Here is a 72,089-nt window from a genome sequence, read left to right as displayed (position 1 = left end):
AGCTGTTTGTGGGTAGTTTGGTAAATAAAAGCATAAAGCATCTAAAATTTAGCTATAGTCACAGTAACACCCAGAGATTGTCAAACTTAAGATTTCAGTGGGCTTCTTTCCATTCCTTAGTAGGGAGATTAGATAAATAGATAATAGTGTGTAATCCATTTTTTATACTTTTATTTTTTTAATGGATATTATACAATATAAACCTCCTAAAGGATCTTGATGCTTCTACTCATGTGATTCCCAGGCGTGTTATACAAATGAACACACTCCACAGCTTTTGGGGAGTGCAACTGCAGGCTGCCCAGCAGCTAGAGAACAGACTGTTCTCCACGGTCTGATTAGGGGATGACATAGAGTCAATCCCTTGCTACTAAAGCCCAGATCCCAACGAGAAGAAGGTTCTCTGGCCGCTATCACTGTTGTGTCAGACCGGATGGCTGAGCACTCACTCTTGTATTAAACAAAATGCCCATCAGCTCTCTGCTGACCTGGGGAAGGTGACAGATTTCAAGAAAATGAAACTTTGACCAGGGACGGACTCCTCTTGCCTGAGCAGCAGGAACTTTGATGACTAATTTGTCAAGCCCATCAAGATAGAGTATGTGCTGCTAAAGGTATTTTTAGAAGTCTAATCTAGCTGGGGGAGGGTGGTGTGGAATCTAGTTTTGTACTTAGATTCAGCGACAAACAGTTTAACCTATCGAAAGCACCTCCTGACCTCAGCTCTGGGGAGAGGACGCCACATTGATTGCTGGGCACTCCTTCACCCCCAGGGCTGTTGGTCACGGCTTGCAGAAGGCATGTTGCTCCTGCTTCTCCAGAGCCTCTGCTCACAGTTCTCAGCTGTCATCTCCATTTCAGAATGAGGAGATGCTGAGACTCAGAGGAGATTCATCTGTGCCTGGTCTCTGCAGTTCATGGTACTTAGGAGCAAGCAGGCTGCAGTAGCGGGGGCTGACAAGGACCAAGACAAAAACAAGCCTTTCAACTGTAAAAGAACAGTGACTACCCAACTGGGCTCTCTAGAGTTTGTCATCGTTGGTGCAGCTCTCGTACAGACCCACCCCAGTTAAGAATTCTTGAAATTAGAGCAGGAAGAGACCTTGGAAATAATGTGGGTGAGAAATTACAAGCTGCTGCCCTTCACAGCTGGAGTGCCAGCAACTAATATCATCCCCAGAAGTGTATTTAAAACATTTAAATGTGGGGGCTTCCCTGGTGGCGCAGTGGTTGAGAGTCCGCCTGCCGATGCAGGGGACACGGGTTCGTGCCCCGGTCCGGGAAGATCCCACAAGCGGCAGAGCGGCTGGGCCCGTGAGCCATGGCCGCTGAGCCTGCACGTCCAGAGCCTGTGCTCCGCAACGGGAGAGGCCGCGGCAATGAGAGGCCCGCGTACCGCAAACAAATAAACAAACAAACAAAAACATTTAAATGTGTTGCCAAAATGTAAAGTTCAGGCGGTTTCACATCAAAGTCTGTGTTTCTGGCTTACCTTGAACAATTGAGACATCTTCTAGCAGCGAGTTTCTTTCTTGCTTCACAGCATGAGCTGCATCCCTTAGGAGGTGTGTAGTCTCCAGTTTGCCACATCACCCCCTTTCCCTACTACATCACATGCTTCTTACCTAGCAAGACCCAGATTTCCTAAGACCTCTTTTGCTGATGAGCACATTGACCTCTGGAGACTTTTATGACCTGCCCAACGTCAGACAACTTATTTCCTTGCTCTTGGCCACAGGCATGCATCAGCCACAACTACATACTGCTTATGAGGTCTCTGCAAAATGTCTTCTGGGTCTTTTATAAACTGCTAGGACCTCCTCCCTTCCTTTTAAAGCCCAGCTGAACTCTTTCTTCATTTCTGAATTAAAGTCCTTCTTTTATCAGTAAAGTGAGTAGGGTGGGGATGGGGAAGATAGAGCTCTTCAATAGAAAACCCCTGTTCAGTGACTCTCAATGCTGGGAAGCATTTGTGGTCTCTCTAACCTCAGCTGCACATTATAATCAGATGCCCTGGCCTCACCCCAGACCGACTAAGTCAGACGCTCTGGATCCAGGTGTCGGTAATTTTTAAGCTCCTCAGATGATTCCAATGTGTCATCATGATCTCTGCTCACTACCTGAGGTCGTGGACCCAGCTTCCCTGCTGAGTGCTCATGAGCCCTCCTGGGTAATTTACATGTTTGAAGTGTTCTGGAAAATGAGGAGGATAGATTAGGTTTATGATTTCCAACTTGGGATGCTTTGCCCCTTGGCATCCACCAGGGAAATTATGAGGTCATCGAGCTACTTTCTGATAGAGATTGCACACTTACCCATGTTAAGGCATATTTACACATGTTAATAAAGATGTTAAGTTCCTTTGCTTCTGCTTGGAATTACATTTACTTGGTGTGGTGATTCTACTTGCAAAATATGGGGTTTCTGGGGTGGGAGGGGGAAATGTTGGTGATTAAAAACTAAGAGAAGGAGGAAGGGAAGAAGGAAGGAAGGAAGGAAGAGGGGGAGGGAGGGAGGAAGATATTTAGAGAAAGAGAGAAAGGGAGAGAGAGAACAGTCTGGCACTCTGTGGTTTGATGATTACACCTGGAAAGAGAAAATGACTTCTGAGAGAGTGCATAGTCTTTGAACATCCCCCTACCTTAAAAGAATTATATTCTAACACAATTCTTTTTAAAGAGAATTTCCTTCCTAGCCCCCTTCTTTGTGGAATGTTCTAATACCTGGATGCCAACACCCCTGAAAAAGATTGATCCTTAGTTCAGGGACCCCAACCCAGGAGGCCTGTTTTACCTTAATGAGCCCAGCAGTTTGACAGCCAGAACCAGGCAAGGCAACAGGTACAAAGACAATGTTGTTGGGATACATGTCAGTGGGCAGTGACAAAAAATAAAACATTTTGCTACATGACAGATAAGTGCTCCTTGATGATCTGTCTGCTTTTATTTTTTCAAAGTCTTCCTTCTGCTTTATTCTCACTCAGCCATTAAGTTATTCTAGCCAACATGACCATTTCCTCAATAAATATTTTCTTTGCCTAAAACTAGGAGGAATTTCATCAAGGAAGCAGAGGCTGTGTTCATTAGGCTGGTTTTTCTCTTTGCTGCATCTCCTGGGGAAGTGCCCCCTTGAGTTTCAGTCTTGTGAATGAAAGCAGATCTGGTGACAATTGCTAGGCAACATGTCATCATAAATATTTCATCAGTGAAAGAGTCTGTCTCAGAGAAGCCATCCTTCATCTGTTCTGATACTTCATCTCTCATTTATAAAAAGAATAGAAAAAAATAATAGAAATCCATGACCCCTACATTCCCTGATATCCATGATGAGAAACTGATGACAAAGGAATCAAGTAGAAAATTCTTAAAATCCAGGCAATGACAATCATTAAAAAATATAATTGAAAAAAAAAAATCCCATTCACAATATTGTCTTAGTCAGCTTGGGCTGCTATTAGAAAAATACCATAGACTGGGTGGCCTAAACAACAGACATTTATTTCTCACAGTTCTAGAAGCTAGAAGTCCAAGATCAAGGTTCTGGCAGATTCTGCTCTTGGTGGGGGCCCTCTTCCTGGCCTTAAGTTGATTGCCTTCAATGAGATATCACCTCACACCAGTCAGAATGGCCATCATCAAAAAATCTACAGACAGCAAATGCTGGAGATGATGTGGAGAAAAGGGAACCCTCCTATACTGTTGGTGGGAATATAAATTGGTACAGCCTCTATGGAGGACAGTATGGAGGTTCCTTTAAAAATTAAAAATAGAGCTATCATGTGATCCAGCAATCCAACTCTTGGGCACATACCCAGAGAAAAGCATGGTTCGAAAGGATACATGCATCCCAATGTTCATTACAGCACTGTTTACAATAGCCAGGACATGGAAGCAAGCTAGATGTCCATCAACAGATGAATGGATAAAGAAACTGTGGTACATGTGTACAATGGAATATTACTCAGCAATTAAAAAGAATGAAATAATACCATTTGCAGAGACATGGATGGATCTAGAGATTGTCATACTAAGTGAAGTAGGTCAGACAGAGAAAGACAAATATCATATGAGATCGTTTATATGCAGAATCTAAAAAAATGATACAAATGAACTTATTTACAAAACAGAAACAGACTCACAGACTTAGAGAATGAATTTATGGTTACCAGGGGAAGGGTAGGGGGGAGGGATAGACTGGGACTTTGGGATTGACATGTATACACTGCTATATTTAAAATAGATAACTAACAAGGACCTATTGAAAATAAATAAATAAAAAGATGATTGCCTCCCTGCTGCATCCTCACATGGTGAGAAAGGAAGCACCTATGTTTCTCCTTATAAGGACACTAATCCCATCATGGGGGCTCCACCCTCATGACCTCATCTAAACCTAATCACCCCAAAGGCCTCACTTCTTAATACTATCACAATGAGGGTTAGGGTTTCAACATATGAATTGGGGCGGGACACAAACATTCAGTCTATAACAAGTATCAACTAAAAAATTTTAAATTATGCTCATCAAACATTTGCAGTGATACATTGGCACATTATTACAAAGAAAATAAAGGATTCAATGGTGACTGAACACTATAATTACAACTATTTCTTTTCAAAAAAATACCAAAACATAATGGTGACAAAAATCTAGAACATAACCAAAATATCAAGAGCAGTTTTCTTAGGGGATTTGAACTATGGGTGTAGTAGACAGAATTCTAAGGTGGCCTTCCCAAGATTCCCACCTTCTTGTGTGTATGTTGTATAATCCTTCACTTGAGTGTGGGCAGGACCTAAAAATATAACGGAATATCACTCGTATAGTTATGTTATGTTATATGGCAAAAAAGGGATTTTTCAGATATAAATAAGATTTCTAGTCAACTGAATCAAAAGGAAGATTATTCTGGGTGGACCTGACCTAATCAGGTGAAAGAAAGTCTATGAACTGCCTATGGGGACCATGTGGCAAGGAACTGTGAGTAACCTCCAGGGGCTGAGAGTAATCCCCAGGTGACTCTTAACAAGAAAATAAGGACTTCAATTCCACAAGGAACTGAATTCAGCAACAACCTTGAATGAGCTTGGAAGATGACCCCAAACTCCAAACAAGAACCAGAGCATAGCTAACACCTTGATAGTGCCGCTTGAGACCTTGAGCCAAGACCCAGGTAAGCTATGCCCAGACTCAACCCACAGAAACGTGAGATAATAAATTTTTGTTGTTTTAAGATGCTTATGGTATTTTATTATGCAGCAATAGAAAACTAATATGGGGGTGATTGTCCTTTTCTGTATTTCTTGTATAACAAACTGAGTACAAAGTTGAAGACTCCATTTGGAACACAGAATTTTTAAAGACTAACTACATCATCATTGGCATCCTGAGCAGATAAAATTTCCCCCTAATTTCCTGGCCCTTGGGCCACTTTCACAAACTTCCTTTCTGACCTTCACTAAGTGAAAGAGTTTCATCATGGCACTAACTCAGAATCTATTTTTTTAGAAGTATGCCTTGTAAATGGACCTTACTCTGGGATAAACTTCCTAAGGAAATAATTAGAAAAGATCATAAAAATGGATATAAATAGATGTCCATCACTATCTTGCTTATAAAGATAAAATTCAAAACATACAAAGGGTCTAGTAATCGGAGGTTGATTAACCAAAGTATGTTTCATTCATTCAATGGAATATTATGCACCCATTTTAAAGATTATATACTCAGTGTTATTAATATAATGTTTCTGATATAGGGTCATGTGTAAAAAAAATGGGTTACAGGACCTTATGTTTAACAGAATCTCAATTGTTAAAAAAAAAAGGTAGATACGTATATTGATACACATATAGATCTAGAGAAAGAGATAGATTAAAAGGTACCTGAAAGGAAGTACATCAAGGTGAAAAGAGTAGTTATCTCTAGAGGTTGTTATATGGTATTTTTCTTTTCGTTCATTTGGACGTTCTAATTTTTCTTCAATGAAAATAGATTTATTGTTCAATTTTTCAAATGCAAAGAAAAAATTAACTGTTCAATAGATTAAAGACATAGAAGATACATGAGGCAGCTCATTATAAGAAAGATTTCCATTTATATTTAATCGTCAATACCTTTGACTTTCCTTAAGTTTTGTTAGTATTCCTGTTTGTCCTCATGTTTACAGTAATGGTTATGTCTATTGATGGATTCTAAGAAAGATTTGGTCTCCATAATACTCAAATAAGTCTGTTTTTTTTAGCATTAATGGTGTATTTTCCAGATGCAAATCTTGGAAGTCAGTACTCAGTTATGCTTGTTGTTGTGGTTTCAAAACATACAAAAAGCACTGGGAATGCCACATCCATGATACTTATCGATGCTTCCATTATGAAACTCCCAGTAGAAGACAGTCTTACTGAGAAAATAAACCCTTTCAATCATCTTCCATTCACCTTAAACTGAAATGCAGGTAATAATCTCACTTTTTCAGGTTCAGAGTTCTCATGTTCTCTGCCAAAGCCATCAGAACAAAAGCCATTTAAAGTCATGGGATTGCACTTCGAGATGGCAGAGGAGTAAGACATGGAGATCACCTTCCTCCCCACAAATACATCAAAAATACATCTACATATGGAACAACCCCTACAGAACACCTACTGAACGCTAGCAGAAGAACTCAGACTTCCCAAAAGACAAAAAACACCCCACCTACCTGAATAGAGCAAAAGAAAAAAGAAAAAACAGAGACAGAAGAATAGGGACGGGACCTGCACCTCTGGGAGGGAGCTGTGAAGGAGGAAAAGTTTCCACACACTAAGAAGCCCCTTCATTCGTGGAAACAGGGGGTGGGCTGGAGAGAAGCTTTAGAGCCATGTAGGAAAGCACAGCAACAGGGGTGCAGAGGGTAAAGAAGAGAGATTCCCGCACAGAGGATCAGTGCCGACCAGCACTCACCAGCCTGAGAGGCTTGTCTGCTCACTCGCCAGGGCAGGTGGGGCTGAGAGAGGAGGCTCGGGCTTCGGAGGTCAGATCCCAGGGAGAGGACTGGGGTTGGCTGCATGAAGACAGCCTGAAGGGGGTTAGTGCACCACAGCTAGCTGGGAGGGAGTCTGGGAAAAGTCTGGACCTGTGTAAGAGGGAAGAGAACATTGTTTCCGGGTGCGCAAGGAGAGGGGATTCAGAGCACCACCTAAACGAGCTCCAGAGATGGGCATGAGCCACGGCTATCAGAGCAGACACCAGAGACGTGCTTCAAATGTTAAGGCTGCTGCTGAAGCCACCAAGAAGCCTGTGTGCAAGCACAGGTCACTATCTACACCTCCCCTACCAGGAGACTGTGCAGCCTGCCGCTGCCAGGATCCCGTGATCCAGGGACAACTTCAGGAGAACACACGGTGTGCCCCAGGCTAGTGCAAAATCACACCAGCCTCTGCCGCTGCAGGCTCGGCCCACATTCTGTACCCCTCCTTCCCCCAGGCCTGAGTGAGCCAGAGCCCCCTAATCAGCTGCTCCTTTAACCCCCTCCTGTCTGGGCAAAGAAAAGGTGCCAGAGGGCAACCTACATGCAGAGGTGGGGTCAAATCCAAAGCTGAATCCAGGGAGCTGTGGGAACAAAGAAGAGGAAGGAAAATTTCTCCATGCAGCCTCAGGAACAGTGGATTAAATCTCCACAATCAACTTGATGTACCCTGCATCTGTGGACTATCTGAATAGACAATGAATCATTCCAAAATACAGGCAGTAGACTCTGGGAGCAACTGTAGACTTGGGGTTTACTGTATGTGACTGACTAGTTTCCTATTTTTATGTTTATCTTAGTATAGTTTTTAGCACTTGTTATCATTGGTAGATTTGTTTATTGGTTTGGTTGCTGTCTTTTTTTAATTACTTTTTAATTTTTTATTTTAATAATATTTTTTATTATTTATTTTATTTTAATTAATGTCTTTTTTTTTCTACCTTTTCTTCTGAGCTGTGTGGCTGACAGGGTCTTGGTGCTCTGGTGGGGTGTCAGGCCTGTGTCTCTGAAGTGGGAGAGCTGAATTCAGGACATTGGATCACCAGAGACCTCCTGGCCCCACATAATATTAATTGGTGAGAGCTCTCCGAAACATCTCCACCTAAATGCTAAAACCCAGCTCCACGCAACAACCAGAAAGCTCCAGTGCTGGACACCTCATGCCAAACAACTAGCAAGACAGAAACACAGTGCCACCCATTAGCAGAGAGGCTGCCTAAAATCATAATAAGTTAACAGATACCACAAAACACACCACCAGATGTGGTCCTGCCCACTAGAGAGACAAGATCCAGTGTCATCCACCAGAACACAGGCACCAGTCCTCTCCACCAGGAAGCCTCCACAGCCCATTGAAACAACCTTACCCTCTGGGGACAAACACCAAAAAACAAGGGAAACTACAAATATGCAGCCTGCTAAAAGGAGACCACAAACACAGTAAGTTAAGCAAAATGAGAAGACAGAGAAATACACAGCAGACGAAGGAGCAAAGTAAAAACCCACCAGACCAAAAAATGAAGAGGAAATAGGCAGTCTACCTGATAAACAATTCAGGGTAATGATAGTAAAGATGATCCAAAATCTTGGAAATAGAATGGAGAAAATACAAGAAAGGTTGAAAAAGGAGCTAGAAAAACTAAAGAGCAAACAAACAATGATGAACAACATGAAAAATGAAATTAAAAATTCTCTAGGAGGACTCAATAGCAGATAACTGAGGCAGAAGAATGGATAAGTGACATGGAAGATAAAATAGTGGAAATAACTACCAGAGAACAGAATAAAGAAAAAATAATGAAAAGAATTAAGGACAGTCAGAGACTTCTGGGACAACATTAAATGAACCAACATTCAAATTGTAGGAGTAACAGAAGAAGAAGATTAAAAAAAGGGTCTGAGAAAATATTTGAAGAGATTATACTTGAAAACTCCCTTAATATGGGAAAGCAAGTAGTCAATCAAGTCCAGGAAGCACAGAGAGTCCCATACAGGATAAATATAAGGAGAAACACACCAAGACACATATTAATCAAACTATCAAAAATTAAATACAAACAAAAAATATTAAAAGCCACAAGGGAAAAACAACAAATAACATACAAGGGAATCCCCATAAGTTTAACAGCTGATCTTTCAGCAGAAACTCTGCAAGCCAGAAGGGAGTAGCAGGACATATTTAAAGTGATGAAAGGGAAAAACGTACAACCAAGATTACTCTACATAGCAAGGACCTCATTGAGATTTGACAGAGAAATTAAAACCTCTGCAGGCAAGCAAAACTAAGAAAATTCAGCACCACCAAACCAGCTTTACAACAAATGTTAAAGGAACTTCTCTAGGCAGGAAACACAAGAGAAGGAAAGATCTACAAAAACAAGCCCAAAACAATTAAGAAAATGGAAATAGGAACATACATATCAATAATTACCTTAAATGCAAAAGGAATAAATGCTCCAAGCAAAAGACATAGACGGCTGAATGGATACAAAACCAAGACCCATATATATACTCTCTACAAGAAACCCACTTCAGACCTAGGAACACATACAGACTGAAAGTGAGGGGATGGAAAAAGATATTCCTTGCAAATGGAAATCAAAAGAAAGCTGGAGTAGCAATTCTCATATCAGACAAAATAGACTTTAAAATAAGATTTTTACAAGAGACAAAGAAGGGCACTAAATAATGATCAAGGGATCAATCCAAGAAGAAGATATAACAATTATAAATATTTATGCACCCAAAATAGGAGCACCTCAAAACATAAGGCAAATGCTAACAGCCATAAAAGGGGAAATCAACAGTAACACAATCATAGTGGGGGACTATAACACCCCACTTTCACCAATGGACAGATCATCTAAAATGAAAATAAATAAGGAGACTAAAGCTTTAAATGACACATTAAGATGGACTTGATTGATAATTATAGGACAGTCCATCCAAAAACAATAGAATACATTTTCTTCTCAAGTGTTCATGGAACATTATCCAGGATAGAACATATCTTGGGTCACAAATCAAGCCTTGGTAAATTTAAGAAAATTGAAGTCATGTCAAGTATCTTTTCCAACCACAGCACTATGAAATGACATATCAATTACAGGAAAAAAAATTGTAAAAATTACAAACAAATGGAGGCTAAACAATACACTACTAAATAACCAAGAGATCACTAAAGAAATCAAAGAGGAAATAAAAAAATACCTAGAAACAAATGACAATGAAAACACGATGACCCAAAACCTATGTGATGCATCAAACTCAGTTCTAAGAGGGAAGTTTATAGCAGTTCAATCCTACCTCAAGAAACAAGAAACATCTCAAATAAAAAACTGAACCTTACACTTAAAGCAATAAGAGAAAGAAGAAGAACAACAACAAAAACAAAAACACAAAACATTGCAGAAGGAAAGAAATTGTAAAGATCAGATCAGAAATAAATGAAAAATAAAGGAAGGAAATGATACCAGAGATAAATAAAACTAAAAGCTGGTTCTTTGAGAGGATAAACAAAATTGATAAACCATTAGCCAGACTCATCAAGAAAAAAAGGGAGAAGACTCAAATCAACAGAATTAGAAATGAAAAAGTAGAAGTAACAACTGATACTGCAGAAATACAAAGGATCATTAGAGATTACTATAAGTAACTATATGACAATAAAATGGACAACCTGGAAGAAATGGACAAATTCTTAGAAGGCACAGCCTTCCAAGACTGAACCAGGAAGAAATAGAAAATATTAACAGACCAATCACAAGCACTGAAATTGAGACTATGATTAAAAATCTTCCAACAAACAAAAGCCCAGGACCAAATGGCTTCACAGGTGAATTCTATCAAACATTTAGAGAAGAGCTAACACCTATCCTTCTCAAACTCTTCCAAAATATAGCAGAGGGAGGAACACTCCCAAACTCATTCTACGAGGCCACCATCACCCTGATACCAAAGCCAAAGATGTCACAAAAAAAGAAAACTACAGGCCAAAATCAGTGATGAACATAGATGCAAAAATCCTTAACAAAATACTAGCACACAGAGTCCATCAGCACATTCAAAGGATCATACACCATGATCAAGTGGGGTTTATCCCAGGAATTCAAGGATTCTTCAATATACACAAATCAATCAATGTGACACACCATATTTACGAATTGAAGGATAAAAACCATATGATCATCTCAATAGATGCAGAAAATGCTTTTGACAAAATTCAACACCCATTTATGATAAAAACCCTCCAGAAGGTAGGCATAGAGGGAACTTACCTCAACATAATAAAGGCCATATATGACAAATCCACAGCCAACATCGTCCTCAATGGTGAAAAACTGAAACTATTTCCACTAAGATCAGGAACAAGATGAAGCTGCCCACTTTCACTATATTATTCGACATAGTTTTGGAAGTTTTACCTACAGCAATCATAGATGAAAAAGAAATAAAACGAATCCACATTGGAAAAGAAGGAGTAAAAGTGTCACTGTTTACAGTTAACATGATACTATACATAGAGAATCCTAAAGATACTACCAGAAAACTACTAGAGCTAATCAATGAATTTGTAAAGTAGCAGGATACAAAATTAATGCACAGAAATCTCTGGCATTCCTATACACTAATGATGAAAAATCTGAAAGAGAAATTAAGGAAACACTCCCATTTACCATTGCAACAAAAAGAATAAAATACCTAGGAGTAAACCTACCTAAGGAGACAAAAAACCTGTATGCAGAAAACTATGAGACACTGGTGAAAGAAATTAAAGATGATAAAACAGATGGAGAGATATACCATATCCTTGGATTGGAAGAATCAACATTGTGAAAATGACTATACTATCCAAAACAATCTACAGATTCAATGCAATCCCTATCAAACGACTAATGGCATTTTTTACAGAACTAGAACAAGAAATTTCACAATTTGTATGGAGACACAAAAGACTCCGAATAGCCAAAGCAATCTTGAGAAAGATAAAGGAGCTGGAGGAATCAGGCTCCCTGACTTCAGACTATACTACAAAGCTACAGTAATCAAGACAGTATGGTACTGGCACAAAAACAGAAATATAGATCAATGGAACAGGATAGAAAGCCAAGAGGTTAACCCATGCACATATGGTCACCTTATCTTTGATAAAGGGGGCAAGAATATACAATGAAGAAAACACAGTCTCTTCAGTAAGTGGTGCTGGGAAAACTGGACAACTACATGTAAAAGAATGAAATTAGAACACTCTCTAACACTATACACAAAAATAAACTCTAAATGGATTAAAGACCTAAATGTAAGGCCAGACCCTCTAAAACTCTTAGAGGAAAACATAGGCAGAACACTCTATGACATAAGTCACAGCAAGATCCTTTTTGACCCACCTCCTAGAGAAATGGAAATAAAAACAAAAATAAACAAATGGGACCTAGTTAAACTTAAAATCTTTTGCATAGCAAAGGAAACCATAAACTAGATGGAAAGACAGCCCTCAAAATGGGAGAAAATATTTGCAAACAAAGCAACTGACAAAAGATTAATCTCCAAAATATACAAGCAGCTCATGCAGCTCTATTTCAATAAAACAAACAACCCAATCCAAAAATGGGCAGAAGAACTAAATAGACATTTCTCCAAAGAAGATGTACAGATTGCCAACAAACACATGAAAGGATTCTCAACATTGCTAATCATTAGAGAAGTGCAAATCAAAACTACAGTGAGGTATCACCTCACACGGGTCAGAATGGTCATCATCAAAAAATCTGCAAACAACAAATGCTGGAGAGGGTGTGGAGAAAAGGGACCCTCTTGCACTGTTGGTGGGAATGTAAATTGATATAGCCAGTATGGAAAACAGTGTGGAGGTTCCTTAAAAAACTACAAATAGAACTACCATATGACCCAGCAATACCACTACTGGGCATATACCCTTAGAAAACCAAAATTCAAAAAGAGTCATGTACTACAATGTTCATTGCAGCTCTATTTACAATAGCTGGGACATGGAAGCAACCTAAGTGTCCACTGATAGATGAATGGATACAGAAGATGTGGCACATATATAGAATGGAATATTACTCAGCCATAAAAAGAAATGAAATTGAGTTATTTGTAGTGAGTGAATGGACCTAGAGTCCATCATACAGAGTGAAGTAAGTCAGAAAGAGAAAAACAAATACCATATGTTAATACATACATATGGAATCTGAAAAAATAAAAGTGGTTCTGAAGAAACTAGGGCAGGACAGGAATAAAGATACAGAAGTAGAGAATAGATTTGCGGACATGGCTAGGTGGAATTGTAAGCTGGGATGAAGTGAGAGAGTGGCATGGACATATATACACTACCAAATGTAAAATAGAAAGCTAGTGGGAAGAAGCCTTATAGCACAGGGAGATCAGCTCAGTGCTTTGTGACCACCTAGAGAGGTGGGATAGGGAGGGTGAGAGGGAGATGCAAGAGGGAGGGGATATGGAGATATATGTATACATATAGCTGATTCACTTTTTTATACAGCAGAAACAAACACAACATTGTAAAGCAATTATACTCCATTAAAGATGATAAAGAAAAGAAAGCTAAAAAGAAAATAAAAATAAAGTCATGGGACAATCACTCAAAATGTGGCCAAGAAAATATCTTCCCAGTGAGGTTAAACCCTTGGTTGGAAGAGCACATCTCTGTACATGATCCAGGGAATAGAAAATCCTCTACTACTTGGAGACACCCATACACAGAGCAACAGCAAAAGTTACACCCAGTACCAGACAATATGGGATAATCAGGAGCAGATTTACCCTCCTGCCCTACATGACTAAGAAGCCAGAGAAATATATCAAAAACAACATTTATCAGATAGTAGACAATTTGTGGGGAGGCAGGATGAAGCTGTGCAAAAGGGATCTTGAGTCTTCAGCTGGGTATTGATCTACTGCTTGAGGCGAAATGTTTGAGACATGTTTGAGTCTACCAAAGACTGGGGAAAGAGCTACCAGAAAAGAGTGAATAGAACAATTTCCAGGGCTCACACAGGGCTGGGTATAGTTTATCTTCCCAAAAGCTGGAGTGGAATAACCTCTTAATATGTGTATGATGGGTAAACTCCTCAGAAACATATTGACTTAGCTGTGGGGCCAAATTAGCCCTAGACTAAAAGCCTCTGTGACCAGCCCTAAGAAAACTTAAAAGTAAAGAAGATGTGGCACATATACACAATGGAATATTACTTGGTCATGAAAAGGAATGACATTGAATAGTTTGTAGTGAGGTGGATGGACCTAGAGTCTGTCATACAGAGTGAAATAAGCCAGAAAGAGAAAAACAAATACTGTATGCTAACACATAGATATGGATTCTAGAAAAATGGTACTGATGAACCTAGTGGCAGGGCAGAAATAAAGATGCAGACACTGAGAATGGACTTGAGGACACAGTGGGGGAAGGGGAGGCTGGGACACAGTGAGAGAGTAGCATTGACATATATACACTACCAAATGTAAAATAGATAGCTAGTGGGAAGCAGCCACATAGCACAGGGAGATCAGCTTGGTGCTTTGTGATCACCTAGAGGGGTGGGATAGGGAGTGTGGGAGGGAGACACAAGAGGGAGGGAATATGGGGATATATGTGTATGTATATCTTATTCACTTTGTTATACAGCAGAAACTAACACACGATTGTGAAGCAATTATGCTCCAATAAAGATGTATTTTAAAAAAAGGATCAATCTGATTCCAAGTAATTGAACTGCGTACCAAAAAAATTCAATAATCTATAAAGGAATACAGCAAAATCCAGCAACCAACAACATAAAAATATACAGTATCTGGAATCTAATTAAAAATTACCAGACAACCAAAGATGCAGGAAAATAAGATCTGTAACCACTAGAAAAAACAATTACCAGAAACAGACCCAGAAATCACAAAGATGATAGTAATAGGAGACAAGGACATTTAAAAAGATTTTATAATTATGTTCTATATGCTCAAGAAGGTAGAGGAAAACATGACCAAGATGAGGTAAGAAAAGAAAACATAAAATACTGAGAGGGATGATATATTTCTTCACTCTGGCACTTATGAACACGTGCTGTGCTAGGCATTGGGACAAGAGAGATGATTAAGTCACAGCCTCCGTTCTCCTGAAGTTCATCCTTTAGTAGAAAAGGTAGATGCAGAAATGATTAAATATGATAGACTGAAGTATGCCAGTGTTAGAGGAACACAGGAAGGTTGTGGGCAGCAACTACCTAGGGCCTAGGGTAGGGTTAGGGTTCTTTATCATAGGGACAAATAATAATAATAGCCAACTTCATGCAACAATAAAAATTATTGTGTAACTATATGCAAGACATATTAGAAGCTTAGGAACAAAATGGAGACATAAAAACAGAAATGAACCCTTCCTCTCTCAAAGGTAGCATTAATTGAACCCTTACAACTCTGTGTCATTTTGTCCTTGTAACAATGCAAGATAGGTACTATTATCGCCCACTTTGATAGATCACATTAATGTCCCTTAATCCTCTAGTCCTCTCTGTATGCATTCCCTTTGACTTGTGACTTTGAAGTACTTCCCCTAAAGTGGCAGAGTACATTTCCCTGCCCCTTCACTTCGGTGACATGACTTGTTTTGACCAATGAAATATTAGTAGATGTGATGGGACTAAAAACTTGGAAAATGCCAGTGCACTTGGGTTTATTATCTTGAATATGTGCCATTACATGAGAAGAATATGCATGAAGCCAGGAAGAGGATAAGAGACAAGTGGAACAGAGTCAACCCAGCTAACCCACTGACCTGCGGTGAGAAGCAGGGTCTCTGGTGTAGATCAGCTGAACCCTAGCCCAACCCACTGATGTGTAACCTGGGACACAACCTTACTGTTGTGTCCCACTGATATTTTGGACTTGTTTGTTAGGCATCAATACCTAACTGTTATGCACTGTCTAATGAAGGGAGGGAGGTTAGAGTGACATACAGCTACCTAGTAAACAGTAGAACCAGGATTTGAATTTACATCTGCCTGACTCCAGAGCAAGTGTTTTTACACATTTACTGCTTCCCTAGAACCTCACTCCTGGGGATTTGCTCTAAGGCAACAGTTCCATGCACATATATATTCACCAACGTTTTTCTTAGGACCTCCCAAAATTGAAAATGACCTAAAGTCTCCAAAATGAGAAAAGAGCTTAAGTAAACTATGATATACCATCTCAAAGTAATAGCTCATGCTTACAAAATGGCAATTAAGAAGAATTTGCTACGTAGAGGGAGGTCTATATTCTAATGATAATCTTCAAAACTAAAATATATTTTGTAGGTCAACTAAAAGTAAAAATGTATGTGTGTAGATATGCATATATACATGTTTTTATAACTATATGCAAATAGAAAAGGACAGAAAAGCAGTTTATTAAATGAAATCAATTTCATAGAGTTCTGGGATTAGAAGTGATGTATTTTAGTCTTCTAATTTTCCATTAGAGTTGCTATAATAAAGACAGTGATTAAACTGACACACACACAGCTCTGGTGTCACACCTAATCCACTCAAAGGGCTTACACAGCCACCCACTATCTTATCCACTCCAAACCTTTGGAGCCTTCAGGATTCCTGGGCATCACAGATAACTTTCTCTCCAGTGCTGTGAGCAATGTGCTTCTGAGAGCATCTTCCCATGACAAGACCCACCAGGGGTACCATGGCTTATACTCGGCCTTAGCAAAAGAAGGGGGAAAGCCCTTAGTCCCCAAAGGCTTTGCATTTGTCAGCCAGGATAGATTTCTCCATCAATAAATTCTTTCATGTCAAAGTTGGAGCCAGTTTTTATCCTGGTTGTCAACCTGGTTAGAGAATGAGGAGAGGGTCTGGATGTGATACGGAGGCATTTGCCTCCTTCCTTCAACCTTTTCAGTAATCATAACTCACCGTATGGAACACTTACTGGTGCCACAGCCCTCTGCTGGGCACGATGTATATGTCATCCCACTCAATCTCCCAGTAATGGTATCACCTCATTTTCTAGGTGGCCTTAGAGAAGTTGAGTAATTGGCACCAAGTGGCCTTGGGCGATAGTATTGGATTAATCAGTAAACAAGTTGGTACCAATTTTATCTTCCCCCAGGCAATTAAAACCCAGTCCCCCAGTGACTCCAACTGGAAGGTCTTCACATACCTTGAAGGGAGATTGGAGAAAATACTGTTTTGGGGACATATGAGAGGGACCTTCTACTTTGATCCAGGCCATTAGCTGGCTACTAGCTCTTCCTTGAGCCATGGCCACAGAGGAGTCACTGTCTCCCTTTTTCCACCCTCATTCCCTCTAATCCATCCTCCTCTCAGTAGCTAAAGTGGTTCCTTAAAAGCATATCCATCACAGCATTCTTCTTTACAAGTCCTCACTGCCCCCCAACCAGCACATTTCAGTGGAATTTCAGAACACCTCAACATGATGTACTGGGACTTTGTATTTTGGCTCTGCTATCTCTTAACATCATCTTCCCTGCTCTGCAACTGAAAGTTTACCCTTCATTCACCCAGGGCTACTTACAGACCCCCCAATACACCAATGCAGGATTTCAGTCCTTTCCCCAAGTATCCCCTCCCCTTGGTCCATCTGTGTTATGGACTGATTGTTTTTGTCTCCCCAAAACTCATATGTTGAAGCCCTACCTCCCAATTTGATGGTATTTGGAGGTGGGTCCTGTGGGAGGTAACTAGGGTTAGATGAGATCATGAGAGTGGGGCCTCCATGATGGGATTAGTGCCCTTAAAAGAAGACAAAGAGAGACCAGAGCGTTCTCTCTCTCTCACCCATGTGAGGACACAGTTAGAAGGCAGCCAGCCATCTACAAACTAGGAAGGAGGCTCTCACCAGGAACCAAATCTGCCAGCACCTTTATCTTGGACTTCCCAGCCTCCAGAACTGTGAGAAATAAATGTTCTCTTTGTTTAACTCACACAGTCTATGGTATTTGGTTATAGCAGCCTGAGCAGACTAAGTCTGCTTAAATAGACTAAAGGGAAGCTCTTTTTCTCTCTCAAATGTCACCTTTTGATTATTCACCCCTAGAGAAGGGGAGAAAATTATCCCTGTAATTATCCTATAATACTGTGTTCTGTAAACTTTGTCCAGTGAAACAACTAATGTGGCCTTTCTCTGGTACCACAATTATGTTTACATGTCTATTTCTCCTCCTACATTGTGACCTTCTTGAGGACAAGGACTTTTTCATTGGATTAATCTGTGTGTTCCCTGCAATAGCACATGCACAGCACAGAGTAGAAACTCAATTAATACTTGTCAACTGGAACTCCACTTAAAATAGCCCCAACTCAAAGAGGCTTTATCGTTAAAATAAACTAAAAATATGACAGTGGTTTCAATGTTGTTCAAAATTTCCATATATTTACTTCTACCTATTTACTGATTTTCTATTTTATAAATTATTAAAGAGGGATATTGAAATCACTAAATCTTTGCAATTCTGTTAGATTTTTTTCATGTATTTTGAAGTTCTCTTATAAGATACATAAATATTTAGGAATCTTATGTTCTCTCGATGAATTGAGCCCTTTATTATTATAAAATGACCTTCTTTATCCAGGACAATAACCTTTGTTCTAAAGCCTATTGTATCTCATATTAATATAGATATGTTAGCACAATTTTGATTAATGTTAGCTTGTTATATATTCTTTCATCACTTTACTCTTAACCTTTGTGTGTATATATTTAATGTGCTTGTTGTATACAGAGTAAAGTTAGGTCTTTTTTTATATATGTCTTTTAGTGGGAGTATTTAGATCATTTACATCTAATATGATTATTATACGGTCAGAAATAAATGTATGATTGCTAAAAAATATATAAAGAGAAAAAATTTTTTAAATAAAATAGCCCCACTCAAAGAAGAGAAGGGGGACTAACCATTCATTTAGTGCCCACTGAATGCCAGGCTCCGGATTAGGCTCCTTACCATGTTGTAACCTCTGGTGTCTCATTTAACCCTCACAATAACCATGTAAGGTGGCTGTGATAATCCCCACTTGCAGATGGCGACAAGGACATTCAGGGAGGCTCCATGACTTGCCCACAGTCATGGAGTCACTAAGCAGTGGAACCAGGGTTTACTCCCATCTCTGTTTGGCTCCAAAGCCTGCACTTAGGATCTCTCCCTGAACCCAATGACTTGTGCTCAGAAGAGGTGCACACTCCTGCACCCACTGGGTGAGCTGAGTCTTTCCAGACATTCTTCACCCGAGGAGCAGGGTCTCCACCACAGACATCATGAGTTCCACTCTGCCTCTGGCCTGGAGGAGTCAACTTCTTTAGGTGCCACCAGGAGAGGACACCTCTGCACTCGGTTTCCTGGCTGGCAAGGGGCAGAGGCTCCTGCTGAGCAGGCACCTTGCAAGGTTCTCATGATCAGGAGGGTGCTGAACACAAGGCACAGGGCCACAGGCTGGCCTTCTAGGAGCAGAGTGATTCGCCAGCTTGGGAAGCATCCTTATCCACCGAGGGCACTGGTGGGGACCCCTTGAGGTTTTCAGTAGCTCCCAAATGCAAACCCAGTGCAACAGGTATTCAAGCCATCTAGGGCTTTCTACCATGCTTCCCTCAATTCTTCCAGCCTCTGCTCATTACCCATCGCCAAAGCCACTTCCACATCTGTAGGTGTTTGTTACAGCAACACCCCATTTCCTGGGAGCAGAACCTGTGTTAGTTTCCTAGGGCTTCCGTAGTGAATTGCCACAAACTTGGGGGCTCCAAACAGCAGGAATGCATTCTCCCACAGTATTAGAAAACAAAAGTCTAAAATCAAGGTGTTGGCAGGGCCATGTTCTCTCTGATGCTCTAGGGGAGGATTATATCTTGCTTCTTCCAGCTTCTGGTAGAGCCAGATGTTGCTTGGCTTGTGGCACCATAATTCCAGTCTCTGCCTCTGAATTCACATGGTCTTCTCCCCACCCCCTCCACCCCCCCACCTCCCCACTGTGTGTCGCTCTGTGTCTCAAATTCCCCTCTCCTTTCTTTTATAATGACACCAGTCACTGGATTTAGGGCACACCCTAAATCCAGGATAATCTCATCCCAAGATCCTTAATTTAACAATCTATGCCAAGACCATATTTCCAAATAAGGCCACATTCATAGGGACTGGGAGTGAGGACCTGAACGTATCTTTTTAAGGGATACTACTAATCTACTACAATGCCCTTTAAAAAAAAATAGAGAATTCATTTAATTCTTTTTTTCAGGAACCAAAAGATAGAAAATTCATAAGGAAATGACTTTCTTCCTGCATCTTAAAATAATTTTGAGTCTTGTTAATGGCTTTCATTGCCCTGGTGGAATCCGTGCAGCTGACTGTTGATGTATGAAATGAAAATTCCTTGCCTGCTACGAGAGGGAGAAATAGTACTGAAGTTGACTCAGATGTGGTTACAAATATCTGTTGGTCAAAGAATTGAGTACATTTTAAAATGGATATGAATATACGGATGGAGATTCTTATTTTTCTTGGCTATCTCTTAATCACTGTTAGATAGCAGATAGGTCTGGAGTCAGAGAGACTCAAGTTCAGACCTTGATTTTACCCCTCTTAGCTGTATGTCTTTCAGCAAGTTGCTTGACTTTGCCAAGTACGTTTTCTCATTCATAAAATGGACATGAAAATAATAACAAAACATGCACTTCCAACCTCCCAGAGTTTTTCTGAACATCAAATTGTGTATGTGTCAGCAGTATGCAAATATCTGTGGCTATTTTGAGAGAGACTTGCAGAGCCTTGGTTGCCAAAGTGAGTCTCTCATGGTATGATGACCATGCATATAGAAGGTCAGACACTGGAAGAGCTTAAATCCCAGTGGTGGCCTTTCCCTAGAGCCTAGTTAAATAAACTGTCGTGTTAGGCATTGATGATGAGAAAGAATTTGAAAGAATCAGCTAGCTGCCTGCTATGTTGTCTTTCCTAATCCCATTTCAAGGCTCTGTAAGTATCAGGGCAAACATTGTCTCCTCCCTTTAGAATTCTAGCAGTACACGCAAAAATGTACTCAAAAATGCTTGATAACTCACAGCAAACTTATATGTACCTCCTACAAGATTATTCCCGATTTCACTGTATAAATTATGTGTTTATTTTCTACAGAGCCTTCCTCCTTCCTTTTCATTATTACAGTTTTAGTATTCACTCAACAAACATTTGCTGATCACCCATACTGAGCCAAGCCTTGGGCTACCACTAAAGCTATAGATCATGGAAGGCAGGGCCTCTACCTCCATGAATATCATGATCTAGTAAAGAAAAAAGACCTAAATAACCAAGTATACCATGAGATGTGCCTTTGCAAGAGGAAGTAAAGCTTCCATGGGTTGGGGGAGAATAACCCAGGCAGAGGGGTTAGCAGGAGCACAGAAGCAAAGGGGTGAGAAAGTGAAAGCTTGATGAGAGAGTGGTCCACGTGCTGGAGCTGCTGGGTGTAGAACAGAAGGGGAGAGGAAACATGAGGCAGGGCTTAGAAGACTAGCTGGGCTCCAACCTGGAGAGCTTTCTATGTCAAATGGGAGGGTTTCGATTTTATCCCTTAGCCAAAGGGAGCCCAGAGGATTGTAAGCAGGACAATGACCATATCAGACATGTCCTACCCCTATGAGGCGCAACTTTGGGGAACACTTCCCACAGGAAATACAACACAGCAACTATCCTGGTTGGGGAAGTCTGTTTTCCCTCGTGGGTCAAGAGAAAGTTGTGTCAGCAAATGGCTTGGCACTCCTATAATCCCTGCAGCAATGTCCTAACACAGTTCAGAATAAAAACATCCACCTGGCTCGGTGCCCCTTGGAGAAATAGCACCTTGGGGAGTAAATGTATAAAGGGAGTTATGAAGGGCATCCAGGAAAGGCAACTGGAAAGTGCCACGAGACGTAGGGAGGGAGATAGGAAAGAGTGATGAGAAAACAAGCAGAGAGATGGTCCCAAAATGGTTGGACACTCCCTCTGTGCCCCAGGAACAAGGACGTTGAGCGAAAACTCAATAACTCATTTCCTGATCAGGGCATAACTCACAAAGTTATCGGAAAGTCAAGATAAGAGACAAGCATATTCCAGAACCATACAGGAACTTCTGCCAGCAAACATCCTTACAGATGGCTTTACCAACGACCAGGTAAATTAAAATGAGGTGGCTTATATTCTCCATTTGTCTCTGTGCCTCAGGTGGCTTTAGGACCCTCAGAGTAGTGCTGATGGGCTCCGAGAGCAGAAATGATAAAAGAATAGATTGGTAGATTTGGCAATCTAAAAGACAATACTCCTACATATTGAAAATCTACAGGTGCAAAATGAAAAGGCAGATCCAGAGAAGAATAACTTTTATGCACAAAGCCGTCTTTCATAATTTCATTTATTCTCATCAAAAATTGGAGACAACCTAATAATCCAACAATCAACTTTTAAAAGGAAGTTATGAGGACCAGTAAATGTGGAAAGCACTTACAAATGCACCTAGCTAAGTAATAAAAAGAGACCATGACATTTTGAACATATATTGTGATTTTAACTATGTACTAATAAAAATGCTATGCATTAAACAATCTAGAAAAAATTCTTTAAATGTTCATTATTTCTTATTCCCTTGGGTAAATGAAATAAACCGGAAGTAATGAAGGTTCCGTGTTAACTGTCAAATCCTTCTATTGGGGCTTCATCTTGCTTTCGGAGTCTGATGCCTCAGCTCTGTTTGGGAAAAGCTGTCTAAGGAAATACGTGTGTCCTTAGACAGAATGACACGAATCTTTTTTTTGCCATCTGGGGGACATTAATAGATGTAGTTACTTGTGCTCCAGACTGGGAATCCCCCAATGATACAGACTCTGGTGGTGCTGTTTCTCTCTCCTTTCTAGTACCTGCCATGGCCCTCATATTCTGTTCTGTGAAGGAAGGGGTGAGAAATCATGTGTGTAGAGAAGGAACATTGCATGCATTCAAACAAAGGGTCCCCTTGAGTATCTATGGTTAAATGCTAGTTAAAATGTATCAGAAGCATAAACAAATTAATACGTTTAACCAGGCTTCTGGTATGAGACAAATAAATGTCATATGAAAGTCAGAGTTTATTTCAAAAACAAACGAAAGATAAAAGACTCTGTTGGGCTCTTTTGTGGCTTTCTGGGAGGAAAAAGTTGTCACTTTTGCAAATGATGTGAACTCTTGCCTAACTCCTGCACATCGGCTCCGACTGGCTTGTGGAATCTAAAAAGAGCATTTCCCTTTCTGGGTCAGCAGCAGCATCACATGCAGAGGCGGGCAGTGGGTGTAGATGAATGTGCAGAATGGCACCAGCCCCTGGGGACTCCTAACACGTGTGACACACATCCTAACAGTCATGTGCTCATGTGGAGCAGGGACAAACTGGTTAGGACCAAAGGGAAAGACTACAGAATGGAAGAATCAAAATTCCCCATGGAGGCAGGGAGAAATACGAAGGGACACAAACTTCTGTGATTTCCTGCCAAGGCTCTACTGCAAGAGCCTGCTTGTCACCTGTTTCTGGAAAAGATCTCTCTGGATGCATCAGTGCCATTTACAAGTAGGTTGCTTCTCCCTATTCTGGCATTGATGTGGGCAGGGAGTGTGGGGGGAGTTATAAAAGGAGAACTAGAGAACAGCCTTGCTCTGTAAAGGCAGCTTGGTTCTCTTGAGTACGCAAAGACCAGAATTCAAGTCCCAGGCTGGCCCCTGGCCAACTGTATGGCCTTGGGTAAGTCCCAACTCCTACACTGACATTTTGGCATTAGGTAGAAAGTGGAGGTGATGCATTTGGGGCCTCCTACTCCTCTGGGCTGCTACTGGCATCAATTAGCAGAGTGTTTTGACAACCTGAAAACTTCCTCGGGGACCACTAAGAACCAGGGGGACAAGCACATGCAGGGTCTCCACTGTAGCACTCAGGGAAAGGAAAGCCCTGGGCTCCAAGTGTTCCAGGACCACAGAATGACTGCAGCCCCATGTGGACCATACCCAGATGGTCACAGTTCATGATTTATGTATCCTCCGAGTATCCCCAGTGTAGTTCTCCATTTGCTTATGCAGTGGATATGTATCTAGTTCACAGAAATGAGGTCTGCAAGAAATGTGACTTTATTTTGCTACAACTCAACTTAAATTCTAGAAGCTCCATTCTGTTTGAAGGCAGAAAATGAAATCTTAGTCAATTCTATATAAACTTAGCCTTTCAGGTTTAAACTCAAACAGTTCTTGATATCCCCATCCACTTTCTTTTCCCAGGAGTAACATCACAGTTCAGGGAGCCTCACGAAGGAAAGAGTTCATATTCCCCAGTCCTTGTATTTAGGTGGGGAGATGTTTGTAGACCCCAATATCCTTCCCTCAGTCCTCTGTGAGGTATCTAAGAGAAGGAGCTAAGCCTTTCCCTCCCAGTGCTTCCCTTTTTGGGGATCTGTCTGCAGAAAGAACCATTTCACTCTGCCCCTCCCAAAGAAGGACAGCAGTGGCCTATTACTTCTGTGAATGAATTAGTCCACGGAACACTAGCGTGCAGTACTAGTAGGCCCATAATTTCCACTCAAATCAGCAACATCTTCCTATCTTGCCTGTCTCACTTATAAAGATGATATTTGGATTTAGAACTGCCTGACTTCTGTGTCAATCTGTCAATTATTTCTGAACTTAGGTGAAGAACAGTGATGTCCTTTAAGTCCTTATGGGTGGTTCACCCATGTAGGAATCTGCTGATGTATCTGTATTCCTCTCTGGTCCCCAGCACAGGGTCCCATCCAACATCAGCTGATGCAAACCCCATCATGGCCAGTGCTTTTGGCTAACTCCCTTCTCAAGGACTCAGGAAATTCATATTCCTTCCCACACTCCACTGAAAACTCTTGGGGTCTCTCTGACCTTGACAGCCTCCTCCCATGCCACAGTGGTGCAAGGATGCTGCTTCCTGGGTATCTCTCTACTCTCAGATCCCTAAATTCCTCTGGGAATTGTGCTGTTGCAGAGTACAACATGTAATAGTTTCTGAGGACTGCTGTAACAAATTAACACAAACTGGCTGGCTTATGACAACAGAAACAGTTTTGGAGGCTAGAAGTCTGAAATCAAGGCATCAGGAGGGCCATGCTCTCTCTGAAGGTGCTAGAGGAGGATCTTCCTTGCTCTTCTAGTTTCTGGTATTTGCTGGCAATCACTGGCGTTCTTTGGCTTATAGATGCATCACCTAAATCTCTGCCTTTGCCTTCACATGGCCTTCTCCCCTCTGTCTGTCCATGTCTCTATGCCCAGATCTCCTCCTTTTATAGGGACACCAGTCGCTGGATCTAGCATGACCTCATCTTAACTTGATTTCATCTATAAAGACCTTATCACAGGTTCTGAGGGGTTAGGACTTCATGTCGTTTGGGGAGAAAAATTCAACTCATAACACTTCCTTGAAGTAAATCTCAGAATGGCAGTACCTGTCCCTCTTGCTTCATTTCCAACTCTTCCTTCTCTTGCAACTCAAAGATATTTTAAACTCTTTTCCGGAAAACACTACCCTTGGTAGTGATTCTACTAAATCTTCTTCCCTTAGGAGCAGACAACAGTTTTTCTTTTGTTTATTTCACTTAAAAGCCAGAAATTTGATGCCCTTTGTTTTCTATCTTCTGGGATGCCCCTCCCTTGAGGCAACAGAGGTCTCCTGTCCAGAGGCAGGAGAGGGTCCTCAGGAAAGGGTGTGGATGGAAACACATATTTCTCACTATTATCCTGACACGCATATGTTTCTTTCAGAATATTTTCTGAGTCTTCTTGATTTTTACCATTTTTTCAGCTTCCTGCAACCACTGGGATCTTGTGGCTCTGAAAATTCCTGTTAAGAAAGAAGATAAAAGACAAGGACCATGCAGAACTGGTCCTCCTTATAAAGGCTTTGCAGGCTGTTGATGAGAAAGCTGGAGTTAGTTAGAACACCTCTATCCAAAGACCTGGGTCTGACAAAGGATGTCCCAGATGGAGCCCAATGTCCCATTTTAGAGGTTTATTTTAAGGAGTTTGGCCCATGTCTCTGAGAGTCCTTCTTTAAAATATAGACATCAATGAGAGTCATGCAAACCTTAATGATAGTTATATCCACATTTTTCAGTATTTCCAAAGGCAATCCCTCTTTTGACAAACGTAAAAATCTCATGGCCTTCTTTACAGTTATTTGGGACTTCAAAGTGAGTAGAACATCATGACGAAAAGCAAGACAAAGCAATAACTGTTCTGATTACATTTCTTCAATCTGCATGTCTCTCCCTGAAGAGTCCTATCCCCCCACTAGAGGGCGTCGTGCCCATCTCCCTGCTCAGCGATAATTGTTACTTTAGGGGCTTTAAAGTCCCGATGGTCCATTTAAATTTAGAGAACAAGGTCTTGGGAGAATGCATCCTGGACTGATAAGTTTGGGGGATAGGTGTTGGGGGTTGGTGGAAGGAACGGTAGGAGTTCTTACAAGCAAGAGCAGACCTTGCAATGAGTCCCAGCAGAGAGATGGGGCATAAAATCACACATCTGGAGGAGGCCTTGGGGAAGTTGGGTCTGCATCCATACGGGAGAGTAGAGAAAACGTTGCACAAGGAGTCAGAAGACCCTGGTTTGGGCCCCAGGTCTGCTGCTTACAAGTCACATGAGTGTGGTTGACTTCCCCAAGAAAACTGACAATCTCAGCGTTGGCCTATGTAGTACCAGGCTGACCATTCAGAATTAACCTGGGGATCAGGGGAGGTAATTCTTTATTAAGTTGTTAATCTCCTGATTCAGACGAGCCTTTCAATAACAATCCCTTCACCGGTGGAAGGTGGAAGGCTGAATCCAGTGTAGCAATAGTCTGGTTCTTAGGTCATTTTATCCCTGACCTCTTCTCTAGGCATGACCCACCAATGATTTGTCCCAAAGCCATTCCTGCCATCAAACACTGGTGGTTTAGGGACAAATATGATATCACCATATGATATCACTTATATGTGAAATCTAAAATATGGCACAAATGAAACCGACACACAGACATAGAGAACAGATTTGTGGTTGCCCAGGGGGAGGGGAGAGGCAGGGGGATGGACTGGGAGTCTGGGGTTGGTAGAACTATATCCTATATCCTGTGATAAACCATAATGGAAAAGAATATTTAAGAATGTCTATGTGGGTATAACTGAGTCACTTTGCTGTATAGCAGAGATTGCCACAACACTGTAAATCAACCCTACTTCAATATAAATAAATAAATAAATAAATAAATAACACAATTTAATTTGTAGGGTTTTTGAAGTGTGTTGTGAGTTTTCCATCAATATGTTATTCTGTATCACCAAATACCTTTTAGAAAATAATCTAAACCCAAGGGGGGGGTGGTTAGGGAGGGGAAGTAGGGGAGAGATGGATTGAGAGTTTGGGATTAGTGGATGCAAACTATTATGTATAAGATGGATAAACAACAAAGTCCTACTGTATAGCACAGAGAACTGTATTCAATATCCTGTGATAAACCATAATGGAAAAGAATATAAAAAGAATGCATTTATATATGTGTGTGTGTGTGTGTATAACTGAATCATTTGCTGTACAGTAGAAATTAACACAACATTGTAAATCAACTATACTTCAATAAAATAAATATTTAAAAAACAAACAAAAAACACTGGTGGCTTAGGAGTCTCTGTTCAAGAGCTTTTGTGTAACCCCCTGAGTTAGTTGTATTCTGACGACAAGGGCCATCCTGAGCTGAAGTGGCAGTGTCTTTGCCATTGGATGCCTAAATACGTTTTAGCTCCAGAGGTTCTGTGGATGCTGAGAGGTGGTTTAAGCTCTACCAGGCAATGACAGGTTGCTGCCTGCAGGTAATCCCCTCATCAGCAAAGTAGATGAAGTAGATTCATTCAAAGGGAGAGAAAAGAATGTTCTCTTGGGATGTTCATTACAAATACAGTTCTGGAGCCAAGCAAGGAGTTAAGCTTGCTGTTAACCTTTAGAAGCGGGAAAAAAAATAGATGGGATATAAGATTGAGATCTCCAGTTAGTGGTTTTTAAAAAACCTGTCAGATTAAATTAAATCATCACAAGTGCCTTTTAAAGGGCTCTGTGTGGTTGTCCTGCACAGTCGGAGGAACCTGATCCAAAAGGCAGCGGGGTTTGGTGGCTCGCCAACTTCTGTCCTTTCCCAAGCAAAAAACACAAGTCAGCCCAGTAGTGCTCGTCATCATGTGGACCCAGAAGGCCATCAGATGCAGAGCTGGCATCGGGTCCTGAGGCTCAGCACTGTGCGGGAAATTTGCCAGAAACTCTGATGCCCACATCTTTTGTCCCTCAACTGGCTAGACTTTCTCTGCAGTGCTTTGTATCTACTGAGTTCCTAAGTTACAGCCTCCCCTCCTCTTCACTCCCTGTAGCACCAAAGACACAGTATGCAGGATTTAACTTCCATTCTCTCATCCAAGAGACAGCTACTGTATTAAATGAGAAGCCTCTATTGGTAAAAATATTATAATACATATTATTATATGTGAATGATATAGGTAAAAATGACAGTAGGAAACACTTCTTCAGGAAATCGACACTGTTCTCTATACTTTACACATTTCCAAACTCCAAGACAAATCAAAAACTAAGTGCGAAACTGTGCATGGTGATCAATCATGTTGTTCACCAGAGAATCCAGGTTCTCTATTAGTTTGCAACCTCAGGAGCTGCCCAGGTATAATCTGAAACCAGCCCCATCCACAGAGGGCAGAGAGAGACCGAAGAAAGATGCAGGTTACTCCAGGTTGGTAGGTGGCAGGTTTAATAAACAAGGGGACTTCCATATGAGGGTTGTCTTGGGCACCACAAAACGAGTAGATCTTAGCACCCACCTGCCAGAATCTCAAAGTGTTTATAGAGAAGTTAACAGGGTTCAGTCACATATTCCATCTAGATGGTCTCAGCAACACCCTTCTGTTTCAAGGTTGTGTCCTTGGGCAGCTTCTGGGGTGGGGAAGGCAAGCAGAATGTACATTCCAAGGACAAGAGAGGGAGTGAGGCACCTCCGATTGCCTGGGTACAGCTCACATCCTTTCGTTGACCTCTTCCAACACTCCACACTTCATGACACCTCTTACCATTTCATAAGGCCCCCTCTTCTGCAATGTGTCCTGAGCAGTCAGCAAGGGGTTTTACTATCATGGAGGTGGCTTTTTTGGTGGCTATCTGGCTGCATTGGAGGCAGATGTCACAGCAATAGTATAGGCACATGTAAAAGAAAACACAGATGAAAATAATGCTTCCCAAAATAAGTAATTTTTTTTTTTTACCAAGAGCCCCATGATATGAACCACTAATTTAGTAAGTCTCCTAAGCTGGGGGGGAGGGGTCTGATCACTTAGGGTATTCATGTGTGTTTTTATGTGATTTAATAAAGATGAACATTAGCAGACTCCTCAGGTATGAGCACACAACATTTTAATTGGATAACGGCACAAGGGCCTCCTTGCGAGGCAATAATAATGTCTAAGGCCATTCTATTTTGGAGGACAGCTTTTCTCATTAGAGACATTTCAGTGTTGAGGACAGGCTTTGCGAGCTATCATTTAAGCCCTGCTGGGTGAATTTATATTTACATAAAGTAACCTAAAGAAAGTTTAGTATCACTTATTTGACAATGCTTCCCATGTAATTTAATGTATCAAATAAGCCTAATTAATTTAATATCTCTCTTTTATGAAAAGAGAGAACACGTCTTTTGAGATGTTTCAGGGACCCTCTGGAAAAATCCCAAAGTTAGTTAAAGGTCAACAAGACTTCATTTAGAATTTGATTTTGTGGAAGTTTGTCAAAAATATCAAAAGCTTTAAACCAGTTGATTACATAGGTCACTGTGAAAGAATACTTTGTCATCCCTTTAACCAAAATAATAAAGACTTCAAAGACAAATATAGAAAGTTACATAGTTATAAAAAATCTTTGTTCTTTTAATAAAGAAGATGCAGTTTTCTTAAGTAATCAAAAACCTGATAAAGTCAACAAAAAACACAAGAAATTATTTTGATAAAACAGAATCTTTGTTTTCTAGGCAGATTACTTAAAAGGTAAAGAAAAACCTTTCACAATCCCATCAAGAACAGACAAATAGTCCAAAAAAACCTCTGTCCTTTTAGCAGATGAAAGAAAATTGTTTTATTTTTACATAAGTACACTATTGATATTAAAGCTTATTTTTCTTTAAGCCAGTAAAATAGAGCTCTTTTACTAATTAATTTTTGTAGTACCACTGAAGGTAGAAAAATATCACATGTATGTAACATATACCCATAGACATACATAAGCATACAAACACAACATTTGCCACAGCTACTGAGCCTGCGTGCCACAACTACTGAAAGCCGATTGCCTAGAGCCCATGTTCTGCAACAAAGAGAAGCCACGGCAATGAGAATCCCGTGCACTGCAACAAAGAGTAGCCCCCACTCGCTACAACTAGAGAAAGCCCGCGTGAAGCAATGAAGACCCAACGCAGCCAAAAATAAATAAATAAAATAAATAAACTATTAAAAATTTAAAAAAAAAAGACTTGCATTTGTTCTTTACCAGTACTCTTATGCAGGCTGTGGACTGATTTCAGGCAAGGGAACTTCTATAGCAATATGTATTTTAAATAACCTCTTTTTTTCCTTCCATCTCAGGCGATTGTGGGTAGTGTTTTCATTATCTCCTGGGCTGTGTATGTTTCAGACTTGATAAGATTTACAACTTCAAGTGTCAGAGGAAGAAGGCAAGTTTTCTTCTAGGATATTGGGAGTCTATTTCTCTATTATCAGAAATCTAGGGTAATTGCCATCTAACATGGTCCTTTGTATTAGGGACTGGACAGAATGGGGAACTCTGTCCATTTCACTGACAATCACCACAACATCATCCCCTTAATTCTCCTTACTTTCCCAGAGCTTCTACTTCTTAACATCTTTTTTTTTTTTTTTTTTTTTTTGCGGTAGGCGGGCCTCTCACTGTTGTGGCCTCTCCCGTTGCGGAGCACAGGCTCCGGACGCACAGGCTCAGCGGCCATGGCTCACGGGCCCAGCCGCTCCGCGGCATGTGGGATTTTCCCAGACCAGGGCACAAACCCGTATCCCCTGCATCGGCAGGCGGACTCTCAACCACTGCGCCACCAGGGAAGCCCCCCTTCTTAACATCTTAATCACACTTTGTCACGATACTTGGACCTTAATCCATGACAGCTTGTGCCCTCGAAGCTTTGCAAAATGGCAAACTAAGGTCTCCAACTTGTTATTTCGCTCTCCCACCTCGTCTGTTAGTCCTGAAGCTAGCAGAGTAGTGGACAACTGTACATCCTTCTCTAACTTCAGCTGTTCTCCCAACTTCCTGGATGGCCAGCTGAACTGCCCACAGTAGAGGTCAACCCACTGCAGTAGACATTTGTTTCCCTTATTTGTCACAGTGCACTATGCACAGTTTCTCAAAAAAACACATTAAAGTAGCTCATGTTTTCAGGGCATCCTGTACTCATGCAGCAGTCTACAAGCATCTAACTCAGGATTTCCCCCACAGATACCTCTTCCCCCAGGCCCATTTTTTTGGTTTCCTGGCTGGCTCACCAATTGTTAGTTCACATCCTTGAGAGCATCCTGGGAATAATCTTAAACTGGCTTCTGTACACGGAGGGCAAGCAGAGATTGAAGAATGAGGTAGACACTACAGATTGGTAAGTGGCAGGTTTAATAATCCAGGGAACATACATACAAGGCATGCCTTGGGCATCACAAGATAAGTAAATTTCAGCACCCGCCCACCAGAATCTTAAAGTTTATATAGAGGTCTTAAGTGGGTTCAGTCACATGTACCATCCAGATGGTCTCAACAACGACTTACTGTCTCAAGGCTGTGTCCTTGGGTAGCTTCTTGTACAGGGAAGGCAAGTGGAATGCACATTCCAAAAACAGGGGAGGGGGTGAGAAGCCTCCAACTGCCCAGATCCAGCTTTCATGTCAACATCCTCTTGATGACCTCCTCCAACATTCTCCCCTTCTGAACACATGGTTGGTTGGACATCCTGGCTCCATTGTAGTTGGAAGGGGTTGTGTGACTCATTCTGGCCAATGAATTTTGAGTGAAAGTGATACATGTCATTTACAGACTAGAGCATTTAATTGCCAATGCAAGACCCTCCATTTATCTCTTTCTCACTGGGATAGTGACTGACATCTTTTGGGATCCGAGCCCCCTACCAACCCAACAGGGATATGTGGCATTGTTGGTTTTTAATTTCTGAGCCACTATTATTTGGGTTGTTGGCTAGCAAGTCTATCTGATTAAACATATATTCATAGGTTATTTCTGAAAAGATGAAAATTTTGACAACAGTAAGAGAAGTAGAATCAGAAGTGGAAGGGATTTTATACTTTCATTTTTTGTGCTCTTTGTTTTGTTTAGTATGCCCATGTATGAATGCCTTTCCCCCTCCTCCACCATGAAATTTTTTTTAATGAATGAATAAAATATACTGAGCAGCACTATATGCTAAGCATCACACTAGGCAACTGGGAGACACAGTTTGAAGCTATTCTATTTTCCTAGCCAAGGTCTGTAGGGCCAATGTTCCCGAGTCTTCTCTGGTCATCTACATCTTGCTCAAATGGGCCCTCGGCATACCATACAGTTCTCCTCATCCATTCACAGCCAGGGAGGCAGACAGAATGGAGCTGGAATCTTTCTGGCCATGTCAGAGAGGTCTAAGTGAGCCTCTCCATCACCATCACTGACATCTAGGGTGGAGCTTGGGAAAGGCTGTGATGATGCCTGAAGCCTCTCAGCTCACTGTGTGAACAAGCAGTACTGCAGCTGGGTCACTTAAGGGGCCACTTCCCAGCCATATGGACATGAGCCTGAAGCAGGCTGTGTCCTGAAAAAGCTTCTGTTACAAGTGAGCCCATAAACAGCCCTCCTTGCCAGAGGCTGGGGCTAGTATACCAGTTAGGATTCTTCATTCAGCTACAGAAACCCAACCACAATGGCTTAACCAAATAGAGTTATTTTCCCCCATAAAATAGAGCCCAGGGGAGGCTGTGTGAAGTGGTACAGCAGCCCATGGTGTTATCACTGTCCCAGGCTTCATCATCCATATTGTGTGGCTTTCACTCCTTGCACTTGTCATCTCAAGGCCATAAGATGATGGCTGTACCTCACACCTCCCATCAGCATTACTGGCCAGAAGAAGAAAAGAAGCCATCTCAGGAAAGCACAAACTTCCTCAGAAATCCAATTTATATTGGCTGCAATCAGCCAATCATAGTAGTTAAGAGCATTGACTCTAAAAACTAACTGGGTTCAAATTCTGGCTCCACCATTTAATAGTTTGTTCTTGGGCTATTTACTTAACCCTGCTGTGTCTCAGTTTTCTCATGAGTAAAATAAGAACAGTAGTACCTACATCATAGAAATGTTAGGAGGACTAAATTACAAAGTGCTTACAATCATGCCTGGACCATAGTAAAGACTACATAAGCCACCCAAGGCCTTGGCTCTAACCTTAGCCTCTCCCATTTTCACCAACCACCTCGAGCGAAGGGCCAATCCTCAACACAAAGGGAGGATCTGCAGAGACCTGAGACCGTCCTGTAGGACACTGCATTTGTCCTCACTCAGAGGCACTTGACTGCTGGGGCATGCAGCAATTTTAGGCAGGCCCTGGATGTGGAGTCAACCAGGAGACCTGGGGAAGGAAGGAGCTCTGAGGCAGTGCTAATGAGGCCCCTGCCACACTTTAGATCTGTGACAACACAGAATTGGTCTATATACATAGTAGGTGTAGCTGGCAGTGATGCTGGAGAAGGGTGGTCCCCTAAACTCAAAGCAAGATCCTAGTCAGCAGTCAGGGATGCAGGATGGGATGTGGGGACTGGGGCAGAGCACAGGTTCCCAGGGCAAGGCTGGGCATGGGTCAGAACATGGCTTCAAAGATGGCTCCCATCCAGCTAGGAACTAGAGAGCAAAACCGAAGATATCAGGAGAGACACCTGGACTCACACACATAGGTTGATACTCAAAATAGTGCACAACCTGTAAGGTGAGGCACCTGAACAAGTAACATTCTAGACTAGGAGCATGGAGCCCCTGCTGTGACAGGACCACTGATCATTTAGTTCCTGGACCACGGAGAGCTCTGGGTGTCCAAAGGGAGCCCAGGGAAGGGGGTGAGGCAACCAAGCAATTCAAGGGCATTTAGGCAACAGACACAATTTTCCAAATGCTAAGAAAGCATTTCAGGATTTTAACAGCTAGTTTATCTGTAAAGGTGCTTTCTAGAAAATGTCAGCCCTGCTCTCACCAGCTAAATTCCAGACACTGTCCTCACCACTTGGGTGTACATTCTTGAAGGGCCCCTTTCCTGCTCAGAATGGCTCAGGAGGAAGCAAGACTTAATCTGCAGGTACGGGGTCTCAGTGCCCGCAGACCGAGGGGTAGGACTGACCCATTTCCCCTTTGTTCTTCCTCTAAATTTTCCCAACTGTAAAGGTTCTTGTTTTCCATTTTGAGGTATTTGTGGGGGATCAGGTAGCTGTTTGGGGGTTTCTGCTCAATGCCCAGCCCCAAAAGGGACTGAGAGGTGGGGGCACAGGAGGGTTCTGGAGGCCCCGCCTTCCTGGAACAGGTAACACAGAAATGATAGGGCTCATCCTCTGTTAATTGCTCCATTTCTTCAGGCAACAGGATTTTTCATAAAAACCCAATCCTGTTTCTACTCTATCGCCCTCATCTCCACCCCAAAAGCTGCTTTCTACCAACAACAATTTCAAAACTGATCTTTGAAATGACTCCTCACTTAAATCAGCTTCTGAGTTTTAAAGGGTAAGAAAATGTCCCTCGCTCATTTAGACTAAAATAATGTGTCCATTAACCATGTTGGAGACACGCAAAGTCTACTGCCTAGAAATTATCCATTAGCCTCATTTCAGGCTCTCCCACCTGCAAGCCTTGCTCCTGCGCTGCCTCAGAATTCTAAACTTCAAACTTCATCTTGGCGTTCCCCTCCTCCAAAGACTAACGTTCCATGGCTGTCCATTGTATTCTTTTTTTAATTTTAATATTTTTTAACATCTTTATTGGAGTATAATTGCTTTACAATGTTGTGTTAGTTTCTGTTATATAACAAAGTGAATCAGCTATACATATACATATATCCCCATATCCCCTCCCTCTTGCGTCTCCCTGTCTACCACCCTATCCCACCTCTCTAGAGGGACACAAAGCACGGAGCTGATCTCCCTGTGCTATGGGGCTGCTTCCCACTAGCTATTCTGTCCATTGTCTTAAGGGTAAAATCCAAATCCTCAGCCTGTGACCTAACTTTAAACTTCTTTCACCATGTCACTCCCTCTCTCTGGCCTTCGAACTCCAGGCTCCACCTCCACTAGATATATCACAACTTTATCCCAATTGTTCTGCCTTTTCCACCTGGAGAGACTTCATCCCATCTCCACCTGTCAAGTCCTAGCTTCAAGGACCTTCAAGGGAGGGAGTTAACTCCAGCCTTCTCTAAGCAGTCTTCCCAAATCCTCATGTCTTAGAAGATTAACCACCCCAAGCTCTCTCCCACCGCACCTTGTTCTCACCTATTACAGAAGCCCAGTCCCTCTCACCTGTGCCCCAGCTCATCCTTTCTTCTCCATCTATGTCTACCCTTTGTTATCCCTTGAAGGCAACTTGCTCTAGGGTGTTTCTTGTGCCTCTGTATATGTTTATCCCTGGATGATCTTCTCTCCCCTTATCTGTCCAGCAAACTCAAACTCGTCCTACTGAAGCAGTGGGTCTCAACCTTGGCTGCACGTTAGAATCAAATGGAGAGCATTCAAATGGGAGGTGATACCCAGGCTTTACCCCCTCCCCGCAGCAACTAAATCAGAACCTCTAGGGGTGGAATCCAGACATCAGCACTTTTAAAGCTCCCCAAGTGGTTCCAACGTGCTGCCAAGATTGAGCACACTTGTTCTGGAATCGCCTCAAGTTTTCACCTACTTTGTTCAGGTTAATTATTATTTGTATCCCAGAGCTTAGCATTATGCTTGTAACTAAATAAGTTGCTATTGAATGACTAAATAAATGAATGACTGGACGGTTGGATAGAAGGAAGGAAGGAAGGGAGGGAGGGAGGAAAGGAGGGAAGAAGGGGGGAGGAAGGAGGGAAGGAAAAATGGAAAAACTGATGGATGTTACGTAACTCCAGAATAATCATATGCTGCCTTCCACTTCTAGACTTATTCTTGGAAGGAAAGTATTAATCCCATACCTCTAGCAAGGCAACTCCTGTTGATTTCTTCGGTCTCTCCTTGCCCATACACAGAGGGCAAGGAGAGACCGAAAAAAGAGGCAGACCACTCCAAATTGGTAGGTGGCAGATTTAGGCTATTCAAAATGGCTGTTTTTTTGCTCTCTGTGCATCCCCTGCTCGACCAGCCCCTGCTTCACCCACATGACTATCCAATCCTCTTAATTATAGGGCTTAAGTAGTCCCTGGTAAATGATGAGCCCACCTGATGTCAATCTCCCCTATAAATGGTAGCCTCCTTATCCCCCAAGCAGTAAAGACTGCTGCCATGTCCTGTCTGCCGCACATGGTGGGGTGTCACCCCAGGACCTTTTGTATAAGATCTCCCTGTCCAATAAACCGTTGATGTCTCCATTGCTGACTCCCAGCCCTTTCTTTGGTCTTCAGACTGCAGGCTTGTAGGCCTGTGGGGTGCAGCCCAACACAAGGGAACTTACTTATGGGGCTTGTCTTGGTTTTCACAAAATGAGCAGATCTCCACATTCACCCCACAGAATCTTAAAGTGTATATAGAGTCCTTAACGGGAATCAGTCACTTATACCTTCTAGATTGTCTCAACACCACCCTACTCTCTCTAGGCTGTGTCCTTGAAACAGCTCCCACTCTAGGAACGGTGGTCAGAGCATACATTCCAAGGACAGGGAAGGGGGCGAGGAGCCTCCCATTGCCCTGTTGCAGCTGGCAGGTCAATGGATGGTCACATCCTCTCACTGACCTCCTCCAACCACTCCCTTACACAGCACGGGTTCTGAGTAAATATCTGTGGATTTAAACTGAGCCATGGCATCACGCAATTGTCAAGTTATCCACTAGAGCAGCAGTTCTCCAACTTTGCCCACAAAACACTCAGTTTTGACTTATATCAAAAGGGACCACTACTACAATTGAAGTGATAAAAGTCTATCTTCTCCTAATTTGCAGAGGAACTTGGAATTTACTCCATTTTATATTTGTCCTTCCAAAATTTTTCTTAAAATTTTGCCTCCCTGCTGCCAACTGTTTTGCTAGCAAGTATTGATAAATTAATATGATTAAACATAAGAGTGAATAAAGGAAAATCTCTAAAATATGATTAGAAAATAACATCTGGAGAATGTTTCCTCTGGCTAAATTGATTACTTGTCCTCTCCTTCCTCCCACTCTCTCTCCCTCCATCCCTTCCTTCTTTCTTTTCCTCCTTCTTTCCACAAACATTTATTTATCATGTACTAGGTGCCAGGCACTGTGCTAGGTTTAATGGCACAATACAGACATGAGCTTTTCCCAGAAGAAATTTACTGCAAATATTTGAATATTCCATGATTCTCACAAGGTATGCTATGACTTCCAGAAACTCCACCTCTTTGACAACGTTAAGACCCACTAATATTTCACAGCCAGGGTTCCACTGAATACAACACGTGCACTTAACTGTCAGATTAAGTTGCTCTTGGTGAGTGAGCAGAACCAGAGAAGCCAGGACCAGTAGGGGGGGGCTTGGGCATTCCTTCTAAGGACCCTACTTTCCCTTTGGGAATGAGCTGTGGTACCCTCTCAGGATCCTGACTGCCTCCACAGTCAGGCTCAACCTTGCCCTTTTGTTCTCAGGGCCCCAGACTCCAAGATCTTCCTGGGTTCCTTGCCGTTGTACCTTCCATAACCATACCAGCAGGATCCCTGGGATTTTCCACCTCCCTGTCCATACCCATCTTATGGTAAAAAGACACACAAACTTTAAGAGTTACAAAGATGAGGGGGGAAAAAAATGTAGAAAACAAAATCACAGAAACCATGAATCAATCAAGTGAGCTGGACAGATTTGTGAGCAAGGAAAATCTTTCCTCAGCCCAGATTTCTCAACTCTCCCAATATCCAGCAGTGGTGCTCATTCAAATCTAGTGTGAAGCAGGTTTCTCCAAAACCTGCTTTCCATCTTTATTTGGGCCCCAGGCTTGCACTTCTAGCCTCAGAAGTCCTAGAACTTCTTACACATAATCTGTCCAGAGTAGCTCTGTCCCTAAAGCCTACTCTGTTTGCTTCCAAAAATGCCCAGCTCTGGACTACTGGTCTACCTTTCATCCCTTTGCAAAGCCATCACTCCTCCTGAGATCTGTGTGGTATGGTTTCCAGGCCTCAGGACCATCTTTTCCTCTTCATGGAATATTCAGTCAGTGTACTTGGTTTGTCTGAACCATTTACTGGTCTGCTGCCGAACTCTAGCCATGAACAAAGCCAGACTCTAGACTTTTCAATCTATTGATTTTACTGAGCACTGTGCCCACCCTCCAGTGTCTGAGGGAATATCGTGGTGGAAGCCTTCTTACCTTGGGGCTCCTCAACATTGTTTCAGACCCCAGGGAGAGTCACTCCTGATCGCAAAGCCTAGATTTCACTGTGGTTCACTTAGCAAATTTCTGTGTTGCATACAAGAGACATTTCTAACTTCCAACTCTGGTACAAAGTAGGAAAAAAAGCCTCTCCTCTGCTCACACTATGGTCAAGTCATTCTCTGAAGATTCATCATTCAAGTGGAGGAAGGAATGGAATTTTCCAGAGGCCACTTAATTGCACTCTTATAGACTATGGTATTTTAAACATTAATACTCTGTAATAAAAGAAACTAGAAGAAATTTGGATTAATCAAAGGCAGAAGCTGGAAGAGAGAACACATTATGGAGATTGATGACATGGGTTAGATAATCACAGAGAGCCATGCATTCATTCAAGAAAGTAATTTTTAAGCTCGGGCCTTAAAGCACTAGGGTCCTATGGGGATGCTTCAGGTCTGCAAGGATTCCATAAAAGTTGATTCAGAAATTCTATATACTTAACTGTTTCTCAGTCTAACAAAAACTTGAATATTCAAAGGTTATGTTTCCAAATTTTACTTTTATTGGAGACCATTGGTACTTTAATTTGTGTGCTAACTCACCAACTTTATAATAAGTATCACAAATGTGAACAGACAAAACAAATTTGCCTGTGTTACTCACACACATACACAATGTAGGATATGAGGAATGTGGTGAAAAATATTTTTCTTGTCCTTTACAGCTGACCCCTGGGTTACTCCTAGAAAGGGAAATGTCTTTATTTGCTTTTTTCTTTCAAGGTCCACCCTCCTCCATGTTTATGTTTATTTGTTTTATTGATGAGTTCCCTTTATCCTCAGAGCTCACGAGTCACATAGCTGCCATTTGTCTTTCCAGACCCATTCCTTTCACACACATCTTCACTCTTCTTTCTGTCCAAGAGACAGATTTGAATGGATGACATCAATGGCCTCCCTTGCCCTTTGGCTCTCTGTTGAGTAGACCAGTGGGGAGCTCTAGGGAGGATAAGGGAGGGAGGAGAGTGAGGTCAAGGGAATGTATCTCTGATTCCTTTCCTTGGGGTCATTTAGGCCTAGCTGGGTCCCTCAGCAGCTGAAAGCCACTGCTGATTTCCTGGCAGCTCTCTCTTTACAAGTCTCTCCCTTTAAGTTCCACTAACCATTCCCTTCAGGCTGGGTTAAAATAATAGCTCTGGGTTTCTGTACTACCTCTTGTGGTTTCCCTACACCCACCCACACCTTTGTAAACAAATCTACCCTGAATTATCTTAATTTGGGCGTGCCATCTGTTTCTCACTGGAAACTTGACTGTACACCCTACTCCTGGTCACCTTCCCACAATGGAAAACATATGCACTTATGTGCTTCTGTTTGTATGTGTTCTTGCAAGATGGTGTTGTTTTTTATGCATGTATTTGAACTTTCTCATAAATGTTATTGAGTTATATATTTCTTACCTTACCTTTCTCACTAATTACAATTTTTTTCAAGTTCATTCATGTTGCTATGGCTACAATTAATCTTTTGTCTCTAAACTTCTGCTCCCTGCTCTGCTCTGTGCACTCCCCACGTTTATCTATCCAATCTCCAGATGATAGGTACCCAGGTGGTCTCCAAATTCCTGGCACGCAACCAATGCTGCACCGAAGTATTGTATATGTCCCTTGGGGAGCTGTGTAAGTATTTCGTCAGACTACAGATAGAGAGGGATAAAATTGCTGAGTCATTCAGTGTACATCTACTTAATTGGACTCAGTTAAGAGATGAGCACCAGCTGTGTTCTACAGAACATCACACCATCTGCCCTCCTGGTAACAGTGCCCAAGGGTGTGCATCTCCAAATCCCCACCAACACTTGGCATTATCCAGCTTTCTAATTTTGCCAATCTACTAGATAGAAAGTGGTATATTATTTTGTAATTTGTCTTTCTTTGATTATTAATAACTTTAAGCACCTCCTCAGGTGCATTTGGTTTCTGCTTCCATAAATTACATGTTCACATGCTTTGACTATTTTTCTTTTTTTAATTACTTTTTATTGGAGTATAGTTGCTTTACAGTGTTGTGTTAGTTTCTGCTGTAAGCAAAGTGAATCGTCTATATATATATATCCCCACTTTTTTGGATTTCCTTCCAATTTAGGTCAACACAGAACATTGGGTAGAGTTCCCTGTGCTATACAGTATGTTCTCATTAATTATCTATTTTATACATAGTATCAATAGTATATATAAGTCAATCCCAATCTCCCAATTCATCCCACCACCACCCCCCGCTTTCCCCCTTGGTATCCATACGTTTGTTCTCTATATGCTTTGATTATTTTTCTATTGGGGTTGCTATTTTACTTATTTAATCCACAAGGAATTCCATGTATATTATTTTAAAATATCCTGTTAGTTTCAGTTTGCTAATATTTCATGTAATATTTTGTACATCTACATTCACAAATGAAATGAAACTGTAAATTTCTTTTCTCCTATTGCCCTTATCTAGAGTAAGTTTAAAATTATAGGAATTCATTGTTCCTTACAAGAATCTGATGGCTTCTCACCATTTACACACTGGTCCAAGTCACCACAGTCCCTTACCTGGGTTACCAATGAGGGATAACTCAATGCAGGGGAGAAGGACATTGGGTTTTGGAGTGGAGCAGGCCCCCCTCATGAGCCCCCATGTGTGGTGTGACAATTAGCTGCTTTTGTATCTGTCCTCCTCATTAGACTGTATTTCTAGTACCTGGCACACATGTGCATGAAATAAATGTTCAATTCATTGGTGAGTTGGAGATCATTCTGATTATTATCCATATGATTTGGAAAAAGTCAGGAAACCTCAGTTTTCTCATCTCTATTACCAGGATATAATGATAAAATCATGTGCCATATTTGTGATAAGGGTTAAATAGAACAATGCATGTAGAGCAGCACCCAGTCCCTGGATCTGATGCATGATGATACACATGTATGGGTGGAGGTCAGCTCAGGGATAACCCCAACTTATTTAAAAACAGGGCTCAAGACACCAACTGGTTGGAAGCAGGGCTGATGTTTCAGACTGGAGGAAATTCACAGGGACTAGTGCACCTGCCTACACAGGAGCACAGGTGCCTCGCTGTCCCCAACTTCCAAGGATCCCAGCACTGATTAGCGTGTGAACAGTGCCCTAAGTAGAGAAGAGCCCTAAAGGAAAAAGGGAGATGGAGTCTCTCTGGTCCCTGGGCCTGCTCACCACACCTCTTAACACCCATTTGATTCCACTCATTAGCGCATGAATGGGGCATTGATTACCAAGCCAAGCTATTGTGCAGCCTTTCAATGGAGTGGCTTCATGGGAGGATTTATTGGTAATTAAGCCTTGAATAAATGTTTTGCAAATGGGGTTTCTCCTGGTGAATAGGAAGGGCTTTGGGAGTTGAGAAACCGTCAGTGCTGGGACCATACAGGCCTGCAGTGTGTGCTTTCACTTTCACATAATTGTATGTTTGTCCATTTCAAGGCTGCCCAGGTCCCAGTTGGCAAATGACAACCAGTTACAAGTGCAGGTCTGCCCTCTTGGCTTTATTCTTTCCTGGAAGAAGTGTGTGAAGTTTCTGGATTGTTTATCTTGGCTAGTACCAATCCAGTGGCTCCCTCACAGCATCTCACTGGAGAGACACAGTACACTGGCAGAGCCTATGGGGGAGTTCCAACCTCACCCGACAGTGCCACTTCTCCAGGGCACTGGGGAGTTACAAAGTTTCTTGCAAGGTTTGGTCTGGCCAACAATTCTCACAGGGTGATTACTCTTAGCTCCTAGCAGTGTTCTCAGCCTTAATACTATTGACATTTGGGGCCAGATAATTTACTGTGGGGATTGAGCTGTCCTATTCACTGTAGGATATTTAACAGCATCCATGCTCTTGAAACCGAGCAGGACACTGTGGTGTTCCTAGGCATGGAAGCCTTTCTGTGTCCCCCATTGCTTGTTTGTAGGGAACAGACTCCAGCCTCCATGACCTTCCTGAGTTCCAAAGGGCAGATTTGAACAGTTGCTAATCAGGGAAGGGAGGGGATGCAGAGACAAGGGAGGAGCAGCCAAGAAACAATAATGCAGTCTTAGGGCAGGGTCCTTGTTCTGCCTCAAGGGATTCACATAAAAATGTCTTTGAGCTCTTTACAGAACTAAAACCCTCAACAAATGGAAGAAGTTAGCATTCTTCATTCCAGAGAAGATCACCAATTGATAACCACAGCAAGAGGCCACCTGAGGCCAAGTTTAAGGAATGCAGACCCTACACACACCCTAATCCTTAACAGCAAACCCACCCTTGAACCATTGCTATAAACCTCCTCACCAAATCCTCCTGGGTTGGCACACACAGTTTTGAGGGGCATGAGCCTGCTGTGTCCCCCTTTGCCTGGCAAAGCAATAAAGCTATTCTTTTCTACTTCACCCAAAACTCTGTCTCCAAGATTTGATTCAGCACTGGTGCACAGAGGCTGAGTTTTTGGCATCAATCTCCACCCACTAGATACCAATAGTACACTGGACAATAAAAATGTCAGCAGACATCACCAAATGTCTTTGGAGGACAAAATGCACCCACTTGAGAACTGCTGCCCCTACTAGAAAGGGTTTCCAAGGATTTTGACAGAAATACTGAACTTGTTTGGGGAAAAAAATGTCTGCAGATTAACAATTTTTTAGGTTAAATTGCTTTAATTGTTTTAAACAATTTTTAAGGTTAATGAAGGAAAATTTTGTTTACAAAACTCCATTTATTCATGCCTTTGTCCATTTATCCTTACTTTCTTAGGTTCCTTTCCTATGCCAGGCACTGTTCCGGGTGCTGAGAGTTAGTAGAGAACAAGACACACAAGGTCACTGCTCTCATGCAGCTTGCCTTCTAGATGGGAGGGGCAGACTGACAGTAAACAAGTCAACAAATAAATGTAATAACTTCAGGTTTAGGTAAGTATTATGTGATTGATATGACCAAGAGTAACCTCAATGAGGGATGGAGTGGGTCACGATTTTACATGGAGATCAGGGAAGGCTTGGATCATGAGATGGAGCCAGCCACAGGGCCCTTCTGGGGAAGAGCTTTCCAGGCAGACAGAACAGGGAGGGCAAAAAAGAATGGGGGGATGGTTGGAGCAGTTTGAGCAGGTTCAAGGAAGAGAAGAGGCTGGTGTGGCTGAGCTAAAGACTAAGGTACAGTGCAGGCTGAGGTAGAGTTTGGAGAGGAAGTTGGGAGACACATCATGGTCTAGATTGTATTTTATGTGTAATTACCCACCACCACCATTATTCCTTCTAGTGGTTTGATTCCAACCATTCCTTGGTCCCACGAGGACCTCCAACCTCTTGAGCCTACCAATCTCTTACTATCCACTACTCCATCAAGTTCTTGCTCTCCTTTCTTGACTTAAATCCATGGCCCATCACTAGTAACACTCTTTTACACATCCTCAACCCCCTTCCTCTCTTTCTGCCACTGCACTTGCCTAATAAAATTTTAATCCTGCTTATATACCTCATGTTTGCCTTGGAAGAGCTGGATGTAGTTGGAGAGAAACAAACAGCAGACTTTCCTGACGTTAAAGTTATGCTCACAATCTCAAGGGAGCCTTCAGCACTGCTGGCAACTTGACTCTAGTCCATACATTTAACCACTCTAGGAAAACTGAGTTATGGGGCCTTAAAATGACATCTTAAAAGGTCTGTGGTGAACAGTTTAGAAAGGCCCAACATGAGAAAATAGTTTTCTGTAGAACACATTTCTATTTCCTAACCTGTTCTTTGGAAGCAGAAGCTACTCTTGGCTATCACTCCACCAAATCTCACATTCATTTCCTCAAGTAACTGGAATGCAGAATGACTTTTCAAACTGGTAATGTGGGATTTCCCCCTCCTCCAGTCCCTTCATACTTCATGACAAATCATTAAAGTGTTCTATAGCAAGTCACTGTGAGGCCACATGAACCTTCCTCACCAGTAAATTCTCCATTGGTAGGAGGTTAGACACACAACAAATTACTCATTATAAGATTAGCCATAAATTCAGGGTTGATGGTTGATATTTGTATTAGTTTCCTATTGCTGCTGTAACAAGTTACCATGGACAGTGAATTTAAAATAACACAGATTTATTCTCTTACAGTTCTGGAGGTCAGAAGTCTGAAATCAGTCTTCCTGCACTAAAATCCAGGTATCTGCAGGGCTGGTTGCTCATGGAGGCTCTGAGAGGAAAATCTATTTCCTTGCTCTTTTCAGCATCTGGATTCCTTGGCTTATGGCCTCTTCCTCCATCTCCAAAGCACATCACTCCAATCACTGCTTCCATCATTATATCACCTTCTCTTCTGACTCTGGTTCTTTCTGCATCCCTCTTATAAGAACCATGCTGATTGTATCAGGCCTAGATAATCCAGGATAATCTCCCCATCTCAAGATTTTTAACTTGATCACAACTACGAAGTCCCTTTTGCCAAGTAAGGTAATATTCACAGGTTTCAGGGATTAGGACATGGACATATTTGAGGGACTATTATTCAACCTACCAACAACATCTGTTCAGAGGGCATCTAAACCTGAAAATAGTATTTCTCCAATAATTTCCTCAGTTTGTTCTTCAGGTCCTGTCAATTTTAAAACACCATGTAACCATGTCTCAGCCTTCAATCAGACGTCTGTCAAATAGTCATGTGTACTTCGTATGGGTTACATCCTTTACTGGTAAGACCTGGCATCTGAGATTTGATTTCTTTTCCCCTTCATTTTCTCTCTTTTTTTTTTTTTTTTTTGCGGTACACAGACCTCTCACTGTTGTTACCTCTCCCATTGCAGAGCACAGGCTCCGGACGCGCAGGCTCAGTGGCCATGGCTCACGGGCCCAGCCGCTCCACAGCATGTGGGATCTTCCCAGACTGGGGCATGAACCCGCGTCCCCTGCATCGGCAGGTGGACTCTCAACCACTGCGCCACCAGGGAAGCCCTCCCCTTCATTTTTGACACTGAAAACTGTAAATGTCATTTTGTTATCAGGGTCTCAATATAAATTAGAGAATATTTGTTCTAAGCACAAGGTTTAAATCAGGCCTTGACTTTCTGGATACTCACTTTTATCGCCTCTTTTGCTAGTCAGCTCTGGCTACTGTAGCAATGATGAGAACTAGAGTAAAGACCAGGACTGCATACAACTGCACATTAGGCATGCTAGTTCAGCTCACAGTGCTTTTTTCTGTACCAGGGCCTGTAACAGATAAATGCCATGAACCAGACAATATTGAATATGTCAGAACTGACAATTCTCTGAGGCTGAGACATCCTGAACTGTGGGAGACTGTAGCTATTGCTGTGCCATCTGGGCAGGCTACAGTATAAGGAAGAATTGAACCTTGGGGGAAGAGTGAGTTGGGTTATACCTGTTGAATCCAGGGACAGTAAATTTATTAATTCATTGACTCAATCAATCAATCATTCCTTACTAATTACAAGCTGATAATACTCACCCAGTGCTGGCGCTGCAGAGATAAGAGACAATATTGTAAACATGAATTTATGGTCCCATGAGGCTTGCTACTGTTTATTTAGAACTTGCTATGGACCAGTCACTCAGAGGGAACTGTTTGGAATGTAGCTCTTGTACATATAGTCCTCCAAGAAATACCTCAGAGAATTTAGACCAATCTTCTGATTCAGGAGGAACTGGTGGGTGGAAATGAATAGGGAGGGGACTCAAGTCAAGAGCAAGTTAAGTGAAATATGGGTTCTGTCAGCCCCTGGAACCTATTTGGGGACTTTGGGATATGGGGGTCACATCACACCCTCCAGGGTTAGGCATGTGCTGATTCAAATTATTGACTGAAAGGATTAAAAGAACCAGATTGAGTTTATCTGTAGAGCAGCCTCACATTTGGTGTGTTTTATACAATTGTTTCAAGGGAGCCCTGGACCCAGCTGTCCAGGGAGAGGCCGTCATCTGAAGATGGCTGTTATCACAGGTCAAAACTCACGTCTCAGAAAATGTGGTGCTATCTCTGGGAAGCAGGAGGTAACATACATTTTGTTCTCATCACAGAGACAAGAAAATTCCCTTTCAGAAATGGTGCTGCTGGGAGCCGGTGTGTGAGGAGCACAGGGCAGACCCTTGTTGATTGTGGAGACAGGAGTGAAGACAGGGCCAGCTATTTTGAGCATCAGTGTGTAGTCGTTTCCATGGATGACCATTGATAATGGTAAATTAGACAAAAGCAAAGTGCTTCATGGTGCCTGGCCAAATTACACATCTGGTTGATCAAATTCTAATGTCAGCATCTGAAAGTCTAGAAAACTGGCTGAAGAATGTGCACCCCACCCTCATTTACACTCTGTCTTGGAGGTACTGAGCTGTATGGAAGACAAGGTGCTCTTTAGTCACTGACTGAGCTTCCCTCTGAACCATGTGTCCTGCTTTGATTGATGCCACTTCTTTTGAGGGAAGGAACCACATCAGGCCCACCTACGGCCCCTATCTTAGAATGGAGTCTCAGGGGCTTGACTTGGGGGAACTAGAGAGTTTACCTGAAATGGCCAAAAGCAAAAAGATTTAGACTATGTGCAAGATAAATATGATGGAAACTGAGTGATGGGGATAAGAGGAAGTCTTTCTTATTCATTCATTCAGCATCTCATAAATATATACTGAGCACTTACACTGGGCCAGATTCTGCAACGAGTGATGGGAATTCAGTGGTGAACAAAACATGGGTCCTGCCTGCAAGTTCTGGCTAACGGGCATCATGGTTTAGCCCTGTAGGGATAGCTGGTGGTTGCCCATTCCGCATCCATTCCCATCACATCCCTCCCAAGCCATACTTCACTTTACTCTGGAGGCCTGGGGTTTGAGTGGGTATGATTTTACTTCCAGCTCTGGAGATGGGCCCCACTAGCTGAGGTTAATCATTGTATCCAGAACTGCAATTAGGCAACAGGACTCCTGCCTTGGGCCACACACTTCAGAGTGCCCAGCTTTTACCCCATTTCAAGCATGCATTTTACTATAATGTGAGAGTCTGGGGGACTGGGGGGACAGACCCACAAGGAGCCTACAGCTCCCCTTATAGAGCAGGCCCTTGGTATCAGGGCTCCACTTCCTGGGCCTGCACTGGTCTCTTGCCCAGTTCTGTCCTCCCAGAGGCAGATCGTGTTGCCAGTGGGCCCACACCTAGGCCAGGTATGGAGCTTGAACATGAGGACAGGGGTATCCACATGCATGTGTATAAAGCCCTTCACCATGTGGATGGAGCATGAGATGGACGAGCAAAGGGCAGGGCGGGGTGGGGGGGGGCTATTGCCTAGAAGCCTCTATTTGTACACTTGCCTGGAAGCCATAAATATTCATGTAAGCCTAAGATATCACATTTTCATCAACCCCACAAATGGTTCAGGAGTGGGCAAGGAACCCAAGTTAATTCAATCAAGTGAACTTCAGGAATTTTGTGGATTGTGACAGAAGGAACCTTTTAGAACTACTCTTGCCTAAAGCCAGCCCTACATCTGAAGGTTTTGGGCTTTGTAAGTCAATCAATTCCCTTTATCATTTCAGCCAGTTTAAATTGGAGTTTCTGTTTCTTACAACCGAAAACATCCCAGTAGGGTATCAATCCCATTTCTATCAGCTACCAGCTGAGCTACAATGAGCCTGCAAATCATTTTTATCTCAACAAGGCTGAATTTCCCCAAATGTACATGAGGATGATAACTCAAATGTTGCTGGGTGGCTGGGAGGAAGGAGTGAAATCATGTGTGGAAAAAATTGCCTAACCTGGCATGAAGTATGTGCTTGGTAAAGGTCACTTCCTTTTTGATCAATGTGGACCAGAAAACTCAGGTGAAGCTTCTAGAGGAGTCCACGACAGTCACTCTTTCATGTCACAAACCTTTACTAGGCCCCTCCCAGTCATCAGGCTCCACATTAGGGTTTAATAGCCAAAGATGAATGAGCCAGAGGCTCTGCCCTTGAATGGCAGACAGGCTCATGGACTGCAAGGGAGAGAGACGAGTCCTCAATCACATCAGCATGGATGAGGCTGTGCTCACCTGTCATTCCCAGGACCTACTCAGGGCCTGGCACAGAGGAGATGCTCCCCAGTGTTTGCTAAATTAATAGGATGTGAAACAAACCAGGCCTTAAAGAACAGGTTGGATATGCATAAATAAAGAGAAATTTGGAAGGCATTTTATGTTAGAAATTGCTTTTGGTTGTTATCAACAGAAACCTAACTTTCATGGCTTGTACACACAGAGATTTCCTCTCTCCTGTGAAGTTCAGAGATTATATTCCAGGGCTGACATGGTGGCTTCAAAGGACCCTTGCTTTTTCTACCTTTCTGCTTGGCCGTGTGTAGCCTTCCTGTCAAGGTTTCCCCCAAAGGTCCTAGAAGGCTACTACAGTTCCAGCCATTCTATCCATATTCCAGGTAGCAGTTAGGAGGAAGAGGAAAAGTGGAAAGACAAAAAGGGGCTTACCCCAGCTGTCCTTCCTTCTCAGAGGTCCCTCCCTCTAAACTTCCACTTAAAATCATTAGCTAGAATTTAATTCTATGATTACACCTACTTGCAAAGGAAATGTTGTTAGCAAAGCACAATGGTGTCTCCATAATACAGGTCTATTGGCAATAAAGGGGAGGAAGATGGATGCTGGGGAGAAAACCAGCTGCTGCTATCACCAGTGGGCACCATAAGAGCAGAGATGAAGATGCAAACTCTTATATATAGAATGGATAAACAAGGTCCTGCTGTATAGCACAGGGAACTCTCCATTCAATACCCTGTGATAAACCATAATGGAAAAGAATATAAAAAAGAATATATATGTGTATATATATATATATATATATATATATATAAAACCGAATCACTTTCCTGTACAACAGAAATTAACACAACACTGTAAATCAACTATACTTCAATTAAAAAAAAAAAGATTAAATAGCCCATGACCAGGAGCAGGGAGAGGATAGATTTGGTTGGAGTGGAAGGTAACAAAGAGGTCAGGATTTCAAACTTTAGAATGAGAAATACCTGGAGGGCAGTTCCAATGTCGGATTGCTGGACCCCACCTCCAGGGTTTCTCATTCAGGAGATCTGGAGTGAAGCTCTAAAATTTTGGATTTCTAACAAGTTGGCAGATGATATTGATGCTTCTGGTGTGGGGACCACACTTTGAGAACCACTTTAGGATGAAGTTAGGACTTCATCCTCTGAGTAACATGGACCCCCTTAAAGCTTTTGAGCTGGGAAGAAAAACAATGAACTAACTGATTTATGAGGACTTATCTGTCAGAGGTCTGTAGGATGGGCTGGAGAAGGTAGAGATAGAGGCAGAGGCTGAGACAGTAAGAAGGCAGGAATCAAACCAGCATTGGAGTTGTGCTCAGCTAGGCTTAACTGTATTATTTATAGCAATCCCATGAAGATGCTGACCTTCAAACCCCAGCTGTATCAGCTGTGGGGAAACCAATCAAGCTAACTGCCTTATGCCCAAGACAACCCTGTTATTGAAGGTGTATTAATATTAATGATTGTTTTTTTTCAATAAGCAAAAATGATATAATGACATGTGTCCCAGTCTCCCTATCCTACCCAAATGCAGCCCAAAGAAGTTTATATTGAAAAATGAGAAGCAGCTGGGTGGGACTCACAAACAAATTATCAGGTCATGATTAGAAGAAAGAAGATGGCAGAGAGACTAGGTCAATGGATCCTTATTCCTTTCAAAACTGAGTCTCCCCTGGTTTCTGTTTGTTTTGCCCTCACCTAAGTTTGGGGTTTGCTTTTAGGACTGAAACATACAGGGAGGCAGGATAACCAATTGAAGATTTAAACCAACTTCAGTTTAGCCCTAGACCTAGCTGCGAAGCAGGGTTGGTGGCCAGTCTCTAGGGAAAGTCATGCTCTGGAGAGTTTGACAACCAGAATGTGGCTAGATTTCAGCCTCCATTTGATCACTTGGCCAAAGCCCTTGTGCAGGACACAGCTTGTAGAAGGGTAAGAGGTGGTCAGGCTGTGAGAGGAGACGTACCCTCAGGAGCCCTGGGTTTCTCTATCAGATGGGATGGTAGGCAAGGGCCTCAGAGTTTTGGGGCAGATTAAGTGAATAAACAATATAAAGTACCTGGCACGTGGTTAGTAACCAACAGCATCAGTTTCCTTCTAGATTTCCATTTGAATCAGTGAGAGTAGCTGGATGGGTTAAGCCTCTTTGGCTGCAAGGGAATCATCTGTTCCTCCAAATCTTGGCACAGCTGCCCATGCTTAGCATTTGCAGCAGCGTGCCTGCTGCATCTCCGCCAGCATCTCATCGGCGTGAAGAAAAAGCGACGCGGGGCGCAGGACGGGAGACCAGCTGAGCTTCCGCAGTCAGCACATTAGCTCCTTAATACTGCCAGCTTCAGGGGTCGCCAAGACCCAACTGGGAGTCTGAGATCCCAGTGCCTTCCCTCCCTTTTCATTAATTTCCTAAGCCCTAACACCACCGAGATAATGCCCCGCCAGGTGCGGGGACTTCTCGAAACAGCTTTGCCCTCCGATCCAACGCATAGCGTGGTCCCTGCATACTTGGCGCAGGTGCTGGAGAGGCCAGGAAGGCAGGGGCACGGGCATCATTTCAGCAAGCCCTGTAGGTATGAGGCGATGTGGCGAGCTTTCACCGCTGATGACTCTCTTTCTAAAGGCGCCAGCCAAGAGGCTGAAGCACCAAATCCCAATTAATTCACAAAAGAAGTAGGAGCAGGCGGAGGATGAGTGGGGAGGGAGGCTCTGGGAGCGCTGTCTACCCTACTTGCCCAAGGCTGAGCAAGGGTTGCTGGATGGGGACTTTTCTCCTCTTGGTCCAGGAACAATTGTAACAAACGCTGAGCATCAATCACGGGCCAGACATGGGCAATCCAGAGACGAAAGAGACCTGCTGAGCAAGCTCACTTTTGAGTCGGGGAGACAACTGCCAACAGCCCCTAGCCTACAATGGTGCAGGAGCTCTAATAGAGCTCAATGGTGGTGTTGTGAGTACAGGAAGGAGGGACGTATTTCTGCCTGCAGCGATGGGGAGGCTTCAGAAAGGAAGGGGCACTGGAGCTGATTCCCAAAGGATGGGCAGGAATTTCCAGGCAGAGAAGATGGGAATGGCATTCCAGGGGCAGGAACAGCATGTAGCGGCCAGAGTCCTGAAATGTGGTGGGGAGTGGAGGAACAAGTAGGGAAATGACGCCAGCAAAGTAGTGGCACTGAAAAGGGTCTCCTACACTGACAGACTTGTCAGGGGACCAAAGGAGGGAGAAGTCTTGTAGACGCAAAGAGGAAAATCCTTAAGCTGCTCTGTAACACACACATACACACACAAACACGCATCACGCACTTTCCCCATCCCCATTTTGTGGGGTTAGGGAAGGGCAGGCTGGTAGGATAATGAACTTCTAGGAGTTAGGTGCTTGATAAGATATCCAGGCCAGCAAGATGGAGAGAGTATATCCTAAACTCTGAGATCAGTGCAGAGGGCAAAGAGCTGGGAATGGGAGGTTAAGTTAAAAGATCTGGAAGAAGGCAGTGGAACAGGAGGAAAGAGGTTGGGCAAGAGGTAAGGGCATCTGGAATTTTACCATGCCTGGGGCTCTTTATCTGCATTTTATGCAGTATCAGTGACAGGGCATGATCCCCCACTAATTATCTGGATTCATTTGTCATTAAAGATCATCTGACCCGTGCCCCTGACCCTTCCCTATATGTAGACATTAGTGTCGGGAAAGGCAGCAGGCAGGGAGCTACCAGGAACGTAAAGCCTGGGTCTTGTAGGTACAATGTTGTTTAAGTTCATGATTATGGGTTATGTAGGGTCTGGCCCAGCTCAAGGGCTTGGAATTATGAGTGTAGGAACTAGATTCAGGGCTCAGAGTTGATGTGGGATCATTCTCCAGCCAATCAGAGAAAACCTGCATCATGCCAGTTTGTTTTCTCCCAAAACCATGTGATGGAGAGAGAAAACACAGGTGAGCCCCACCAATGATGTGAAGAAACATGCACCTGGGGCTTCTGTGAATAGGAACTGATTTTTCATTGTGTAATAGTGATGTCTAAATAGTCCAAATGGTGTCCCTGAGACCCTAAAGCACAATGGGCTGGGAAGGGTCATGGGAATTCAACCCAATAAACACTGTTTCATACCTCCTGAGGCAGCACTGTGTTCGACACTGAGAAAGAGAAGAACAATATCAAATCAGGCCTGGCTTTCCTGAAGTTTACAGTCTAGGTGAGAAATAAAAAATTAAACCTTGGTTACAACTGACCTGTGCTAGGTCTATGATTGAAGAAGCATAGGTAGCCATGGAAAGCTATCCCAGGACCCAACAGGGGCTGTGTGAAGGATGTTCCAGGCAGAGGAAAAAGTGTAGCAGGGCTCTAAGATCACAGAGACTGGCACAGACAAGCAGGGAGAAAAGTGCAGTACAGCTGGATGGAGGGCATATGCTGGGCTGGGAGGTAGGTGCAGGCCAGAGTGGAATCCCAAAGCCAGGACCAAGAGAATGGGCTTTACATAGAAATCATAGGAAGACACTGGAGATGGTAAAGCAGGGGAACAGTATCACCTTCTGGGGCAAATTACTCTGCCTTGTGGAGAAGGAGCTAGAGGGTAGCAAGAGGGCAGACAGAGCTTCACTTAAGGGATTACTGTGTAGTTCAGGCAAGAGATGATGGGACCTGGATTTGAACATAGCAATGGAGGTGGAGGGAAGTACAAAGACACCAGAGATACTTATGGAAGTAGCATGGGCAGAATTTGGATACTAAATTATGATGCAGGCATGGGGGTGAAGGAGCTTGTAGTAGGCTGAATACTGGCCCCCAACAGTATCAGGTCCTAATCCCTGGAACCTGTAAATGTTACTTTATAGGGCAAAGGCACCTTGCAGGTGTCATTGAGTTAAGGATCCTAAAATGGGGAGATTATCCTGGATTATCCAGTGAGTCCTAAAAGCAATCACAAGCATCCTGTGAGTGAGAGGCAGAAGGAGATTTGACACAGTCACAGAAGGCAGTGTGACCATGGAGACAGAGATTAGAGTGATGTGGCCACAAGCCAAGGAATGCTGGCCAGAAGTTGGAATAGTCAAGGAACGGGTTCTTCTTTAGAGCCTCCAGAGGGAGCGCAAACCTGTAGGCACCTTGCTTTCAGCCCAGCAAAACCAGATTTGGGGCTTCTGGCATCCAAACTGTGGGAGAAAAATTTTGTTGTTTTAAGTCACCAAGTTGTGGAAATTTATTTACAGCAGACACAGGAAACTAATAGAGAGCTGAAGAGTAAACTCTAACCATCAGTTTCCTAGTATGGACAACTGGGTGGACACTGAACATGGAAAACCCCAAAGGAGAAGTAGGTAGGTAATAGTGGTTTCCAGAATGGCCATGGTAAATGTAAGGGTTTTGTGAGCTATTGGAGGGTAGATGTCCAGCAGGTGATTGGAAATACAGCTTTGATGCTCAGGACCAATGTCTGGGCTAAAGTCTGAAACTTATGAGTCATTAGCATTTAGAGAGTAAGTAAAGCCATATTGGTGGATGAAATCACCAGGGGTGATGTGGTTCTCACCCCTAGCAACACATTAGGATCACCTGGGCAGCTCTTTCAAATGCCTGAGCTCCCTTCCTGGCTATTCTAATTAACTCAGCCTGGGTGTCCAAGCCTTCCTATTTTTTTTTAAAGCTTCCCAGGTGATATTAATGTGCAACCAGAGTCAAGAGCCACTGGTGTAGAAAAGAGAAAGGAGCTGAAGACAAACACCTCGGAGCAGTGGTTTTCAAAGTGTGTGCCCTGGACCAGCAGCATCAGCAACACCTGGGAGCATAGTAGAGATGTAAATTCTTAGGACCCACCCCAGACCTACTGAATTAGAGTTTCTTGGGGGGGGGGGTGGCCCAGGAGCCTGTATTTTAACAAGCCCTCCAGAGGATTTGGATGCACGCTCACATTTCTGAGAACCACTGGGTTAAAGGATGGTCATCAGAGACAAAGAAGCCCTTCCTCCAAAAAAAAGATTGAGTACAAGTAGCCAGCAAGGTGTGTGGAGATCCAGGAACATGTGTGAACTGGCATCAAAAGGAGGTGGCATTTTTGCAAAGGGAGCAATACTGCCAAAAGGTCAGATCTACATCATTGGATGCAGTGACCATGGATGTTAGTCCTTGTTGACCTTGACTAGAGCACTTTCAGTGGGGTAGTGGGATTATGGTAGATTGCAGAGACCCAGGAGTGGGTAAAAATGAGGAATTGGAAGCAATGAGTAAAAAACACTATTTTAAGAAAAGAGGGAAGAAGAATGGGACCAGCAGCTAGAGGGGAGATGTGGAGCCTAGGGAACTTGTTTTTCACTTATTTTTATCTTTAGGGTAGAAATGACTTCAGAATCTTTGAACGTGGAGGGAAAAGGAGCAGGAGAGAAGGAGAAGTTGAAGATATGTGGCCAAAGGGGGGATAGAGCAAGGGTGAAGAGAAGGCAGGAGGGAATTAAGTCCAAAGCACAGGAGTTGGAGCGGCCTTGGATGCAGAGGGAAAGGAGAAATGGTACACTGAGGTATAAATCCATTAGCAGGTGTGAGGAAGCCTGAGGACATTTTGAGGACATTGGCTTGAGGTGTTACTTTTCTCTGGAGGTAGACTGTAAGTAAGATCAGCTGCTGAGACAGGGTGGGTGTAGGTGTGATCAATTAAAGCCACTGAAGAATGGGGACAGAGGGTTGACAGGAGAAAATAGAAGTCCTCCTGGGCAGTGTCATAGCTCTACTTCTGGTTGAATATTGGGAATTTATCTTGGCCCCAATTTGCAGGCTTGTGTGATATTTTTGTTTTCCTTTCACAATGCTCAGCAGAAAGGGCTAAGAGTTGAAGTGGTGCATGGCTGGATTTTGCCAGGAGGGTGAGATGAAGGGGCTTGAGTTGAGGATGCTGGCAAGAGAGTGGCTGACACTCTGGATGGATCCCGGACTCTGGGCAGGGAGGATGGGAGTTGCTGATAGACAGAGGGAAATAGATAGGTCAAGGGACAGGCTGTCTGAAGGAGGATGAATGTAACTAGTGACACACGTGAGCAGAGATGGGGTTGTGATCAGAGAATGGGATGTCTGAAATGTTATGATTTCAGAGGTGGATTCTAATAGAAGCAAACTAGAGATACACTGGAACTGGTATCTGGTGGACCAGGGAAAAGAGTGTGAATTCAGGTCACCAATCCAAACAGATCCAGGTAAAGGGGCAGGGTGAAGCCAGGAAGCTGAAAGACAGAGGAGCTGGGCTGTGCTCACTGGGGTTTTGGGGGAGGGGAGGTGCCAGGGGGCCCCCTCAGAGGGGTGTGACGGGGTGCTCCAGAGACACCCTCTTGATGGGAAGTATCAAGTCCCCCTGGAGTTGCATTGTTCTTGCCTTGCACCTGACCATTGCCACAATGCATCATTGCTGTTGCTGTTAATAACAGCTGGTGTGACCTATCCAAATTAATATACGACAAGAGTTAACATCTGTAACTGCCCTCATCTGAGTCCCCATTTTGGAGACAACAGGGGTGGGCAGGAGGGAAGTGGTAGCAATTTCTCAGCTCTTTCTCAGCTCCCATTTCAAAGGGTTTCCCCTCCCCCTTCTCCCTCCCAAGCTGGCACCGAGGGCAGAGGGGAGCTGGCATAGCCCCGCAATGGTGAGGAGGGACCCTCTGGTCACCCACTCCTCTCGGTCCACATGCACCCTGCTAGGTGGCCCCTCCTCTCACGCCCTCACTGGGTTTCCTGTGCTGGTGTTCACTGAGGGGCAACCGCTACTGTCTGTTTCTTGGGAATCCTGTTGAAGTCCAAGGTGACATCTGGAGTCCCTGACATAAGCCCCCACTTAGGTCCCCACATGCTGGGGCTACTTCCCAGTGATATTCTGCACACTGGGATCTCTCATTAATTTGTGTCCCCCACCAGGGGAAACAAGCAGGAACTTCCGGGGCCCCAGATGCCATGGGAACTGGGCAACAAGGGAGCTGGGCCCTCTCTCGGGGGCAAACATCCCCAGCTTTCAGCCTGGCGCCTTCCGTACTGGTCCAAGCCGAGAGCAGGCCTTCTCCAAGAGGCTGCAGTTCTCCTGGGCTACCCTCTGAGAAACAGGGAGCAAGCCCTCCTATTCTGAGACTCATCCAAATTCTCGAATGTTTCTACAAATCCTCCTCAGTCTCCCCAAGGAATCAGAGGGGGAAGAAAGCAAGGACATTCATGTCTGACCCCTTGCTCTTCACCCTCCCCCTTTCTCTGCCCCCCAGCAATGGCGGGCCTTCTGCTTCCTCTTCCTTTCTGACAAATCTTACTTCCTCCACGTATTTGGTCTTCCCTCCCTCAGGCAATGAGGGCATAAAAGTCAACAGAAGAAAACTGGATTTCTTTCTTCTTCTTTTTTTTTTTTTTCACTTTTTTTGCCACACCACAGCATGTGGGATCTTCCACAACAAGGGATTGAACCCACGCCCCCTGCATTGAAAGTACGGAGGCTTAACCACTGGACCAGGGAATTCCCAGAAAACTGGATTTCTGAGAAGACAGAAAACTTTGACGGGTATTTTGAAAATATTATTCCAGTTACACTAATAACCAATAACAGTGTTAAGAGACTTATCTATACTGTTTCATAAAACTGCAGAAAAGCCCTGTGAGGTAGTGCTGTTATCATCATTTCATAAACAGGGAAACTGAGGCTCAGCAAGGCTAATAACATGTCCAATATCACACAGGTAGTAAGTGATGGAGGGAGGCCTCCAACCAGGTCCACGTGATCCAGAACCGGAGGTCTTAACCACTATATACACGGCCTCAACTAGCCCAACCAGCTTCTGTCTGTCTCCAAAGTCCAGAAACCATGGATCTTGTTTTCATTCTCTGTCCCTGGGGCCCCAAGGGTAACACTTTCTGCATTTTCCCCTAACAGCAACTGAAGGAGGTAAAGGAATATTTCACCATCTCTCCAATGTCTGAACCATTGGGAAGGAAGATAGGGTTAATATTCATCCAGGTTGACCAAGATCAGTCATATCAATTGTTAAAATATTGAAAGTTGAATTGTTAAAATACTTCTATTCCAGTTGGTAAATAGCTGCAGTCCTCAAGTACCCCCCACCCCCGACCCTGCCCAAGTGCCATCCTCCAGTGTCTCATTTTGATTGGTTGTAACTCAAGCTATACACGTTGATAAATATATTGAATATTACCCCTAAAGGCAGAAAAGAGGGGCTTGCCTGGTGGCACAGTGGTTAAGAATCCACCTGCCAATGCAGGGGACATGGGTTCGAGCTCTGGTCTGGGAAGACCCCACATGCTGCGGAGCAACTAAACCCATGCGCCACAACTACTGAGCCTGCACTCTAGAGCCTGCGAGCCATAACTACTGAAGCCCATGCACCTAGAGCCCATGCTCCGCAACAAGAGAAGCCACTGCAATGAGAAGCCTGCACACCGCAACAAAGAGTAGCCCCTGCTCACCCCAGCTAGAGAAAGCCCACACCAGCAACGAAGACCCAGTGCAGCCAAAAATTAATTAATTAATTTTTTTAAAAAAGCAGAAAAGAGAAGTTTTACCCTGCTAGGATTGGACATATATGTATAAATGCTACCTTGAGCTACTGACGATACCATAAAATTGGCATTTTCTGTAACTTTAGTGAAATAACTTGTGTGAAAGCACAGAGCATAATGCCTAGCACATAGCAGGTGTTCACTAAACATTAGCTGAACTATAATCTAAATTATGTTGCTAAAAGTCTCCCTTGAGGGAGAGTTTGGAGCCCAACAATTCCCAGAGTTGATGGAATTGATACTCGTAGCAATTTTCATTTAGGTCCCTGATGTAGAGATATGAATCAGATATGGCTAGAATTGGAACATCTGGATAAGCTAGCAAAGGCAATTGCCTGGCCATCAGAACCACTGGACCTGAATGGGGACTAGCTGACAGGCAAAAGCAAAGTGAAATAGGAAAGAGATTTGTGCCAGCAGCAGAAGCCAATTGTACTAACCACCAAGTCCTCCCTGTGGACAGACGTTGGTCCCTGTCATTTACTGAGTGCTTTATCCTCTTTTAATCCTTAAACCCACTGTAGAAAGAGTCCCAGATTCCCATTTTTGATGTTTGGAAATTGGAATTTAGAGAGGGTTGATAACTTGTCCAAGGTCCATGGCTATTAAGACCTGGAGTCAGGAAGCCCATCCACTCTATCTGGTTCTATAGCAGTTAGTCTGTCTCCTCCACCACAAGCCTAGGTGTTCCCCTTATACACTACTGTGGTTTGTTTTAACCAACCCTTAGAAGGAAATCACGAAAGTAATGGTCCAAATATTCACATATTCCCAATTAGACATGTTTTTAGTAGAACTCACCCACAATCCAGAGAGTCCAGCAAGGTCTGTTATGATGGGAAGAGTAAGGAGATGCAAAGAACCAAACATACACACCTACACCTGCCAAGAGAAACAAGAAAAGACGACATCAGTTGACAAGACCCATGACAAACACTCACTGCCTTGAGTGCTTCCATTTGGGTGGAGAATTGGATGGTGCCACAGACATACTTTGCCAATGGATGGCATCTCTGGATGAGCAGGCTTGGTCTTGGTGTAGAAGGGAGCTGTGAATGATGGGGCAGATGGATGTCCGTGGTGAGCCTGGTGGTTGGATTGATGCAGTGGGAGCTTATGTTCCTAGACTGTGTGTGTTTACAACTGGGATCGACACAGAGCTGGTGGGCTGAGGTCTAGACACAGGACGAACTAAGGCTGGAGTCTGTGTGTCCACACAGCATCTCTGATGTCTAGTCTTTGCTAATCTGTGTGTGTGTGTGTGTGTGTGTGTGTGTGTGTGTGTGTGTAGCTATACATGGTTTTCAAAGTGCTGTCTCAAACAGGGTGGCTTTTTAACTGGACGAGGATTTTGAACATGCTGGTAATCTGGGTCCCTGGGTCCCACTCTGTCCATTAGCAGATGGATGAGTGAGGTTACTTTTCTTTTTCTTTCTACCTCAGTGGAATTAGCTACTTTCTAACTGGTCTCCCAGAGGGTGGAAACCACTGTGTCCATGCTTGCATCCACTGCCTCAATTGCCTTTGTAAACACAGATCTGACTATGTTTCTGCTCAGAAATTATCTGAGCCTCTCCACTGCTATAGTTTGTCCATAGATGATATTCTGAGCATGGAAATGTGGCCAAATAAGTTTGGGGGAGATGCTGCAGATAAGATCCTCTCTGTGTTTTGCAATGTACAGTAACATATTAAAGGGAGTACAGACCTGTTTCCTACGTTTTGGGGTCTTCTTAATGAATTGGGCTACAGAAATGTATTGTACTTCCTTTGCCCTTTGAAACATCTGTTAAAATCTCAAGACTAGACCTTATAGAATAAGCTTTGGAAAAGGCCTGCCTAAAAAATAATATCCAGACTGAGTAACTTGACTTTCAAAACCTTCCAGAATCTTGACTTAATATTCTTCAAACGTGGCAAGAGTTCAGGATCAAGAATCAGATCCCAGTTCAAATCCCAGCACTGGCATTTAATCCTATGAAACTTTGGCCTTAATTACTCTCCCATTCTGCGCCACGGTTTGCTTATCTATAAATGGCAATGACTGTGTCTTCCTTGAAGGGTTATTGTAAAGGACTGCATGAGAGAATGAATGTAGAGCCCATAGTAGAATATCCAGCCTACAGAACAGACTCATGAATGGAATTTCTATTATTATAATTATCTTTGATCCAGAAAAGAATGAGACCATTTCTGAGCGCACAGTATCTGGCTTCCTCTAAAACTTCTACAGAATCAAATAATCAGACTCCTGATAATGACAAAAGCAGTGAAAATAACTGACCAGGGTGCTGAACACATATGAAGACTTCTAGGGGTTTTCAGTGCCAGAAAAATAACTTGGCTACATGATGTAACTTACTATGAACATCACTGGCTGTGAAAATTAGAAGACAGAAGGTCTGCATTTTCTGGCCCTGGAGCTACCTATAACTTGGTGTGGGACCCTGGGAGAGAATCTTGGCCTCTGAGGGACTCAGTTTCCCCTTCTGCAAATGAGGACATTGGGTGGTAAGATAACTAAGCTCCCTACCAACTCTAAGTCCATGGGGAAACCCTCCTTCTCTATTGTCTCAGACATGTGTTAGTTAGCTCCTAGTGTGGCATTTGCTCTGCCACTCTAAGGGCATCACACTGAGATCGACACACCAATTGTGTTGCCTTATACCACAAAGGACCACACTGGACCATCTGCTCCCCAGATCTGCCTGTGTGACTCAGGTCATAGCAGCAGAAACTTGCTCTGAACGTGAGGGTCAGTCAAGAGGAAAGGCAGAAAGAGAAGGTTTTTCCTTTCTACTGATTTGGTGTCTTTGTCTTGTCTGTGGCTCACTTGGCACCAATAAATGAATCCCTGGGGTGGCAGTAATGATTGGGATTTTGGTTTTATGATCTGACCATGTAGTAATCTCTGTAGAGGGAAGTTAGAGTCTCTATTGGGTGAGATAGGTGATAGATTACCTAGTTTGTCTATTTGACTATTTTAAGCTCTGCTCAATTAAGAATTTCAGCCTACAAGGAAGGAGATTGGCTCTTTTAAATATGGACCAGTGAATTTTTGTGTTTCTGTATTTACTTTTGACTTCTGGCTAAAGTTGTAGAGCTGAAGCTACAAATTCTCTATATGACTGTTAGTCCATAAATGAAAAAGGCCTTGATTTCTCATTTGTAAGAGTATAAAATATTTTCCTACTTCTGGAAGATAATATGTTTCTTAAATTATAGGATCACTCTTCTGACTTGTTTATAAACAAAAATCAACATATAAGTGGAATATTCCTAAAATTCCCAGGAAATAGAAACATTGAATTCCTGATACTTCGATATGCTAGACCTGAAAAAAATCCATCTTACATAAACTGTTAGCTCAGAAACATTGTAGGGAACCAAACACATAATTACAGAAAATTTTGGCAAATCACAGTTCAAGAAACACTAGCTATATCTTTTCTCTGATTTATCAGTGTTAAGTGTAATACAATAGTACATTTTATTTTACTTGGGTATGTATTCCTAACAAAATCTGAGTCTCCTAAGTTTATATAAGTTTACTAATCAAATAAACTAAGATTACTCCCAATGAGGTTTAAGATTATGAAAAATGTAAATTTGCATTCAACTGAATTGAGTCATTATCTGACTTTTTCATATCAACAGTAATTATATTTTGTATTGAACCAGTTTAGACAATTTCCAACATCTTTAGGTGAATTAAAAGCTTGGACATATATCAGAGTGAGCTAATTAATGGTTAATTCTTAGACACCTAGCTATTTTCAAAATAAGATAGAATAATGAGACTTTGATTACAAATTATAATTTAAAGTATATGTGCTTTTGCTTCTTATTTTTATAAGCTATACAGCTAAATCTTTGCGTCATGTTAATAAATGTATTCATCTTAAAGTGTAAAAGTGGTGTCTGTAGCTATATAAAATTGTGTTGTATGTATCACAAGTTCTGTTAGTCTGCTAAAATACTCATATATGACAGACAGTCCTCCATTACCTACCACCTAATTTGCTCTGTGAAATAGAAGTTAGTTACTTTAGTTAGAAGTCATAATTAATATGGATGGTTGAGACAATACTAGGAGCGATGGTGACAGAAATACAAGTGCCTGTGTGCTTTCACTTTTTAAGCAAGTCTATTCCAAGATATAAGGGAAGGACACAACTTGGAAAGTGAAATCTATTTGCCTTGGTTTATAACACCTGACACTGAAAAGAAGCCATGAAAATGTTAACATTTTGACAAAGTTCTCCCAGCTTTGAAGGGCTGGCTTCCTTGATTTACTGACCAATGTCATTATCCATAATATAAAAGAATATTCTTTACCTTCTGTGTAATCTTCCTAGATAGCAAAGATTCTTTGTCTTACCAGAATAATTTTCTATCCCTCTATCTGAGCTTTATGTTTACTTTATTTTGTCCTTGATTATGAAAAAGCAGTTCATCCCATAAAAATAGCTCAGATGCTTTATAAGCCTGTTATTTAAAAATATTTAATAATCACTTTGATAAATAGGTAGTCAATTATTCTTTTTCAAGCATCCAATGATCCTATCTTTTTGTTTCTTTGTTTTTGTGCGGTACGCGGGCCTCTCACTGTTGTGGCCTCTCCCGTTGCGGAGCACAGGCTCCGGACGCACAGGCTCAGCGGCCATGGCTCACGGGCGCAGCCGCTCTGCGGCATGTGGGATCTTCCCGGACCGGGGCACGAACCTGTGTCCCCTGCATCTGCAGGCGGACTCTCAACCACTGCGCCACCAGGGAAGCCACCAGGGAAGCCACCAGGGAAGGCCCCAGTGATCCTATCTTAATCAAGTATCTGAATATCCTCTGGCAACTCTTTAAATTTTTGCCTTCCCTAGATTGGATCCTAATTTAGAATAAAATAAAATGTTCAGGATATTTTCTAGACCTATCTTTGAAAATTCCCAGTAGACCACTGGAAAATTGCAAAGATTTGTACTTTCACCTTATAAAAAGAGAAGTACTAAAAATAACTAGGTTTGTTTGGAGTGATTCATTGATTCTCTGGTTGGATTCACTATTGTAAGAGATGCATTTGAAGAGTTGTCAACTCAGGAGGGCTGCTCTGTCTCCCCTGCTGAGACATGGTCCTGCTTCCCAGTCTGGGCAACAGTGAAAATGGCCTGGTTTCCCTCTTCTGTCATACAGCTTCTATAGGATGAGTGGACTTGAGAGTTCAAAGGATTTGGGGGAGGAAGGAGTTCAGTGACTGGAGCAAGTATGAAGAAGAAACTTCTCTTAAATTCCTTCTCTCCTCTCCATGCTCACAGGCCCACCATTTTCCAGATGTTTCCTTCTAGGTGGAAACAGAGTGACCTATGTAAATCAAAGACTGGCAGAACCACTTGGATGGATGAGTGGGGGTGTAGGGTGAATGTGTAGGTGGGTGAGTATGTGGGTGGTTGGATGGCTGGATGGGTGGATAGGTGGATGGGTGAATGGATGAGTGGGTGGATAGGTGGATGGATGGATGGGTAGATGGGTGGATAGGTGGGTAGATGGAGGGGTAGATGGGTGGGTAGATGGGTACATAGATGGGTAGGTGGGTGTGTGTGCTACAGCAGGGATTTGACCTTACACAACTATAAGCAGTCCCTGTGTGGCTGTTGTCTGACACTGCACTTGAAGTCCTCAGAACTAATAAGCAGGCAGGGAAGATGGGTATAATATGAGGGAGATCAAGAGCAAATTGGAACTCACAGGCTGGACTAAAACGTGCGTCAACCTTGATGACCAGGCCACCTGCGGAAGCTGACCTTAGGCCACAGGGAAAATTCAGCTGTTCTTGCACACCCTAAGAAATTTTGTGAGTTTCTCAGGTTCGCTCTACCATATTTTCCAGGACACCATTTTGCTCCCACTGTAGTTTATCCCTAAATTTATCTGAGGGTCCTGTTGAGTAGGCATCCCTCTAGTCAGCCTGAGGGGACAATTCACAAGGACCCACACCTCTTTATTTCTCTCTGATTGTTCTCTCCTGCCCTCAGGCTGTGGAGATGTTATCTAGTCTGTGTTTGGAGAAGAAAAAGAGCTGCTTGGCAAACAAACATCCTTCCCAAATATTCCTGCCATACTCTGGTGCAGTGGTTCTTTAATCTTTAAAGCCAAGTATGTGATGTCTTTTCCTCTGGCTCTGCCGTGGTCATCACTTTCGGGGGAACTGGGCTTACATCTGACTGCTGGGGCTGAAGGGTTCAGAAAGGGTGATGGAGGGAGGAGAGAAAGCAAGCAGGACATTTGGAGCAAATGGAGAAATTTGGAGTCGAGTGGTACTCATCAATTAATACTCCAGAATTGTATCTACCGCAAAAATACTAAAAAACAGAGGACTGCCTGAGTAATAATTTCAACAAATAACTTACTCCTTTCCAGTAAAGAAACAAACCTCTTCCCACTATACCTACTATACACACTGCCTTCGAATCCACTGAGACATTGCCCTTGACTGTGAAAGTAACACTTAGGCATGGTTGTTGGAATTGGAACCCACCATGGACCCTGAGCATCATTGTATGTTCTTGCTAAGGGTGCCAGGAATGCAAGGCACTGACTGCTCTTTACCTGGACTACTTCCCAGAGCTGTGTCTGCAATGATTAACCTTAAGGGAAGAGGTAGCATCTCTCTCCCCAAAGCCGGCTTTCTTCCCCTCCCTATAAAAGTGATGAATCCTCCAATCACAGTGTAACATAATTCACTGCCTGTGAAGCAGCCATCCAAGCCCACCTATGTCACTCCCCTTTACCTCCATGGGACTGTAGGTCATGGAGAACTGGTACAAACAGAAGCTCCAGCTACAGATTTTGCCATGAGTAACAAAGTCCTTTGTCTCTGACCCAGGAGTGTCATGTCTTCTGCCAGCATCCATGGAACCGTGATGTGTGAGCTTGTAAGTAGGATAAAATCCCAGACCATTATCAGTTCTTTTCAATGGTGGCCTCTCAATGCCTTCTCCCAAAGCATGCATGGATCACCTAGACCACCATCTATGTGTCTTAGTGTGACCCTGCTAAGTGATATAAAGAAAAGGTGAAGCAGTTGATGATAACAGAAACCAAAGCCAGGGTGGAAATACAATGTCCACCTCCCACTGGCTGGGCTTGCCTGGCACGTATGCCTAGAAACCCAAAAGCAACATGACAGGAGAGAACAGTTTGATGGTGTCCTGGCCCAGCATATGTGCCTGGATGATTTGGATGCATTCTTGGTGGTTTTAGGAAGAGGGTATCTACAAATGCACTCTGGCTTCTTAGCTTGCTGCTAGCAAATGCTCACCATTCCCAGACTCCAAGCAGCCTTTCTAGATGAGATTTCAAACCTAATTAAGCTTAACATTATCATTGTTTTTATCATATTAAGTTCCCGCTTGGCCCACAGCAACGGGGGGTGGGGGGTGGGGGGGGGAGTCAGTGCTGCATCTTTAAAGAGAAACAACAGATTTTGGTTCAATTAAAAATTCATTAAAATGCAAATTAGTTTGTAAATTTTTTTCTCTCCTTCTGATGATTCCTCAATGTGGCTTTTTAATCATAGTGGGCGCTGAAGGAAAGGTGAATCCGTTGCTAGAAAGGAATAGAGAGGGAGAGCCGGAATTCTGGACCCCATTCACTGTGGCTGGATGCTGATTCTCTGAGAGACTTACCCCTTCTCCTCCTCCTCCTTCCCCCTCCATCACTCTGTTTTCTCCCCAGAGGAGACTAGTTTCATGATTGCTCCCCAGTGCTTGACTGATAACTCCCATCATTTTCCTGATCTCCATCTCGCTGAATCTTAAGGGAAACACCAGAATAAAATGAATAATTACCCTTATCCACCTAGAGCCCCTGGCCATCCCTCATATTTTGATAATGCTCGCGGGGAGCTTTCTCCACTAACAGGACATTGAAATGTGACTGGGGGTTCCTGCGATGACTTAAGATGACAATTAACCCCCCCCAAATGGTTAGCCAGGTAACCTCTTTGCCCAAATCCTACAAAACCACAGAGCTTACAGAGAGACATGCACAAACTAACAAAATGTCTACTATATACAGCACCTGTACGTCTTTGCCCTCACTCTCTGACCAGTCTACCCAGGAATCTTAGTAAGTTCCCTACTGTTAGGCCTGGCATAGGAATGGGGAAACTGAGGCTCAGAGATTTGGGGAGATACATGCCCAAAGTCACATTACTAGAAAGTAGTAGTCAGGACTTGAACCCATATCCCTTGGATTCCAAAGCCAGTGCTCTTTCCGTTACATGAATTCCACGATTCTTTGTTTCCATTTTCACGGAGCTGGTCCGGCTTTTTGTTTCGAGGATTGACCAGCTGTTACCTCCAGTTGATTCTAAGACACGTTGGGAGGTATACACTGATGCTAGCTTTCTAGAGAACATGGTGCCTCAGATCCCAGGAACGATGCTTTCACGGTGCTGCTGGCTGTGGGAAGCAGGCAGCTACTGCAAGTTCATTAGATGCCCTAATTGCTGAGAACACATTCAGGTGGTACGGTAAATGCAACTTAATTGAGAACTAATTAACTTGTTATAGTTATCTCGTCGTTACATGACAATTAAATGTCTAAATATTCTTTTCTTCTCAGATAAAGGAATAAAAAGGAAAATCAGGGGTGAAACTGAATCTCCCGTCAGATGGTAGGGCCTGGGTAGATAGATAACAACACTGCCGGTGCAGCAATGGGGCCTCGAGGTCTTGAAGAAGGAGTCAAGCTCATTAACACCATTTTAAAGGAAGATGTTCAAAGGCAGTGGGCAGATCTTGACTTTCAGAAGAATTCTCCATTAAATCTGGTGTGAAATGGGATTTGGCTTTAAAGGCTCCAAGAGACAGGACCTGGCAAGGACTGTTTCTCCCACCCAGCTTCTCTCTAGCTATTTAAGGTTTGGGCTTTGTATCTTTTTGTTTGCTGATAATCTGCCCTTTTCTGTGAAAATCCAAGGAGACCTTCCACATAACGTAACCTTGTGCTGTTGTCAGGAGCTTATTGCCAGGGCAGGGCTCTGTTTCAGCCCAGCTCTCATGTAATCATTCGCTCTTAATCCGTTTTCAGCCACAATGTCATTTAACCCTCTCCTCGGCCGAGCTTCCAGAAACTCCTCCAAAACGAATCACCAGCAGTGGGGGAGCTGAGAGGTGCCTCCCTGGAGGACCAGGAATGAAGGGAAAGCTAAAAGAATAAGTCTGTTCACGGCACTTTACTCTTTCAGCCCTGATGTTTCTTGTTTAATTATGTGTGTTTAAATCACCAAGAAAAGCAAATTCTGTTTATTTCCATCAGAAACTAAAATCAATATCCGATCCTGGCAGACAAGGGAGTCAGATCCCATTCTCACGGGCTCGTTGCCTTTGGAACTGATGGGCTGGTGAGTTTGGGCCGCCTTGTTGAGATCTGTTGGTATTGCATGAGGAAATTATCTGGCTTTTCATCTTAATGAAAGGCAGACATGGCTGCTTGGAAACACTCCTCTTGACTCTCTCAACCCCTCCAGTTTGACGACAAGTACCCTTTCCAGATTTTTCTGGTTCCTCGTCTCACTGAAGACGGACCCAACCACATCGTTCCCGAGACTTTAACATTCTTCCTTTCTCACAGCCGCTGATTATCTTCTGTTCTGGGTGCTGATAGTGCTGACTTAACTTGCAGCATCGCTAGAGAGAAATTAGGATGCTGAAGGCCCATTCTTTAAGGGGAGCTACTTACCTGGTCTGCCCCCAGCCTGGATGTCCAAACCCCTCTGTCCAGGTATGTTTCTGTAAAAGAACCCTTAGTTCTGGCCTTTGTGAAGACAACAAAAGAATTAATGGAAAATGATGAGCCCACCCTGTGGAAAGCAAAATGATAAACCACTTACTATACAGCCAGCAAAGAGCAAACTGTAAATAACATACAGTGAGATTCTGATAGGAGTTTCCAGTTTCTTCTCACTATAGAACTCGTGCAACCCCTCTTTAGTATCATTAAGAAGCTTGCCTGTCATCTGATTCATCTGGATGTTTTGAAGTTTATTTTACCATCTAGGTTTGGCTACTTTATTTCTGCTGTGTCTCTAACCCCGTTCCTGTCGCACTTCAGTCTGTGCTGGGACACGGCTTCTTTGTATGAAGCCCTTGCTTGCTTCTATTTGCAGAAAACACTCAATCTCTGCTTATACATTTGTTCAAAGTTCACTTTAAGTACAGAGTATTTATCAACTGTATTGCTCAGCAAAGTGTCTGCCGCTGGTTACTCATTAAAGGGAATGGCTTCTCTTCCTATTTTGCATGGTCCCGAAGCTTTCTCTCTGTCTCTCTCATTGAGCGCTCTGTTTTCCTTGGCCAGCTGCCTCTGTTCTCAGACTGCAACCTGATGATTGCGGGCATATTTCAAACCCTCTGCTTCTTGAGGGTGGGGAAGGTAATGACCAGTTTGGGACTGACATTAAAAAGAGCTCTTCTATTGCGTAGAAACATGGTTACTGTGTTGAAATCCTCCTGGCAGAAGCAGCATCCTGGTGAGGGAGGTTTAACCGAAGCTTTGGGGATGGAGGTAGAGGGGGTGGCTACAGAGTGGTGTGGTTTCTGCCAGAGAATGGCTGTCTCAACGCTGGCTGCCCTTTGGAATCCCCTGGGGAGTGTTTGAAATTCTGACACCTCTGTCCCACCCCAGAGATTCTGATTGAATTACTGAGGAGGAGGGAGCCTGAATCAAGGTCGTTTCAAGTTCCCCAGGTGAGACGGAGAACTGCTAGGCTACAGGTTGGAGCCAATCAGAGTCATCAAGAAAAAGTGAGCTTCCCTTTCAGGGGAGAGCAAATCTCAACTTCATGTCCAAAGGACTAGCAACAGGATTGGCATCCACACTGGAAAGCCAAGAGTTCAAAGTGGAGCAGAAATGGAGCACAGTGTAAAGAAAGTCAACCAGACAAGAGCCACAAGGATCCAGAGTGGCCTCTGCAAGGGCCCTGGCTGGTGGGGCTACAGCTGAGACTTGAAGGCCAAGGTATCTAGAGCCCCAGTGTTCAGCTTGGCTTAATGTCTGGGGCAGGACCCGTAAGGACCTGTGACTTCCTGCTTACAGCTCTTAGACACCATTCTGGCTGCAGTAGCTAATGGTTGAGCCACTTCATACCATTGCTACACAGATTATATGACCAATATAATGGTGTAGAATCATAGAGTATTAGAGCTGGACAAAATAATGTAGCCCAACCTTCTCCATTATATCAAAATCAGATCAGAACCTATTTCTCCTCCACTCCACTATAAAGACTTAAAAGACTAAAGTCAAATGTTCATAGAGGCAAGCAGAAATTGTTTGAATTTTTAGTAAGAAAGTTTCAATTATCATCAACTCTATTACTGCGGAGTGGTGGGAAATGGGAATGCATCCCTAAACCAGCCATTCCCAAACTTCAGTGTGCTTGAAACATGCCCAGGGTTGGGAAGGGGAGGTGGGAGAAGGTATGCATGTTAAAAATGCAAAGTCCTGGGTCCACTCCAGAGAGTCTGATTCAGTAGGTCTGGGGCAGGCCCCAAGAACCTCCATTCTTAAGATGTGAGATGCCCTATTATCCGAGGAATTCTGATGTACATGGTACCAAAGCCAGGTTTTAAGAAACACCGGCTCGAGCTGTGATAGAATCACACAAATCCTGGGTAGAAAAGCAGTGTTCCAAATCAGCAATTATCAACCCTGGTTGTCCATAGAATCACCTGGGCAGCATTTTGAAAAATACTAATGCCTGGACCTCAACTCAAATCAATTGAATCAGAACATCTTAGGGCTGAGGCCTTGTATTAGTTAGACATTACTGTAACAATGCTGTGTAACAAACATCTCAAAACTCAGTGGCTTAAAGCAACAAGCATTCATTTCTCCCTCACAGGTCTGTGGGTGGACTGGAGCTTGGCTGATCTACGTTGGGCTCAACTGGGGAAACACTCTGGACTGCAGGTTGTATTCTGGTGAGCTTTATGTATGTTTCATACTCCTTAGAGCAGTGGCTACCCAGGGTACATTCTTCTCATGACCCATCAATGGAGTGTGAGAGACAAGCCAAACTAAGCACATTTAAGGCTTCTGCTCTTGCCATGTCCAGTAACATCCCACAGCCAAGCCCAATATCAACAAGATGGGAAAAAATACTCTGCCTAATGGTCCAAACTACCACAGTGCTCCATCCCAGACCAATTAAATAAAAACTCTGGGGTGGGGTATGGGAACTGCAAAGCCCCTAAAATGTGCAGCTAGAGTTGGGACTCTTTCTTCTAAAGGATGATTCAGGTCCCAAGCAGTTAACTCTGTGTGAAGGAATTACAGTCCTACATATTTGGAATAAAACATGAGAAGTAGCTCCATGGCAATAGGATTATTAATTAATGATAGAGAAAATAATAATAATCAAGCAAAGTACATTATTTGTTCATGTCAGCCCTTCATATATTTGGGCTTAGTTACCATGTTCTGCGCAGCCAACCCCCAGATCCTCTGAGCTGTATGCGGGCGGTTCCACTGCCCACTGTCCACGTGCCATGCTGTCACTCTCTTGCCATTGGTCTCACTCTCTTAATGCATTCTAGACATTTTATATGCACCCCTTAAATATGGGGTCTTCCAGAAAATCCCTCAGTGTGCCTGCTGTGACCTCAACTTGAGAAAAATAAAATCAGCCCCCTTGTCCTTGAGACCAAACTCCTGTTAACTCAGCCCAAGTGAAAGCTCCAGGGAGGAAACAACACCCAGGTCAGGTGCATTGACCCTGGTTCAGTGTCAAGACCAGTTCCTCAACCCTCCCTTTGGGTCTAGTCCCAGCTCTGCCTCCAACACCCTGAGTTCCCTTGGATAAGTCACTTCTCTTGGTCCCAGTTTCCTCATCTGGAAAAAGGATTCTGGAGACAGCCATGCCCTTCCCACTCTGCCCTTGGCAAGTGGATTATGCCAGCCTGAGAGTTGCCCTAGAGGAGTGCTGTTATAATCAGGGGGCTTGAAGGACACTTACCTGGGATTATTTCCCAGCATCACACTTGTGAAATGCTCAGGCAAAGGCTCATGCAGCTCCAGAAAGATTAATTGCTTTGTTGCTGCTAGCGAAACAAGCCACTAACCACATCCTCCCATATGCACAGTGACTGGGTTCCCAGTAAGGAAGCTCCCAGTAAGAAAGAGCTTTAACACAGCCCAGAGCGGGGTCACCTAGGATGTGGTTACTCAGCTATGTGCCCACCTGCCACAGCATCCAGGGAGCCCGCAAGCCTCACTCCCTTTGGCAGTAAAGCTCTGCCTTTGTAGGTACTTCTCACTGCTCCCTGACTTCCTCATCTCCCTGCACCTGACTACTTGGGATGGTGATGTGGAGGTCATTCATCCAACTGCCCTTACCCTAACCCCATCCCTATGTGGCCTGACACTGCCTCCCCCTCTGTGCTTGTCTCTTTCTCTCTCCCCCAGCTTTACCATATACCCATCACATCAGCCTCCTGGACATTCCCAAAACACATCAACTTATTTCCCTCTTACCCGCCTGGACTCCTGGGGCCACAACCACACCCTCAGGACAGGCATCTACTTCTGTACCAGCATCTTATCCCAATACCCTATGTTCTTTCTCCAATATCAGCACCATGCCCCTCTGCCAAGCATGGGCTTAGAGTGATTCTCAGCCACTTTTCAACAGAATCTATGTATAACCCTCCCCCCGCAAAAAAAGAAAAGCAGTCCAAAGGATTTATTTCTTTCATACTCCAGGTTAAAAATTTGGAAGAGCACAGTATGTGTATGCACCAT

This window comes from Mesoplodon bidens, assembly GCF_964165515.1.
Source record: "Mesoplodon bidens genome assembly, chromosome: 3".
NCBI lineage: Eukaryota > Metazoa > Chordata > Mammalia > Artiodactyla > Ziphiidae > Mesoplodon > Mesoplodon bidens.
Note: the sequence above shows the minus strand (reverse complement) of the source record.